Source organism: Carettochelys insculpta, chromosome 2 (genome assembly GCF_033958435.1).
Source record: "Carettochelys insculpta isolate YL-2023 chromosome 2, ASM3395843v1, whole genome shotgun sequence".
Lineage (NCBI taxonomy): Eukaryota > Metazoa > Chordata > Testudines > Carettochelyidae > Carettochelys > Carettochelys insculpta.
Window position 1 is genome coordinate 2,929,673 of NC_134138.1, and position 66,472 is coordinate 2,996,144.

A 66,472-nucleotide genomic window follows, 5' to 3' on the forward strand; every position below is an offset into this window, starting at 1 on the left:
CGACGTTGAACGTCGAAGTAGGGCGCTATTCCTATCTCCTCATGAGGTTAGCGACTTCGACGTCTCGCCGCCTAACGTCGAAGTTAACTTCAAAATAGCGCCCGACGCGTGTAGACGCGACGGGCGCTATTTCGAAGTTGGTGCCGCTACTTCGAAGTAGCGTGCACGTGTAGACGCAGCTTTTGTGTTGCTAGCATGACATCCAGGAGACACACACACACACAGACAGGAGATACAGCTTCAGTAGATGACAACTTTTAAAACAAATCACATGATGTACTTTGCATAAAGCATCTTTGCATTATGCATATTCATAAGCCAATTTTCATAAAGCAGGGTGGGGAGGCAGGATGGGTGCCTGGCAATAGAAAACCCAACATTGTGCATGGTGGAGGCTGAGAGATCAGATTTCTAACAGTCTCCAACACCCCTGGGAAGCAGCTTATGCCTGTGAGCTGGTGTCTCAGGGCCTGGGACTGGGGTAATCTAGCCAGCACTCCCCACACTCCCTGCCCCTGGCTCCTGCTTTCCTCCTCCCCTGGGAGCATGGGGCAGCCCCTCCCTGGCACTGGGTTTGCCGTAGCGGTGCCCGGATGAGCCAGCCTGGCCTCGCCACGCCCTGCGCCTAAGCAGCGCAGCAGACCGGTACAGCCAAGGCGAGGCAAAGAGATCCGGGGAATGCGGTGCAGGGGAGGGGAGTCCTCACTTCACCGGGCACCCAGCTCTCCTGCCCGGCCTGAGCCTGCTGTGCAGCCCCCTTCCCCAGCCTGGCATGGCCCAAGCCCCTCCCCCAGAACAGCTGCTCTGTGGCTCAGCTTGGGCGCCTGTGCTGAGGGAGCCTGCCCTGCTCGGCCCTTGGCACGTCAGATGTCACGGCCGCTAATCTACTTAATTGCCCAGGTTCCTCTGCCACCCTCCGGCCACTTGTGCCACTCCAGCCACTGGGCAGAGGCAGCCTCTGCTCGCAAGCAGCGGGGTGCCCCAGCGGCAGCTCCAGCCTGAGCGGGGTGCTGGGACTGGCGGGGCTGGAGGCTGGGGCATGCACCTGGCATTCTGCAGCTACTCTCACCTGTGCCATGCGGGGGTGGCAAGCACCCCCCACTAATCCCCTCAGGGACCTGGGAATGGGGGCACTGGGGGAAGGGCTGTTTCATGGGGTGCCGCCCCCATGACTCCCGGCACCGTGCAGAGTGACTCCCTCCAAAGTCTTCCTTGCTGGAGGCAGGGGGTGCCCACAGAGACAGCAGGACCCCTTCCCTGTCACCACGGGCCCTGAGCTCTGTCCCCAAAGGGGAACGGCTCAGACTGTGCAGCTGGACACAGGGAGCCCGCTCTGGGGAGGAGCAGCCAGGCCTTGGCCACGGTGATCAACCGGTTCTCTGTGCCACTCCCAGAGACTGGCATGAGGCCTGGGGCTGGCAGTGCCTACCCGTCACTCCCACCTCCAGGCCTGCGGAGCGCTCCGGCCACGTCTCTCCTGACTGCCGGGCCAAATCAGCCACCATCCTGCTGTGGAGGCCAGGGGCAACCTGCCCCCTTGGGGGGTGGGCAGGAGTCGGGGTGTCTGGGCACCTGCTCGAGTGCACAATGGGTAGGGGGCAGGACCCGCAATGAGGCTGGCTGAGCCAGGGGTCAGAAAAGCCCAGCAGTGCTGCAGCACGACACAGCCTGACCCCTTTATTCATGTACCACTTCCTCAGCCCCGAGAAATAACTGTGCCCCTCTCTAAGGGGCTACAGCACAGCTCACATGTCGGGAAGCTGCAGACTAACACAGCTGCCCCCTGCCACCAGTGGCCAGAGTCAGGCAGGTGGCATCAAGCCCTGTGCAAAGCCATGCCAAGGGCTAGTGCCAGGTCAGAGATGGTGGCACCTGCAACCCTGGCAGAGCGGCGCCAGCTCAGCCCAGGTCCCATTTTTGCACCGATCGCCGACAAACGCCCCCCTGGAGCCGGGCCGGGTGCCCCGCGTTGGCACCGTCCGTACCAGCTTTCGGGGCGAAGGACGTGCTTAGTGAGACTCTCCGGAAGGCCTGCGAGTTGCCGGAAGCCGCTTGGCAGACAGAAGCTGGAGCCTCTTATACGGGGTAGTAGAGCTGTAGGACTGTGAGCCTGTGTGACTGTGTAACTCACCATGCCTGTCCCAGAAGCCCCACCAGTCGGGGCAGGGACGGGACAACCCCGCCAGGGAGGGACCTTATCCCACTGCGGCTCAGGCTCTGCAGGCACCGCCTGGCAGGCTGCTCAGCTGGGTGAGCCCTTACGGATGTGTGCAGCTGGCTTATTAGGGCAGCTGTTCCCTTTGAAACTGCGTAAGTCCTGCAGGTATTGGTGGTTCCCAGCTTTCCCCTCGGCAGTGGCTCTCCTGTTTCCCTTCCCTCGCCAGGGAAGCTTTCGCTGGTTTGTGGGAGGATGGGCCGCACGCTTGGCTTTGCTGTGAGCTCTGGGGGCAGGCGACCTGGGGTCACTGGCCCTTTGGGGCTGGGGGTGACCTGGCCATTGCTGTGAGCCGGGCGTAAGGGCCCAGCTAGCGCACAGGCAGGCCCCCTGCCGGGCGGGATGGGGGGAGCGCCCCAGGGCCTGGCCGGGACTCCCTGGTCCGGCTGCTGTAGGGCCTGAGGAGCTCACACGTCAGCTGGTGCAACCGAAGTACAGAGCTTGCAGCCAGTGTGGGGCTGGGGCCAGGTCCCCGCACGCTGTCCCGGGGCCTGGTTCCTGCACGGGAGTCACAGCCGGTCAGCAGACGACCCTCCTCCAAGGATTAAGCTGGTGCTGGAGTCGGACGTCACACCAAGGGTCAAGCCCAAGTCAGTCCCTGGAATTAGGGCGGGAGACAGGGACCCCCTTCCCCGGCAGCCGGTGGCTCAGACAGGGGCTGGGACAGGCTGGACCCAGCACCTTTATGCCCGGGGGGGGTCCAATCCACAGCCTGCTCCAAGTCACCTGCCCGCCTTGCTGGGCCAGGTGCGGTGGGGAGACCCATGGTGCATGGTGGAGGAGAGGGTCTGTCTGTCCACGAGGGGGCGCAGGGGGTGTGCAGACACCAGTGTGTGTTTCCCATGTGTCTGTGCACGTAGGTGCCTGTGTGTGAGTCCTGGGACACTGACAAATAGAGCTGCGGGGGCCTCCTGGGTGCAGCACAGCCTGGCCACGCCGGAGCCCCCCACAAGGCCAGGCAGCTGCAGGGCACAGGGAAGGACTGCGGGGCGCAGCAGCGGGGGGCTTGGGTCGCACTTGCCCCCAGGGTGCCAGTGCCCCAGGGCCCGGCTCCAGCTAACAGCCAGGGTGTGAGGGGCTCCAGCCAGGCACCCCACGATCCCTGCCCTGAGCCGAGCCTGGAGCCAAGCACAGCTGGCTCGTCTCCTGGGGAGCTGGGGCTGGGCTGGGGACAGGGCCTGCTACTGGGCCAGCAGGCGCCTGGGAAGAGGTAGCAGGAGAGGCTGGATGTGAAGCGTCATATGCAGAGAGCTGCACCAAGCCCCAGGCTGAGGGCAGGCTGGTGCCCAGGGGCCTGGGGGCGACGTGGGGCTCTGGCGGCTCTCGCGCTGCCTCTGGAGATGCATGCAAAGGCCTGGGGAGTGATGGGGGCGACTTGGGCCCCCAGACCTGCAGTGGGGCTTGTGCAGAGCTCCACAGGACCCTGGCAGCTCTGAGAGCCCCCGGCCCCCTCCTCCATGCCCCATCGTCCTGGCGGGGGCCGGTGAAAGAATGACTGTAGCTAGCAGCCCCCAACCCAGCGCTGGCGCAGGGCGAGGCGGTGCTCAGGGCCTGGCCAGCGAGGGAAAAGCCCTGGCCCGTGGCACAAGCAGAGCTCAGCCTTGGCCAAGGACCTGTGGTGCGCGCTCGGCCTTCCTGCGGCAGGGAGCCGCTGACACAGGCGGGGCCCGGAGAAGCCGCACAGGGCAAGCTCCAGAGCTCAGGGGTGCAGTGACACGCGCCTTTGATTGAGCCGGCTGGGGGCGGGAGCCAGGGACAATGCCCGGCTGCACCCCTGGCCCTAGTGGGTCTGATGCCTGGAGCTCAGCCTGGGCCATGCCGGACCCCCGCCCCTGTGCCTTGCCCACCGGCAGGGCTGTGGCAGCCGAGACGGCCGGGCAGCTCCGAGCCTGGCATCCCAGCTGGCATATTCGCCACGGGGGCCGCTCAGCTTCCCCACTTCCATGAGCTGTGGGAGCTGGAGGCGCACGGGGTGCACTCAGCCCCTGGCAGGATGGGACCCCCCTCCCCAGGAAGGTGGCATTAGGACCCAGCCCTGCTGCCCCTGCCATCTGGGCAGCCCCTTGGCCTGCCCCTTTGTCTGTGCCTGGGGCCGTCGCCGCGCACAAATGAAGCAGTAAATAAAGAAACCGATCGGCGCGCCTCTGGGGAGTGCCACAGGCGGCTGCGGCGGGGGGGGCACGGGCGTCAGAGGGACTCTGTCACCATTGTGCACTTCATAAAGGCAATTACGGGGCTCTGCCGCCCGCAGCAGCGTGAGCGGGGGGAGGGGCGGTCCGGGTGGGGGAGGGGAGGGGAGTGCCGGGTGGGGGAGGGGTGATCTGGGTGGGGGAGGGGAAAGGAGGGGAGGGCAGATCCGGGCAGGGGTGTCTCTCCCTTACCCTGGAAGTCCAGTGGGGGGCTGCAGGCAACCTTGGGCTCAGCCCCCCAGCCACGGGGCCCTGCCCAGCGCCCAAGTGGCACCAATCTGCCCAGGCAGCCCCCCTAGGCTCAGCCAGCCAGCCCCTGCAGAACACCAGCCTGCGCAGGCCTCTGTGCCCCAGGCATGTCCAGGCACCCGCCCGCTCTCCCACCCCGGACCTGGGCTCCCGGGCCTGTAGCAGGTGCAGCGTGGGGTCAGCGTAACCATGGGCGCCACCCCAGGTGTTTCTGCCAGTTACCGTTTTGGCATCGTCTGCTCTGGGCTCTCAGGGCATCGGGAGACCTGGATTCAGGAGGTCCCCACTTGGATCTCGGGTAAGTCACTCAGGCACTGTGAGCCTCAGTTTGCCATCTGTGCAATGGGGATAATGGCCTAGCCTGCCCCTGGGGATGGGAGGCCAAGGGCCTTAAAGGCAGAGAGGAGCCAGGCTCTACCTTGGGGTGGCATGCAAACACCCCAGACCAGTAAAGATCCCTCCCTCCCATCAGTGGGTCTGGGTCACTGCCCCGTATCACACTGAGACAGCCACAGGGCACTGGCAGTGCTGACACTGCTGGCTGGGGGCAGCTTGGCAGGAGCTGGGCTGGGCTGCTGGCAATGGGCTGGCGTCAGAGGGAGCCCATCTACGGCAGCGTCTGGGCAGGGTGCCGCTCATGAGGCTGCCCAGATGCACCCCTGGGGAGGGCCCAGCCCAGAGCTGGCAGCTGGCGTTAGCCCCCAGGGAGCAGGCCTGGTCCTGCCCAGACTGGAGGGAGACCTCTGCTGAGGCCTGCCGACAAGCCGGCCCTTCCCACCCCTCTGGCACATGCCTGCGGGCTTTGTCTGCGTGGGGATGGCACCCAGGGGCCTGGCACACGTGGCCGATGGAGCCAGGCCTCCAGCTACGATGGCAAACTCCAGGCACAGCGCAGTAAGTTGCATTACGGGAGAAAAACCTGGCACTTTGATGGGCAAGAGCGGGCCCAACTGGCTCTGCGGCTGGGCCTGCAGGGCCTCGGACAGGGACCTGCCCAGCCTGGGGACCCAGCGCCAGGGAAGCAGCAAGCCCGGAGCTACCTCTGCACTGGCAGCGTGAGACGGTGCCCGGGACTTCCCACGTGAGGAGGCTGGACCCAGCTGTGCGTGGGCTGGGAAGGGCTGCATGCATCCAGCAGCCAGGTGCTCAGCGCCATCAGTGGAGGGCAGGGCCGTCGCTCCTTTGCCAAGCCCTCCTGGCCCCTTTCTGCTCACTGGCTTGCACCTGGCTGCGCCGGCCCAGGCTGGGAGCCCGCTGATGGTGCCAGTGGGCTGCGCTGGGGCCTGCCTGGACTGGGAGGCGGTTTTGTCACCACCTTTCCTGTAGTCCCAGGGTGCACTGTGCTAGGGGGTCTGGCTCAGTCCACCCCCGTCAGTCACCTGCCCACAAGCACCAGAACTCTGCCTGGCTCTCACCAGCCTGGGGAGGCAGCGCCAACACCCCTCCCTCGCCCACGTCTCTCAAACCTGCTCCCCTGCGTGCTCACCATGCAGGCACCTGGCCTGCCCCCTCCGGTGCATCGCCCCACAGCACGAAACCAGCCCTGGATACCAGCCCACGTTGGGGCGTTTGCTCCCCTACCCCTTTTGCGCCCCGCCACCGGCTTGGGAGTCAAAGAACCGTTTATTTGCTGCAGAGGCTCCAGCTGGGGAGAGCTCCCCCTGTTCTCAGAGGCTGTGGCAGGCGGCTCCCCTGGCTGGGCTGGTGCTGCTGGGCTTTATCCAGGGCTGGCTGGTGGCTCGGGGCCTGCAGCCGGTAGGTCTGCTAGCCCCTCCAGGACAGGCACACACCCCAGCGCCTGTGACCCAGCTGCTGTCAGGCTGCGCCATCTGACCGGGCACTGTGCTCTTCCAGGCAGCTTCTATGATACGCCCATGGTCGCTCACGCAGATTAGCCAGGGGTGGGCTCAACAGCCAGGTGTCCCGCCGAGTCTCTGGCCCCCGACTGCCCTGGCATGCTAAGTGCCGGGCCCTAGAGAGGAGCTGGCGTGGGGCTGGCACTCCATGCTGACTGCCCCGCCGCACACAGCTCTGCCGGGCTCCGGGCCAAGCTCCTGGCCAGCCTGGGCAGCCCCTGGCCCCAGAGCCCTCCGCCACACACGGCCTTGCCCTGAAGCAGTTAGACCTGCAGCGTTCGCCCAGGTAGGGTAGACAGACAGACAGGGTGAGTGGGGGTAGCTAGCTAGATAGATGGGGGATGGGGATGGCTGGACAGACAGACAGATGGGGTGGATGGGGAGAGAGACAGAGGGGCGCATGGGGGGAGAGGGAGGGCCAGGGCCCAGGCCCCCCTCTCCCAGGAGGCTCTGGCACGCCCAGGGCCGGCCGCCATCCGCAGGGGCTGACCAGGGCAGCCCATGGCTGTGTGAACAGGTGCTCTGCCCGTGCCAGCCCAGCACCCTTCCCTGGCCAGCCCGGGAAGCTCTGAGCACATCCTGCAGCGGCACCCGCTGCACTCGGGCTGGGCACCCCCTGGCACCCTGCTCGCGCCCAGAGCCCCGGCCTCCCCGGCCATCAAATGGGGAAACTGAGGCCCGGGTGGGGACGGGCCCTGCTCAGGGTCACACAACGCCCCCCCTCCGGTTCTAGCAGGCCGGGGCTGGGCCTTGCAGACCCCCTGCCCGCCCCTCCCGCCGCAGCCCAGGTCTCCGAGCCAGCCGTGTGACGGGCGCCCCCTAGCGGGGGAAGGCGGAACTGCAGCCCACAGCCAGGAGAGGGGGCGGTGGATTGCAGAAGTGGTGGGGGGGCGGGCGCCCAGAGCCCGCCCCCCGCCCAACCCCCCCCCCGCAGGCCTCGGCTGTGGGGGAGGCTGGTGCTGGGGGCAGGAGGTTGGGGTGGGGGCGGAGGCTCTGGCGGGAGGTCGGGGGGCTGGAGGTGGGGGAGAAGCTGGAGGCTCTGGAGAGAGTGGGGAGGTGGGGGGCACTTCCTGGGGTACCCCTTGGACAGCAGCTCCTGGGGAGTGTCTCCACGCGCCGCTGCCGGCCAGTCCCCTATGTCCCCACCACCGTGTTTTCCCCCAGCCTGTGCATCCCCCACTGCCACCAGCTGCCCCATGTGCGCCCCCCAGCCTGTGCATCCCCCAGCCCCACTGGCCGCCCCATGTGCCCCCCTCCCAGCCTGTGCATCCCCCAGCCCTGCCGGCCGCCCCATGTGCCCCTCCCAGCCTGTGCATCCCCCAGCCCCACTGGCCGCCCCATGTGCTCCCCCCCAGCCTGTGCATCCCCCAGCCCCACTGGCCGCCCCATGTGCTCCCCCCATGCATCCCCTGGCCTGGGGGTCCCCGTAGTGCCATGCAGCGGGGCTAGAGCCCGTGTCTCTGCAGCCAGGGTGGGGGTCAGGAGCGCCCTCTGGAGCTAGCAGCAAGAGGCTGGCCTGCCCCATTGCACTGGCAGTGGTGGGGAAGGGCCTGGGTGGTAGGAGGGATGGGGGAGAGACCCAGCCCCAAGCCTTGATGGAGCAGAGAACTGGGCCAGGGATACTCCAGGGGCCTGGGGCCCATAGAATTCGCCCCCTGGGCCTGGGCCTCGTTAGGCCAAAGCTTGCCAGCTGCGTGGGGCAGTGCCCTGGGTGCTCTGCTGCCAGCCGGTTTCCTGCTGGCCAGAGCTGAGAGCGGCCCCCTGCCAGGCCCAGGGGAAGGGCAACACACGGGCATATGGCTCTGGCAACAGGTCCCCGACATGGCGTGGCTGGAGCAATCCCCGCACCCAGGCAGTAGGAGCCCCCCGCCTACCTGGGTAGCCTCCCCTAGCCCCAGACCCAAGGGCTGTGCCTGCCAGGTGGCCTGGCTGCATGAGGGACCCTCCCGCCACTGGCAGAGGAGACCAGCAGAGCAGCCAGGGAGGGACACCTGAGGAGTGAGCCAGGCCCGGCTGCCGGACACAGCCCCCTCCGCTGGGTCCCTCTGGCCGGCCCCCACAGACACCAGGCCCCTCGGGGAATGCAGCTGGTTCTCCGAGCCCCAGCGCTGGATGGGGATGGTCTGCTCATGGCGCCGACCCCAGGCTCCCCGCTGGGCAAACGTGCCTGCAGCCTGGCCAGCCCCAGCCACCTCAAGGGCCGGCCCCTCAGCCGGGACCAGCCCTGTGGGGGGAGAGGAACCAGGCCAGTGGGTAGGGGCCTGAACTGGCAGCGCCAGGGCAAACCCGGGCTCAGGGGCAGCCTGGGGCACTGCCCACCAGAGCCCGCTGAGGACAGGGCACTCCCCGAGGCCAGCGAGGACCGGTACTGGCACCGCCCTCTGCCACAAGCCACAGCCTCTGATGCAGCAGGTGGGCCCTGCTGGCCAGGCTGCGGTGCCCAGGCTACCTCCCTCGAGGCCCAGCCCTGGGCCAGCTGGGGAGGGACGGGAGGCAGCCTGGCTGGCTGTGGAGGGGGGCATCCCCAAGTGGGATGGGGAGGGATCGGGGGAGGTTGGGGCCAGACCCCAGAGCTAGGAAACGTACCATGCAGGGGGACCTCCCCCGGCCCGCAGCACAGAGCAGGCGGGACCCGCCAGACCCGCCAGCAGAGAGCAGGGCTCGGCTTTACTGCCCCTCCCGAGCCCCGTTCACACCTCCAGCTCCTTGTCCTCCTCCGGCGGGGGCCAGTGACGGATCACGTGGTGCCCGGACATGTCCAGGTAGTCGAAGTAGTTGAGTTTCAGCTTGTGAGCGATCCGCCGGCCCAGGAACTGCATTGGCTGGTGGGACAGGCAGGGCTCACCAGCGGGAGGCCATGGCGGGGTGGCGGGGGGAGCCGTGGGGCAGGGACATGTGGCCAGGTGAGGTAGGGGACACAAATGGGCACCCTGGAGAGGAGCAGACCCCCACCAAGCATCTGCCCCACAGCATCTCTCCCGTCCCTGCAGGGGCACTCAGCATCCCTGGCCCCTTCACTGCCTGGCCTTGTGTTGCACCTGGGAACCTGGGTCCCCCAAGTTCCTTTCCTGCACACACAGGGACCCCACAGCCAAGGGCGCCCCCCCCCCGGCCTGCCAACCACCCTTGCAAACTCACAGCAAAGGGGCTGAGCTAGCAGGGGCTGCAGGTCTGGACTCGGGGGAGCACTGCCAGAGCTGGTGCAGGGGCCAAGAGCCCAGGCCCGGGCTGGCAGGGGCTGTGGGGTGAGAGTGAGAGGCACTGGCAGAGCTGGGGGACGTAGGGGCGGACTGGCAGGGGCTGTCGGTCGGGGGCACCGGCAGAGCTGGGGGCACTGGGACCGGCATGGCACAGAGTGGAGGGATAGACCTGAGCTGTCTGAGGTTCCCGCTAGGCTCATGGCAGCGGTGGGCATTGCACGTGGGCCTGGCATGGCACAGCAGAGCCCCGGTGCGGCGGGGCCAGGTGGGCAGGGCCAGGCCAGGCTGCTCACCTCGTACTTGTCCGAGAGGCTGGCCAGGGCCAGCACCTCCAGCCCGTAGCCATTGATAATGAGGCTGTAGAAGAGTTTCCCAGAGGCTGCAAGACAGGCCAGAGGCAGCAATGAGGGACTCATGCCCCAGGCCCTCCCCTCCCGGGGCAGGGGCCGTACCATCGCTCTGGGCCGTCAGGCGGACGTAGATCTGATGCAGGGGCCCCTCCAGCCACAGCCGCTGCTTGATGTAGATCTGGTAGCAGCCCCGGTTGTGGTTGATGACCAGGTGCCGCTTGTGCATGGAGCTGAGGAGGAGCCAGAACCCAACCAGGATCCCATAGACGAAGAAGCCAGAGTAATCCTGGGAGATCTGCAGGAGCAGCTGCTGGTCATGGCTCCCAGGCTGGGAGCTGCTGGGCTCGGGGAGCCTGTCCCAGGGATCCAGGCTGGGCTGGTGGCTTTGGTCCCCAGTTAATTATCACCCACCAAAGTGGAGAGAGGAGCAGAATGGGAACAATACCCTGGCCTGGCCCGACCCAGGGACCAGACCAGGCCCAGTGAAGGGCCCAGGTGGGATGTGAGGATATGGGGCCTGCGGGGACCCTCTGGGGCAGGGCATGGGCCCAGCCGTGGGCTCTCCTACCTTCTCGCTCTTGAAGTAGAAGACACCACCCAGGACGCAGAGAAGGAAGATCAGGGCCCCCTTCCACAGCGTGTCCTTGTAATACTCCATAACGTACACTGGGACCAGAGAGAGACTGCTCAGCACGGGCCCAGGGCCCCATACGCAACCTCCTCCTGCCAGCCAGCCAGCCAGGCCCCACAGCACAAGCCTGGCACTGCCCCAGACAGGCCGGCAGCAAGGATCGAAGCTGGGACCCCTGCCCCAAGCTCCTGGCTGTGCAGCGGGAGGCCGTGGCAGGCTCTTCCCTGGGACGCATGCGGACAGTAAACAGGCGGTGTGCGCCATGGGGCCGGCAGGTTCCAGAGCAAGCCAGCTGACCCGCTGCATGTCTTGGAACAGGGCAGGCAGCACGAGTGCCAGTTCCCAAATGGGCCCTGCAGCCTGGAATGCAGCCCTGGGGCTGGGTTCTCGAGCAGGGAGACAGAACCATTGTGGGCGCCGGAGTGGGGAAGGGAGAACCTCAGCAGCAGTTTCCAGAAGAGAGCAGAAAGAAGAGGCCCCCGAGCAGGTTCTGGAGTGCAGGAGCCAGCTGGCGGTGAGCTCTAGAGTGAGCTCGGGAGTCTGGAGGACAGACAATGGCCGTTTCAGAGAGGGGGCAGCAGGGCGTTTGCGAGTTCCAGAGCAAGTCTGGAGCGGGAGAGGTTGGCCGGTCGTGGGGCAGGGAAGGAAGCACTTCGAAGTTTTGCAGTGGGCTCTGGAGCAGGGTGGGCAGGTCCGGGGGCTCTGGAGCGAGGAAGGATGAACCTGTGTAGATTCTGGAGTGTTGTGTGCAGAACATTCGTGAGTTCCAGAGCAGGCCGAGGCCGCGGGGCTCTGAAGTGAAGTAAGAAAAGCAACAGTAGTGGCTGGCGTGGGGCGGACAGGCCGTTGTGATTCCAGAGCAGGTTCTGGAGTGCGGCAGGCAGCCTCGGGGTCCCTCTTCACCACCCACCACCCCTCCAGGGCTGTCAGATGCACCCTCCCGCAGCGTTTCAACCCCCTCCCGGAGGGTCCGGCGCCGTGGCACCATGCACCCTGGAGATCTCCAGAGCCCTGGGCTAGCGCTGCTCACCATTGGGCTGCCGCACCTGGAAGGGGAAATGCATGTTCTTGTGCAGCCGGTGGGCCAGGCTCCTCTCCACATGCAGGAAGCCGAGGTTCCAAAGCGCGAAGGCACCTCGCAGCATGGCTGTTCTGGGCCAGGGGCTGCAGGGGAAGGGTGAGGAACCAGTCAGCCAGCAGGGACACGCACTGCCCTGGAAAGCCTCAGGCCCACGACTGCAGGGAGGAAACTGGCCCGGCCCGGGGGAGGTGCCATGACCAAAGTCTGCCAGTGAGTCGGTGGCGGCGCTGGGAATAGAAACCAAGACCTGGGCCCCAAATCAAGAGCTCATGCTGGAACCCAAAGGGCTACGTAGACTGTCCACAGCCTCAGCTTCCCCAGCCACTGGCATGCAGCCACCTCTGGGGTGGAACGCGGCAGCTGTTTAACAGCCACTGTCACACCATGCAGCAGGAGGGGCAGAATAAGCCATTACTGACTTGAAAATACAGGGGGATTGTGAAGCATGACTGGATGATGCCCTGAACAGATGTTTGCTCTGTAGCCACAGGAGAAATGTTGCAGTGCTACGATTCACTGTGGGAGGTGGGTCTCCACCCCAGCCAGGATAATGGACTAAACAAAGGCCCACACAGCCAATACACATATCGGGAAGGTGGGTCTTTCCTCCTGGGCTGCAATGAATGGCAGCACCACTCGGTAACCCACCTGGTCAGGTAGTAAGCCAAGGCCTATAGAGCAGAATGGAATTGTCCCTCGGCAGAGGAGGGGCCCTGGCAGGGCCCATCTTTGTGATTTCTGTCCTCATGAGCTAAGCCTGTCTGGACTGGGGGCCCGGCCCTCCAAAGGATGCTTGCAAAGACGCTCAAGAGTTAGCAGAGAACATCCCTGGTTGCATCAATGGCTGTAACCGATGTATGACTTTCACAGTTCTTCTCTCACCCTGTTCTGTCTTGTTTTGTTACTAAACCTTTAGATTTTAGAGTCTAAGGGATCTGGCTTTTTGCGGGGTGATTTGGGTAAGATCCAAGTGTAAATTGACCAGGGACTGTGGCTGGACCCTTTGGGGTCTGGGAGAATCTATGTGGAGCTGGTGAAATAGGTTATAAGACCCACTCACCTGAGTTGGGGGTTTGTTGGTCTGAGCTGGTACAGCAGCTGGGAAATCTGTGGTTTGCTTGTGTGGGTTCTGGCTGGCCAATGGGGCTGGCAGAGGTACTTTGTGGCTCATTGGATTTGCCTTAGTGAGAAGGAAATCCCAGCCTGGGCTGTAAGTGGCCCGATTTTAAGCAAAGCTCCCCTGGATTGATTCCTCTAGCTGTGCCCAGAAACCCCATCCTATTACAGCACCTGAGCGGGGCTTTGGCCAGGACATGGGGATACTATAGAAGCCAGCTGGGATCGCCAAGGCCCACAGCCAACTAGGGCCTTGGCCTCCTGGCTGTCAAAGCAGCACATGGAGCAGTGATTTCCCCCAGCACTGCCCACAGCTCAGCGCCCCAGCACGAGGCAGGAGCCCTGTGGTCAGTGCTGAGCCGGGGAGGAGGGTGCCCCCCAAAGAGCTTCCTGCAGCACAGCACCATTCCTAGCCGAGGGCCTGGGGCTCAGCGCTGATTCCAAATCAACCCCGTGCCAGGAAGCCTCCCATCCAGTAACTGACCTGCCCAACAGCTCATCCCATCATGGCCTCAATGTACCCAGGCCCCCCCAGGACTCTGCCCCTCTTTGTGCCATGCCAAGCCTGGGGCCTCCCAGCCAATTGCCAGTGCCCCATACCTGCAGGGGGTGGAGAGTCCCAGCAGGGGCACAGCGGGTGAGCGAAGCCTAAGGCCTTGTCTGACGTGAGGAAGGCTCAATGGGGGGGCCTCGCTGGGGGCCAGGGAGCACCGAGTGCATCACTGTGCCATGGCAACGGGCTCTGGAACAGGCTCAGGGTTCTAGCGGGCCCAGCACCCCATTTGTGCGGGGGCACCGCTTGGAGACGGGCAGGGACAGAGAGGCCCTGGGGGAATCGGGGCCCAGCCCAGCCCCCAGCAGCAGGGAACACATCGGCCGCGCCGGGAGGAAGTCTCTGTCGCCTGAGTGGATATTTAAATCGAGAGTGGAAAATACTTCTGGCACCATTGTACAGCGGCACCGCTTGGTGGGCTAACTGGGCCGAGGGAGGGGTGTAAGGAAAGCCGGGAACGCCCTGAATCTGCCTGTGGTACTTGTACACCTATGCCGTGTTCCTAGGGGAGGGGACAGCTGTTGGCTCTGTCGCTGTATAAGGAATGTTGTTCACAAGGGGAGGTGAGATTTCCCCAGCCCGGCGGGTGATGGGCTGAGACCAAGGAACAGATTCCCACATGCCAAATTTACACATCTCAGGAATTTGGGACTGTCACCTAGAAAGCGACCAAGGGCAGTGCGCCACAACAGCCTACCTGGGACAGGTACCCTGCCCCTCCGCGTATCAGAGAGGCACCGTGCTAGTCCGTAGCCTCAGAAACAGCAAGTCCGGGGGCACCTTGTAGACTGACAGATATTTTGGAGCGTGAGCTTTCGTGGGCAAAGACCCGCTTCGTGCAGATTCTTGCGTCTGACAAAGCGCGTCTTTGCCCACGAAAGCTTATGCTGCAAACTGCCTGACCCTCCAGTGCTTGGCGGGAAGGAGGAAGGACTTTTTCCCTCCGTTTGAAAGTCTGTAAGAGGGGCCCTGGTGGGGTCCACTTTGGGTCTTTCGGTACTTGTGACGTAAGCTAGCGAGATGTGGGGCCCAGCCCCAAAAGGATGCTCGCAAAGCCTGCCGAGAACCAGCATAGCACACCACTGGCTGTAATCGGTGTATGTGATGTGCCACTTTAACAGTTCTTCGCTCACCTTGGTCTTTCCTTCTCTGGTGTTAAACCTTTAGATTTTAGATCGGAAGGGCTGGCAAGAAGGGTAACAGCCATGTATATATAATAACCTGGGACTGTGGCTGGACCCTTTGGGGCCTGGAAGACTCTGGCTGGTGTTGGTGAAATAGGTTGTAAGAACTTCCCACCTGAGTAGGGGCTGTGGGACTGGGCATTTGAAGTGGCTGGAGAAGCTGTGGGTTTGCTGGGTGGTGTCTGGCTGGCTGAGGTGCTGTTGTGGCTGGTTGGATTTGCCTTAGTGAGAAGGAAATGGGCTGTTGGTGGCCAGTTTTAAGGAAAGATCCCATGGGTTGAGTTCCTTAGCTGTGCCCAGAACCCCCATCATATTACAGCCTCCCCTTTGGTGCCCCCCCAGTGGCCCACACCCCAGCTCAGCTCCCATGGAGATGGCTCAGCCAGGCAGGCTGCTGTAGGTCCTGTGATCATGACCGTGCCCGGCCAGGGGTGCTTGGCAGGGACTAGCACCAAGGCATTGGCCAGCCTATACGCTGGCCTGAGGCGCTGGGGAGCAGCTCTGCTCCAGTCAGCCCCTGGAGCTGCCCCTCTGCTGGGAAGCCTGGCCTTAAATGGCCAGGACCCCTCAGCCCCTGGCACCTGCTGGGGCCCATCGCTGCCCTGCCGGCCCATCTGCTGAGCCCCCCCTGCTCCTGGGGTTATTCGGCACCCCGGTGCCTGCCGAATTCACCTCCAGGGAACTGCCTGGTCAGTGCAGCGAGTCCAGCCTGAGAAGCACCACCCGGCGGCTGGGCAGCCGGACAGCAACAGCTGAGCGACTCCCTGCAGGCGTTGTGCCTAGGGACCACAGCACAGCATGGGGCAGAGTGACATGAGGCTGCTGCTGCTGGTGGTGGGGGGTTTAGAAACTAGTAGGGTGACAGCATTGAACCCAGGGGGCAGCAGGGCCACGCGGAGCTGGGGGCAGACAGGGCTGTATGGCTGGGGGCTCCCCAACCCCCGAGCGCTCCCTCCTCCTCAGTCTGTTCCCCACATCTCACACCCACACCCAGCAACCCTTCAGGCTCTTCCCCTCTCCTGCTGGCCCAGCACCCCAGCCCTCCCCCTCCAGCCTTTGCACAGCTTCAGGGGGCGGAGGGGGCGTTGCAGGTGCAGGAACTATGGCTCTGTGCTGCAGTTTAAATGACGTTCTGTACCCATGAGCCCGGGTGCAGGGGGCGTCCAGGGAGGGGCAGCATCTAGTGTGGGGACTCGTCATGTCTCTTCAGGGCAGTTCATGCACCTTCGGCCCCAGCTGGCACCCAGCTCTCACCTGTGGCTCCAAGAAGCTGTAGCCTGCAGCAGTCACACCCCACTAAACCGCTTTGATGGGCAGGCGAAACCAGGTGAGGGTGGCTGGCAGGTGTGGAGCCTGCGGTGAGATAGGGAATTGCCGATCCCAGCATGCAAGGTCGGCCCCGGCAGACTGGGTGGATGAGATCGACAGGAAGAGCCAACGACCAGGAAGGCGGTTCTGCAGCGCTCCGGAGAGCGAAGGGCATGACAAGGCACCAAAGACGGCCTGGCCATCCACTGCAGCCTAGGAAGTCCCAGCCGTGACGACTTTTTGCACCACTGGAACCAGGCTTCTGAGGTTGAGAGTGTGGAACGGCCCCTGCGCAACAGCTTTTCCACTGCAAACACTCTCTTGCACAGGTTCTTTGACCATCCGCATCCCTCATGAGCCCACGAAGCAATCGGTTGGTAAGGGGTTTTGCTGTTGTGCACCATGTTAGACACAGCCGCTGATGGGCATTTGGAAAGACTTCACCCCCCAAGGAGGAACGTAAGAACAGCCAGACTGGATCAGACCAAAGGTCCATCCAGCCCAGTAGCCTGTCTGCCGCCAGTGGCCAGTGCCAGGTGCCCCGGGGGGGGGGGGTGTGGATCGAAGACAACAATCAAGTGATTTGTCTCCTGCCATCCTTCTCCAGCCTCTGATGATCAGAGGCCAGGGACGCCATTCCTACCTCCTGGCTAACAGCCTTTTCTGGACCTACCCTCTGTGAATTTATCTAGCGCTTTCTTAAATTCTGTTCCAGCCCTAACAGAAAGCAGGGGGAGAGAGAAATAAAAGGGGCCAAACTTATGTGCAGCATTTGTAAGGCTGCTGCACCACCCCAGGAGGCAGCCCCGGGGGACTGGGCCCACGAGAGCTGTTCCTGCGGGGGCGTGACGTGGCTGGATTTTTAAGTCAATTATGAAAGCCGTTTCTGTAGCCATTGGACATAGTGGCACCAATCCTTGTTCTGCATAGGCCAAGGGAGGTGTCTGAGGAAAGCTGGTGATGCCCTGAAGCTGTCTATGTTCCTTGCATGTCTGTGCCGTGTTCATATGTGATGTTACAGACATTGGCTGTATGGCTGTGTTAGGAATGGCTTAGTGATGAGATTCACAACAGGAGGTGAGATGCCCACCCCAGCCAGGGCAATGGACTAATCAAAGACTCAGACACTGAATACACAGCTCAGGAACATGGGACTTGTCAGCCACACCAGCCCAGCCTGCCAGGTGACCCAGCCTGAGCAAGGGAATTGAAAGCAGATGCCCATCCCACGCATTATGCAATGGACTGGGACGTACGGGCAAAACCAGCCACCAATAGTCATTTGCAATGGTTCACCTGGGTCAGGTGATGCTGACCCTCAAGGGCCTATGGGAAGAAGAAAGGACGTTTTCCCTCCACTTGGAAAAACTGTACAATAGCCCTGGCAGTGACCATCCTGGGTCCAGGTGCAGAATTCAGTGTTCCAGCATGCAGGATCCAGTGCTCCACTGAGAAAGACTACGTACCCTGGAATTATTCCCCTTACAAGGCCGACTTTCAGGAATCAGCAGAGAACAGCGCTGGCTGCGTCAATAGCTGGAACTGACGGATGCAGTTTATCACTAACAGTTTTTCTCTCACCCTGTTCTTTCTTACAGGATTGACAACCGGCGTGGTGATTCGGGTAACAGCCAAGTATTTACTGACCTGGGACTGTGGCTGGACCCGTTGGTGCCTTGAAGAATCTGCGTGGAGTTGGTGAAATAGGTTTGAGAACCTCTCACCTGAGCAGGGGCTGCTGGACTGGGTATTTCGAGATAGCCGGGAAATCTGGGGGTTTGCTTGGGGGGCTTCTGGCTGGCCAGTTGGGCTGGCAGAGGTAAGTTTGTGGCCGGTTTGATGTACCTCAGTGAGAAGGAAACCCCGGCCTGGGCTGTAAGTGGCCCCGGTTTTAAGCAGAAACAACCTGACTTGGTTTTCTTAGCTGTGCCCAGAAACAGCAAGGACTGTCACTCTCGTGTGGGTCTCCACAGTCACAGCCGACGCTGCACATGAGGACGCAAACGAAACTACGAAGGGCGCGATCCATAGTCGACGTAGACTGAAGGATGCTACTACTACTACTGCCCAGAAACCCCATCATATTACAGAGGACAATGGGAGCCCTGAGAGTCTGGCTGCCCAGGCTGCCCCAAAGGGCTCAGGCCCCCAGTAGGCCTGGAGGAAGGCTGGCCGGGGGGCCCTGCGTAGGTTCTCAGGGTGGCTGGCGTGGCAGCAGCTGCGCGTCAGGGCACATGACAGAGGGCTGGCCGGGTCCATGCTCGTTAGGTGCCAGCTGCAGAATGGGGACAGTGCTTCCTTTTCCCACCTCCCCTGCGAGCTGAGCTCTCATCATGCTGGCTCCTCTGATAGCCCTGTAGGCGCCTCAGTCCCTGCCTGTCTCCCATGGTCCTAGTGGCCTTGGGTCTGCACACCCCAGAGAAATACAGCGGCCGGCCCATGGGCAGCACATGCCCCCTAGTCCGAGAAATTTACATCCCACCCTGGACTCCCCTCCCGTGACACTCACCTGGTCTCCACTCAGCCCTGGAGGACAGCTGCTCTCGGAGCACATCAGAGCCCCAAGTGCTTGCAATGGGGCACAAGCCTCCGTGGAGGGAGCTGCTCCCTGACAGCAAACGCCTGGAGAAGCCTCCCAGGGCAGCTGTTAAAAGAACCCCTCCTCCAACCGCAGCTGCTCTGCCACCTCCACCCCAGTCCCCGGTTACTGCACGGCACCAGCCTTTCCAAGCTGACCGGAAGCTGCATTTCCGTTTTCATCCAGCGGTTCCAGTTGAAAAGCAGACACCTGGCAACGCTCCCCCTCTGCGGGGCCATCTTCTCAATACCCCGACGGGGCAAGGGGGACCTTGGCCAGAAGCTGACTCGCCCAGTCACTGCAAGAGGTTTGTTTGGGAAACAACTTCCCCAGAAAGGGGCGGGGAGGATTCCAGCTTCCAAACCTGCAGAAGGTGGACCTGGCCTGACCATAGCCACACGGAGAACAGGAGACAGCCAGGGTTTGCTGGCCTGACCTACCATGGCCACACGGAGAACAGGAGACAGCCAGGGTTTGCTGGCCTGACCTACCACGGCCACACGGAGAACAGGAGACAGCCAGGGTTTGCTGGCCTGACCTTCCCTGGCCACGCAGAGAACAGAAGGCAGCTGGGGTTTGCTGCTAGAGCAGCAGAAACAGGAACCCAGGCAAGTGCTGGGAAGAGGCAGCCCTGGGCTCAGAGCCAAAAGCTCACGACTACACGAGCAGAAGTGGTTCTTCTTTACAGGACGGACTTGGTTAGGGGAGAGGGGAAGGTGTCTCAGGAGCAGTGGGCCCCAGCTCCCTCCTATGTGCCGCTGAGCCTGGGGCAGAAACCCTCCATTCAAACATAGCGACTGGGCTGTGGCTTCAGCTTCTCCCTGGCCTAGAACCTGATGTTTCCGAACCCTTCTACTCCCTTTGAAGTGGATCTGTCTGAAACACCTCTCAATAAATGTCTGTCTGGTTTCACTTGGCCCCCTGTGCCTGGTGCTAAGGAGAGTGAGGAGCTGGGGTGAGACCTGTGAACAGGGAAGCTGTTTGCATGGCAGCCGTGGATTGGTGTTCACCGCAGGTGACCAGAAGGTAGTGGACGGGGTAGGTACAACACGGCGTGCGTGTGCCTTACTAGCCTGTATATAGCAGGCGCGGGGCTCGCAGAGTGCAGCAGATGGCAGCAGGTGGCACTACCAGGCGTCACTACCTGCCAGGTGTCACTACCCAGCCTAGAAATTCAGCTAAGGAGAGGCCTGGCCCACAGAGATGTTCCATGTGTCCTGGGGTCCTGCACGCTTTCCCTGGGCCTCACGACGCTCCTAGCAGAGAAACAACCTAAGAAGCTGCTCACAAGAGCCAGGTGGTTCCTGGAATCCACTGGCCTTGGTGGGCTGTGACCTCCAGGGCAAGCTGCCCTCCCGCCCCCTGCAGTGTCCAAGACAGGCCCTGTGGGCACACCCATGAATTCCCCACTGGAACAGCCCTTTATTCCGAGGCTCTGGGCACTGTGGCGGACAGTAAAAACATGGCAATGTCCAAGAGGGACATCCTACAAAAAGGGGGTGCTACAAAAAGGGGACAAGGGGAACCTGCACAGACTGCTTGCTCCAGCAGCAGGCAGGTGCCCAGCACTCTGAGGGCATGGAGCCGCACTGCTATGCCCACACTGCCAGGACTGCCGGGGACATACCAGTGCCTGGCCCTCAGTCTGTGCATGGGGCATCTCCAGCTGCAGGGTCTGGGTCTGAGGCCCATCTCTGGAGAGGGGACGGAGGGGCTGGCATCCTTACGACGTATCCTGTGCAGCTGCCGGCTCCTCAGCGGAGGCCAGCAGCTTACGCAAGCACTGGCGGATTCCCTCCTGGCCCCGATACACCTTCTTCATGCCCCGGGGCAGGTAGCGGCAGGAAGACAGGTTGAGGTAGCTCAGGTCAGGGCAGCTGATGATGAGGGCACTGTGGGGAAGGTAGAAATGCGTTGAATTGCATCCCTCAACTGCACAGCACCTGGCACCAGGGCCCATGCAGAGCAGTGCTGGGGGAGGCCGAAGGAGGCAAGGGGAAGGAGAGAAGGTGGGAGGCCGTCTGGGAGCTGAGCAGGGCCCAGCAAGGAAGGACCAGTGCAGCCAGACAGGGCAAGAGCCAGGCAGGGTCCCCGTGCAGAACGGGGACAGCAAAAGGACCCATGGTGCCTGCGTCACAGGAAAGGCTGGTCTGCAGGGTGGCGGCTGGCAGGGGAGCGGAGCTGCATCAGTGAAGCCCCAAGCCAGCCACGCAGTCAGGTGCACACAGCAGCTCTCCCGACGACAGGGAAGACAGGGGCCAGCTCTGCAGCTCAGGATCTCCAGGGTACAACGCGGCGATGAGCTGGGGCTGCTGGGTCTCAAGCCTCCACCCACAGACCCGCCCGGCCCTCCGCCTGCACTCACCTGACCGTGCACACGGTGACCTTGGTCCCAATCAGGCTGAGGGATCGCAGCACTGCCCTGCTGCTGCCCTGCCTGAAGGCAGCCATGGCGTGCTCCAAGTCGCGCTCACTGAAGCTTTGTCTTGCCAGGTCGAGCTCCTGAAGGCTGTGCTGCCACTTCCAGGTGAGCAGGTAGCTGCCCTCCGAGGGCAGGACCAGGTGGTTCGTGCTGCAGTACAGGCCCAGGTAGAGCTGTTCGAGATCTGGTGTGCAGAGAGCAATGGGAAGAGTCAGTCAGGCGGCTCCCAGCATGTGCGTCACACGCTCTGAGCACAGGCCCCCAGGAATCCCTCCCCAGGGCCTCCAAGCAGGGCGTGAGCCAAGGCAGCCCCTCCTAGGGGACACGGGAATGTAGTCCTAGCTGATGCAGAGGGTGTGGCCCAAGAGATGAATCTAGCTCAACCTTGCACTAATAGTGACCAGAATGTCACTCAATGGCTACGTCTACACGAGCCCCAAACCTCGAAATGGCCACGCAAATGGCCATTTCGAAGTTTACTAATGAAGCGCTGAAATGCATATTCAGCGCTTCATTAGTAAACTTCGAAATGGCCATTTGCGTGGCCATTTCGAGGTTTGGGGCTCGTGTAGACATGGCCAATGTAATGCGCTTGTGGGACTGGGAAAACCACAGCAGCCTTGAACTCCACAGAGGGGAGCGCCACAGGTACTGGAAGAGTTTGGTCACGCAGACATGAGAGGGAACAGTCACAGGAGTGAAATGCCCACAAGCTGCATGGAAACTTTTTAAAAACACAGAGAGACACACTGTAGACGCACCCCAAAGAACAAAAAGTAAGAGGACCCCAAAAATGCCAATGCGGCTAAGCTAAGAAGAGAGGACAAGAGGCAGCTAGAGGCAGCCAAGCAGCCTATAAAACCTGGGAGTCAGCTCCTAGTGAAGGAAATAAAACAAAGAGAGGAACTCTGGCAAGGCAAACAGAAAAGTGTATGCAGGCAGGCTGGGGAGAGGGCTGAGGGGCAGGGAAGCTACCGATGCACCTTTAATGAGGCTTCATGGCGCAGCTGGTCCTGGAACGCACAAGGGGAGAGGGACTTCTCGGTTTAGTCCGAAGTGGAGCTGGACAGGACCTGGTCCGAGAGGTGACTCTAGAATGAGCCACTTAGGAACAAAACAAAGCAGCAGCAATGTCTTGTTTGGCTGGAGTACAGACTGACACGGCTGCCTCTCTGCCACTTAGGAATAGTGAGCCTCATGTAACTAAATTTAACATCCATGGCCGGGTAGCATTTAACTGCAGGAAGGGGGAACTACACGAAAATGAGGAAGCTAATGAAACAGCAATGAAAAGGCACAGTGCCTGCAGGCTGCATGGAAGTTTTTAAAAGTGCGATGACAGAGATTCGCATTCAAAGCATACCCAAAATTAAAACACACAGCTGGAGGACCAGCAAGTGCCACTGTCAGGAGCCAGCCTCGTAGAAGAAGTGGTTAGGGGCAAAAAGGTGTCCTTCAAAAACTAGACGTTTAAACCTTACTGAGTATAACAGAACAGAGCTGGAAGAAGCAAGTCAAGGGGCAACGCGTGCTCAGGCTGGCCAGAAAGGAATCCGAAGTGCTCCAAGTCACAAACTCAAAATATTACTCCCGGGCCATTCCCTCTGCCCTCATCCTGCCCCAGGCCCTGCTGGTGCCCCTCAAACACCCCTGCCCTCGCCCCATTGCTTCTATCAGGGCAAGCGGGAGACCAGGCAGGTCTAGTGGGGCAGGGAAGGGGGCCAGGGTAGCCCCACCCCAGAGCCCAGGGAAGGCAGTGGATGCGATACACCTGGACTTTAGCAAAGCTTTTGATATGGTCTCCACCAGTATTCTTGCCAGCAAGTTAAGGAAGTCTGGACTGGAGAAATGGCCAGTGAGATGGACACAAAGCTAGCTAGATCATTGGGTTCAACGGGAACCGATCAACGGCTTGATGTCTGGCTGGCAGCTGATATCAAGGGAAATGTTTTGTTTAACATCCTCATTAATGCCGTGGATGAGGGGATGCAGTGCACCCTCAGCAAGTTCATGGGTAACACTATGCTAGGGAGAGAGGTAGATATGCTGAAGGGTAGGCACAGGATCTAGTGACCTAGGCAAATTGGAGGATTGGACCAAGAGAAATCTGATGCAGTTCAACAGGGAGAAATGCAGAGTCCTGTACTTGGGACAGAAGAATCCCAAGTACTGCTACAGGTTGGGAACCGACTCTCAGTAGCAGTGCAGCAGAAAAGGAGCTCGGGATTACAGTGAACGAGAAGATGGACACAAGTCAACAATGTGCCCTAGTAACCAAGGGGGCTGACGATTTCTGGGGCTGCATTAGTAGGAGGATTGCCAGCAGATCTAGGGAAATGATTATTCCCCTTTAGTCAGCACTGGTGAGGCCACATCTGGAGTCCTGCATCCAGTTCTGGGGCCCTCAGTACAGAACAGATGTGGATAAATAGGAGAGAGTGTAGTGCAGGGCAACAAAAATTATTAGGGGGCTAAGGCACAACTTATGGGGAAAGACTGAGGGAAACAGACTTATTTAGTCTGCAGCAGAGAACGACGAGCGGGGATTTGACAACAGCCTTCAGATACCTATCCACAGAGGAAGGAGCAAGGCTGTTCTCACTGGTGACAGATGGCAGAGCAAGGAACAACGGTCTCAACTTTCACCGGGGCAAATCTAGGTTGGATATTAGGAATATGGACTTCAGGGCATTGACCAGAGAGCCTCCTGCGGTCTCTTCTAACCCGTGTCTTCTGTGATTCTATGTTAGGAACCATTAAAAAAGCGACAGATAACACAACAGTAAATATCATGCTTCTATGTAAATCAGAAGCTTGAATACAGTGTGCCGTTCTGGCTGCCCCGACTCAAAAAAGTTACAGGAGACATAGAAAAGATACAGAGAAAAGCAACAAAACCGATCAAGGACAGGGTGCGTTTCCAGCTGAGGACTCTCTAGTTTGGGAAAGAGACGACAAGGGGAGGCGAGAGAGATCTCTAAAATCACAGCTGGTGTGGGGAAGAACAAGGAAGCGTTCTTTACCCCTTCACATAACACGCAGGAGTCTCACAATGGAATTAACAGGCAGCAGGTTTAAAACCACCAGAAACGCACAGTCATGCTGATGCTCTCATTGCCAGGGGCTGAGACAGCCAAATGTGTAACCTAAAGCAGTAAAGAACTGTTCGGCCCCTGGAGGATAAGTCCGTCAGTAGCCAAGCCAAGATGCTCTGGGTGTCGCTAGCCTCTGACTGCCAAAGCTGGGAGGAGACACCAGCTGATGCATCACGAGATGGTTGAACTGGTGTGTTCGTTCCTTCTGCACACCGGGCTGGAAGGCCCAGCAGGGCTGCTCTGATGTTTCCATAAGATGGGAAGTTGCTTTAGAATAACCATCTTCTCTTGCACTTGCGCAGCACCAGGTGCCCACACTTGCAATAAAATCTGCTGCGCGTGAGCCTGACGACACTGATGCACCCTCACAGTTGCAGAGCGTTACAAGCACTTTTTTTCCCCTCCTGCTTGCTCCCCAGCCTTCCCTCCCTCCCTTCAGCCACTGTCTCCTGTGGGCCTCCACACAACTCCTTTTTGGCAGCTGCTGTCTAGAAGAGCCTTCACTGTCTCTTGAACTCGCCTCCGCTGGATGTACAGCTCTCTGCCCTTCTCTCCCACCCCGCTGTCCTTTCCGGTGAAACGCTCCGAGGACACAGCTTGCAGGAAGGATGCTGGGCAAGGCAGGACCCTGACCCTGCACATCCATGGAGGCTTTCCTTCTGAAAGGTCACCCACACCAAAGCCACGCCCAAAGTGCAGTCGCTTCTGGGGCAGACGGCAACTACTATTCCACAGACTCTAGCCCTGGCCACGGCAGCTGGACAGCAATACTTCCACACCTGAGTCCTGCACAGAGAGGCGGGCCAAGGACCTGAGAAAAGCAGAGTCCTCTGGCAACTATGTAGCGCTATGCTATACAGCAGGTTCAGCGCCTCAACAGGAGAAGAGAAAGATTCTCAGGCTGCGCCAGACGAACCTGTCCCCCACATGAGATCCCCCCTTTGCACCACAAACAGGGACTCCAAGGCTCACCAGGGCACGGCAGCTCCTGCAGCCCCCTGGGTGTCACGCGGCAGCAGCCACGCAGGTCCAGCACACGCAGCCTGGTGGAGACGTGCAAGATTTTCTGCAGAATGCTGTTGGTGACGAAGGAATAGGAGGTGGTGGCCAGGCACAGCTCCTCCAGCTGGGGGAAGCCCAGGGAGGTGGGGGCACACCGGGGGCTCGGCTTCGGGGACCAGATCACATTAAGCAGACGCAGCACCTGGAAAGGAAACATGTGTGGGGGAGAGATGATCCACCAAACCTGAGACAACAGCCTCCCAACCAACCAGACTGACTGACAGTGGTGACTACTGGCAGGAGCAACCCCTGGCCAACACCCTTCTGAGCTGCTTTAAACTGCAGCTGCTGCTGTTCTACAATGCAGCCAATTAATACAGGCGGGTGGCTCCTGGAAACTACAAATCCCAGCATGCAATGCAGCCAAACACATTGCACGCTGGGAACAGAAGGACCCTTGAACTCTAGGTGCTGTTCCACGTATGCGCATCATGAGGATACGAGACCCGGGAAGATTAAAATGACCAGTGCAGCTCCTCCGCTCCCTGCATGCTTTCCACCAGGGTGACGGGCATTCCACCCCAGGTGCTGATCAAAGATGGCTTGGGTAAGCTCCGGCAGCAGGCAAGAAAGGCTTCCCTGAGGACAGCCTGAAGCCCTGTCTCAGAAGAGAGCCGAGGTGACCCGAGAGAGCCAGGCTGCTCAGGGTCTTCTAGAAATGACCAAGGCCCTGGATGTGCACTGGGAAGGCCGGTGCAAGGCCCCAGGATCTGGGCAAGGTGGCCAGGGCAGCGTCACAAGGCGTGGCGTGGCCCAGATCGAACCAGCGAGCCCCAGCAGCTTTAACCTGAGCCTGGCCACACAACATCAGAAGAACTCCCTCCAGAGCCACCCCGTCACATCGGCCACAGCCGCGCAATGCACAGCACCAAAAATCCACCCTACCTGGGGCAGTTTTTAACACCCATGTGAGCTGTGTCTGTCAAGATTCCCTGGAAAACCAGAGGAGGGATGAGCTACGTTATCTCACTTGCACACCTTGCTGCGGTGGGAAGGGCTCCCGGGCAGGCGGCAAGGGAGGCAAGTCTTTAGGAGTGCTCTGTGGGGGGTTCCTGTCACTCTGAGTTGAGAGCTCTCTTCCCAAGCACAGAATCCCAGGGCTGGAAGGGACCTCAGGAGGTCATCCACTCCAGGCCCCTGCTTCCAGCAGCAGGGGTACCCCAGGAGAAAGCAAGGCAATGCACAGCCATGAGGCAAAGTCGGGGCATGAGGGCATAGCCAGCTGAAGAGCTGCTGCCTGGCTGTGAATGCCTGTTCGCGGACAGCCTCTCCTCCGGAGCTCGCCCATCCCTCTCTGGAGAGAGGAAACACCCAGCGGCAGCTGACGCCCAAGTGTGAGGAGACCCCCTCCTGGCTGGAGCACGCGCACTGCATTGAACTGAGCATCATCTGGATCCATGCCTGGCCAGCACAAACTCCCAGTGCAGACTGAAAGGGCCGGGGGTCAGCCTCAGGGAAGCCTGTTGGACCAGAACTGCAACGTGTCCAAGGGCAGAGGCACGGCCCTGCTCAGACCCAGCCAGAGGGAGGAGGAACAAGGCAGCACTGGAACCAGGCAGCGCACAGGGTTACCAGGGGATGGGGAGGGGAGGGACGAGAGCTTGCAGGTACCTGCAGCTCCTGGCAGGCTGCCTGCAGCTGTTCTATGGAGAGCTGGAGGTGCTGGCTGCTCCACTTCATCTCCGTGTTCACCTCGAGGAGACGCAGCCCAGGGCAGCAGCCGCTCTGCAGAGAGGGCACCGGTTCAGAGCGACGTGCTCCCTGCTGACCTGTCCGATCCCACTCCCGCCCGCCTCGCGGACCCTTCCCACGGGACCCACGCGTGGCTGCTGCACTGACACCTGCCAACAGCCCACCTGCCATGGAGTGTTGACTGTGAAGCCTGCGGGAGGCCGGTGATCAGAGCTGCCAACAGAGGAACGATCACCGTGGAGATCTGAAACTGACCCAATGGCACCTCCGACTGCCAGGAGCGGGGAGGGCCGGTCTGCGGGAGAGCCTCCAAATGCACCACCCTTCTTCTCCCAGTTCAGCGCCTGCCTCTGGCTGCTGCTCCGCTCTCAGCAGAAGCGGCTCCATGAGGCTCGTGAGACTCCGTCGGAGCAGGCTCCAGAAATTGTCCCACCCACGCCTGCCCCAAGACTCTGTCAGGAAACACTCGGGCAAGGCCAACCCACCTCTACAACCGGCCTCTGCCAGGCTTACCGAGAGCACGGTGATGACGGCATTCAGTCGGCTGCTGTACGTCAGCCAGAGTCGCCGGAGCCGAGAGCCAGCAGCCTCCAGGAAATTCACCACAGCTGAGGAGTCCACCTGGGAACACAGCACAGGAGGCCACACGGCGAGAGGTTACTACCCAGAGTGGGGCAGGCAGCTGGACGTCATGCCTGGTGCTCAAAGGCAGCTGAGGAGGGGCTGGCTAGTTAGCCACAGAAGACGACCCAGTTCCGTACACAGCTGTTGGCCGGAGCAGATCAGAAAGACCCCTGCTGGGTGAGCAACGCTGGGAGCGGGGAAGGGGCTCGGCACTGCCCCATGCAATGGAGTTTGCAGGTGTGGCGGGGGCTCAGGGCAGATTTGACGGCTATAACCAAGTGTTCACAGGCTCCTAGGGGATCAGAGGGCTGGCAGATGGCTCCTCTGTGGCAGGGCACACAGTGCCATGCTCTCTGGGGGCTGTGCCAGACAGGCCTTATGACAGATTTCCTGCACTCACACTGCAGCAGGCAGCAAGAGCTATGTGGGCGCAGCACTGCCCTACTGGATGGGAGCCTGGTATTTCTGGGAGGGTCTCAGGGATTCCTGGCCTGACCCACTCTCCCCTCGGCTCCGCAGAGCCCTGCACGCCCCTACCTGGGAATTCTGCAGGTTTAAGCTGTCCAGGTGTGGGCAGCGTTCAGCCAGGACACTCAGGGACTCGGTGGTCACGCCACTGCAGTGGGACAGCTTGAGGGATCTGAGAAGGGGGCAGGATTCTGAGAGGGCCTGTAATGAGAGAGAGCAGTTGACCAGCAGGCTCTGCCGTCCCGCAAGCAGAGCCCTGGCAGAGCTGGGATACACACAGGCCTCACTCTAAATTCCCTGCCAGGAAGAGGATTCTGATCTCAGTGCTTCCAGGCTGACGGGGGCTGTGTGAGCAACAGCAGAGACCGCAAGCCCTGCCCAGAGTCCAAGCACTGGATTTCCTGCACGGAAAGGACAGAGCTGTGTGCCCCTGGTTCCTAGCCATAGAAAGCCTCCCGTTCTTAGCGCTATGGCTTACACTGCTGCAAACCCGGGCACTGCAGCAGACAAGCCGGTGACCCAGGAAGATGGGCACGGCCCATGGGGAGCAGCCACCAAAGGATGGCACGTCGCATTAAACTGTACCGCCTTCTCACCTTCAGGACAAAAGGCACGTGGCTCTTCCAGTGGCAAAGAGCAAAGTCCCGGAGAAGGGCAAACCTGCACAAATGAAACGGAGAGTTAATCCAGCAGCCAAGCCAGCTGGCAGGCGTCCATTTGTCCTGGGAGCGAGCGACATACGGGGAGGATGGGAGGAGAGAAGGAGCAGGAATGATGCAGCACGCAGCCCCTCTGGGGAGCTGGAGCAGCAAGGAACGTGTGGGTGACACAGCAGCAGAGGGCCCAGGCCTGCGTCACGCAGAGAGGGTAGGACACCCCCCACCTGTAACACAGCACGCACCTGTTTGGGACCAGCCACTCCATCGTGCTGAGGATTCTCTTCTCGGTCTGCAGAGGCTGCTTTTTGCCAGGTTCTGCCCAGCAGAAGCCGACTGACACTTTCTGCCATAGCATCGGATTGGCGGCTGCTCCATACCACAGCCAGCACACACGGGCCACCCTGAGGATGGAGAGACCAGTCACTGCAACAGCACGCACCAGTCGGAAACACAGTGGGGGCGGGAATAAAGCCACCTCAGCACAGTGGGCCCCCGGGGGCCCACCGCCAGAAGGTGAGAGCCCAGCTACCTGTCGGGAAGAGCTCCGCTGCTGGGTCAGCGCCTCCCCACCCCACTTCTGCCCAAAGCTTTGTCTGGATGTCCGTGCCACGTTGCAGCAATGAGCTCCTCTGGCAGCCCCCTGAAAACACCGCCAGCTGCAGCAGTGGCACTGCCCATTGAGAGCTAGTGATCCACACGCTCTGGGGGTGTCACTGGCCACCCGTTAGCCACCAGGCCCTGCCGAAGGCCTTGCTCTTAGGCTTACAAACGTTACAGAACCAGCACGCTGTCCACGCCACTGAGGTGCCCGCGATTAACCAATCCGCATGGTGGCCATCTCCACTGGGGAGCACAACTCCAGCCCGTCACCCTTCCGAGCTCACTGGTGACGTCCCTCACAGCCCGGATCAAGCTACTGGGTTGAACTCAGCCCTGGAGGTGGTGACGTCAGCTGGGACTGCTCCCAGCTGATAGGTGACACGCTGCTCAAGCAGCATCACACCACAAGGTACCACGACGAAAGGGGCCTCGAAACTACCTTTGCAGCGCTCTTGAGAAAGGGCGTCGGGAGGAAGGCTTCCGTGGCCGCCTGTCTTCTCTTCCTCGCACGCTGCTTCCCAAAGTGAACTCGAAGCCGTGCCAATGACGTGGCACGCAGCGCCAGTGGGCCCTGACCACTCCGGTAAGTGAACCCCCCCCCACCCCGACTTCAGGCTTTGGTCGGCAAAGGGCCCCCTCTGCACTCAACCACCCAGCTCCTGGTAGGTCTGTGAGTAAGCTTGCTTCTACTAAGCCCCTGTTGCAGTGCACCAGGGTAGCATGCAGGGCCAGTGAGGCCCTGGGAGCTGGAGCTGCATTCGATTTGGCCTTTCACAGCACCAATAGGACTGGCAGCTAGCACCCCGCTGCAGAACCTGCTGTGTCAGGGCACAAAGCGTCTCGCTCCACTGGCAGAGGCAGCAGGATCGGTGTGCAGGGCCAGCAGTCCCGGCCCGCTTGCCACGAACGAAGGGACCATACTGGCCCTGGAATCAGAGAGGAGAACTTTGCAATCCCAGAGGTCACCTCTCACATTACCCTCTGTCTAGCTTAGGTACCAATGTGTGTTGGGGTAACTGAGCCTAGACAGTTACCCTGATTGTGAGCCCAACTGTGAAAAGCAAGTGAACGGTCACGTGTCACAATAAAGGCTCATAACCAATACGGATGGGAAACAGTGTGAAAAGGCAGCAACCACAGCACTGGCTGACTGCAGGACAGGGTGGAAACACCAGGTGACTGACTGATGGGCAGAGGAGCAACATTCACCACCAAGGCTGCCACCCACCCCATCTTTGGGATCTAGTGCGACGTAACTGTGCCCTCTGCTGGCTGCACCTTCTCCCTCCAAAATCTCACCTGTCCTTTTCCTTCCTACCCTCCCTTCCTCCTTCTGTCTAAGCAAATGCTGGCTCGGTCGCACAAGACTGCTCATTTTGCAACACTTCTGCGTGCCAGAGAGGCAGCTAAAAGCGCTGCCCTCAACACCCTAAGACCGGTAGAAGATGGGCAGGTCTCAGAGTGGCTGATCAGGCAGTGCACTGGGTCTGTACTTCTCCAGCAGTGATTCTACAAGTAAGACTCAGTGCCAGAGGCGAGAGGTGCCTCTTCTATCTTCGCTGCTCTTTTTCTCTCCCCTCTGGAGGGTATTTGTCTTGTTTTGTCTTTCAGAAAATGGAATCAGACTGTAGCAACAGAAGCCACAATGCCAGCTCCAGCCTGTCTCTATTAACTTTGTCTCTCTTCCCACGACAGGGCACTCATTACCTTCTTCAACACCAGCTAAGCTTGTCAAAGGGGCAGTGGCCGGGGGGGGAGGTGTTTCTAAGAACTCTTCAGCGAAAGGGACCAATGGATCCCTGAAAATAACTGACATTCGACATTTCAAACGCTTCATTTTTTCCCTCTCCTTTATTTTCTGTATCTTTCATAACAGGTTAAAAGGATGTTTACTGGGATGTTTGCCATAGAACTACATAACCTGAGGTCTCTATTGTTCAGCACTGTTTAATGTTGGACAGGTACAGCGTCTTGATAACACTTCTGCCCCTCTGGGCCTCTTTATTCCCTCTAAATGAGTCCAACATATGGCCCGCAGCACCAGAGGCACTGAGCACTCTTGAGTGGATTAGCAATTTATCACACAAATGCGCCCGGGAAGCAGGGCACAACTATTGCCGCTTTGGACGGAAAGGGAGTTGAGGCAGAGAGATGAAAGGGTCAAATTTTTAAATTATTTTGGTGCCTAGGGAGATTTTTCTAAAGCATCCAATACCTAACTCCCACTGATTTCAAGAGCTTTAAAAATCTGGTGTAAGTGACTTGCCCGGAAAGTCTGTGGCAGAGCAGGGAGTTCACCCATTCCAAGCCAGGTAGGAATCATCGTGATCATGGGAATTGAATCAAAGTCTCTAACTAGCACTAATGTTCCCTCTAATTTTTTTATCCATATGCAGAATAAATTTGATGTACACCGAGGCATTTGCAGATGTGTACCATCGGCAGAAACATGTGCTGCCAGCTACAGGTGATGGGGGCAGGGTTGCCTGTAAGTTGAGCGCTTGTGTGGCCATTCAAGAGAGATTCAAATGCCATCCAGGTGATTAGCAGAGGGTCCACACCTAGGTGTTTTGTTTCTGCTGGGGGGGGCACATTTGCACTTATGAATTATTCCACACCTGGAGGGAAAAAATCTGCACCTGGCTGGAAAAGATGAGAGGGAGACTGGCTGTGAGTGCACTGCTAATCAGCAGGGTAGAATCCGAATCTCTCCTGAGTGGGTCGCACAAGCTCACCACTGGAACATCCCTTCTCTCATCACCTCTCCCCGCTTTCAGCACCCTTAGGTTTTACACAGAGCTCCACGGCTGCCCTATGCCCTGGATGCCTACTGTGAGCAAGGATGAACTAACAGCCCAAACAGCGAAGGAATCCCAGTAACCTGTTCCCACGAGCGCTGAGTGGCTGTGTTGTGCTGACTGCACAGTCCCTGCTAACCCCCCACACCCGGCACCTCCACATACCTGCAGAGCCCAGGCACGGCCCCCTCAGATGCCACCAAACACTGGAAGATCTGCACCAGGATTTCTAGTGGAAGGTGCTCTCCCCAGGAGGCCCCATCAGCTGCCTGGCTTTCCTCAGCCTGGCCGCCAAGCACAGGCGCCTTTGCAGTTGGAGCTCCTCCTTTAGCTCTCTTTCTCCCTCGTGCCACACTGGTACTTAGGATGCGCTGCTGCTTCTTTGCTGCCACTTGGTGCTTCCTCTTTGCCGCTTTCCTGGGGAGGCGATCTTGCCTGTCGCCAGTGTTGGAAATGATCAGCAGCATGTCATTGTCCGTCTCATGAACAGAGTAGTCTGGGGCCACCCTCCTGGCAGCCTTAAAAGTCATCTTCTTCTTCTTCTTTTTAGGGTCCTTGCGGGAATCTCCAGGTGTCCGTCTCCCCTTTGTCTTGGCACATGGCTTCTTGGAAGCATTGTGCCTTATGTTAGATGAGTCTGAAGAAGCCTCAGCCTCTCTCAAGTTCTCTGTTGTCCTGGGCTCTTCCATAGTGGTCCGTGTCGGCTGGGTCAATCAGCAGAAATAGTCTGGCAGCACATTTCTGGCAAAGAAGGCAGATGACAAGGACTGTTGGGAGGGTTTGGGTACTTGCTGCATGTACCACTGAGGCACCCCCTCCTCTAAGTCAGACCAACATGGGCCTAGGAGAAAAGCCGAATTTCATTCATTGGTTTCAGCTCCTGCGTGTTTGCGAGCGGACAGGAGGTGGCACTCGAGGAAAGGACAGGCGTCTGTGTAACCCATTAACATTCTATTGGTGAAACTGTTACAGAGCTCCACAGCCCACCCTGTGCCCTGGATGCCTACAGCCACTACACCCAAGGCTCTGCTGTTGCCCACATCCAGGGATCCAGGCTGCTGGCCCCATGCTCAGGGGCTCTGCTGCCACCCTCAACCCCAGCTGCTGGTCCTGTGCATACCCTAGCACACTGGGTAGCAGCCAGGGACTTAGCACAACAGCAGAATTTAATCACTAACTGACACCATGATGCTTACCACTTAACGAGTTACATTTTTACACCCCTCTTTCTCACAATCAGCCAGCTCCCCCCGCTACACTCATTTACATGTATCACCCTAGCTTCACCCTTCTTCCACACGGCTCGCCAGCAAGTCAGCGCCCCAGGAGACATCTGCCCATCTTCAGGGCTCCTCTGCCCGGGGCTGCCCTTGGCCTTGCCACCCCATTTCTGATCTGCCCTGGGCAGGGACCGGCTGGGCGCGCGGCAGCAGCTGGGCCATGCACCTGGGGCAAACCCGCTCTTATGGCCATGTAGCGTGTGCACGGACTGGCGGCTTGGGGGGCACCCTCCACGCCTGGCTCTAGCCAGCGGCTGGCGCTGGGCGCCCAGGGGCGCGGGGTTCAGCCCGGCAGGGAGCCCAGGCCTGCGGCAGGGGCGCAGGGCTCAGCTTGAGTGTGCAACCCAGGAGCCCAGGCCCTGTGGTAACTGCAGGGGAGCACGGCTGGGGGGGGGGGGCGGACAAGAGGGAGGGGGACAGGACGGGGGTGGGGGAGGGGCGGGAGGAGAGAACGGGGGATGGGGCAGAGGAGGGGATACGGGGTGGGGGAGGGGGCGGGAGGTGGTGACGGGGGGGCGAGGGGAGGAGGGAATCTGGGAGGGGGAAGTGGCCGGGGTGGGGGAGGGGATGGGGCGGGAATTCGGGGCCGGGGGGAGAAGCCCCAAGAAACCGGTGGTGGGGGGGGGGGGGTGTCCCGCGCTGAGGCTTGTGGGAAGGAGCAGGTACTGCGGGCGGGCGGGGGGGGGGAGGGGCCCGGCCACGCGCTACCGACCGGCCTCCCGCGGCGCCCGCTCCTCAGAAGGCCCCAGGCCGGATGTGGCGCCACGTCGGAGCCGTCACTTCCGGGGCGGGGCCACCGCACCCGGAACCCGGAAGCGGCCGCAAGCTGGGAGCCGCGTGCGAGCGAGCGGGGCCGGGTCGGGGCCGGGGCCGGGGCCGGGGCTGCCCGAGCCAGCGGCGTGCAGCGCTCAGTCCGGTCCCGCTCCCCGCAGCCCCCCGGGCCCGGCGATCGCGGCCAGCGGGCAGGTAAAACCCGCGGCCGCTCACGGCCCCTCCCGCTCCCCCGTGCGGTCGGCCGGGGCCGGGGCCGGGGCCGGGGTCGGGGTCCGGGGTCCGGTGTCCGGCCGCCTGCTCAGCAGCAGCCATACACCCGCCGGGGCGCGGGGCGGGGGTTTTGCAGCCCTGACACGGCGCCCTGCGGAGCGTTGGCTGCCGGCCGGCCGGCGGGGGCGGCGCGGGACGCCCGGTGGATTGAGGCGGCCGTGGGTGGTCGGGTTGGGTGCTGCGCCCTGAGCTGCCCCGTGTCCCTGAGACCGCCGTACAGCCCGGTGGTCCGCCCGTGTAGCGCGGGAACCCTTCTCAGAGAGCCTGGGCTGCTGCCTACCCCGGCCGGGGCAGGTGAATTGTGCCTGTGGAAACGGGGAGCACGAGGTCCGTCGGGCGAGCACCCGGAGGTGGCTTGGCTCTGTTCCCGGATTCCTCGCCGGTCTCCCTTGCGTGTACCCAGGGGGTGGGGGAAACTTACCGGTGGCCCTAAGCTGTGTGACGGACAGGCACAGCGCATTGCAGACCGCTCCAGGCAGGTGTGAGCACGGGAAAGGACTGGGCAGATGGGTCTGAGAGGGGCCCGTGTAACACAACATGCGGGTGGGTCTCGTGCTGATGGACTCTGTGCTTCCAGGACTTGCCAGGAGGGAGCTCGGGAGATGCTGGAGACATTTAACGGGCTGCCGGGCTGCCTCTCTGCTGGAAGGAAGAATCCACTGAGTCTGCAAAGCTGCAGAGAAGGGCACTGAGGATGGTGAGAGGTATGACCAGATAACTGAGCACTAGGATGACCACTCCCCTTTGTCTCTTGTGTGATGGAGTGGGGGTTACGCATGTGTACGTGTGGGGCTCACCAAGGGTGTGGGGCTCCTGCTGAGGGTAACCTGGGGACCAGGCGACACTTCTGGGCTGCAGACAAAGGAGGAGGTGGAGCCTGAGGGGTTTGAATTGGAACTGGGAGTTGGGAAGCAGTGAGTCTGGGCTGGGGGAGAGAAAGAGAGAGACAAAGGAGGGGCAAGGTCCTGGCTCTGGGGGCCCCTCAGGGCCTCTTCTCCCCAGCATGGGTTGGCCTGGCTGTCTCTGATTGCTGTACTGACTTTTATGTACGATGCTGTGTTCTGCTGGCTAATAAACCTGCTGTTCTCCTGCTGAGTGAGAGTCACTCCTGCCTGCGGATGGGGCGCAGAGCCTGGGGGACCCCAAACCCCATCACACCATAATCTGAGCCCTTGCAGTTAACCAGGGAGGCAAGTGGCAGGTCCATTTGGCACAGAGGAAAGCAAGTCCTGCTTTGTGGAGCAGAGGCTGCAGGGGGCCAGGAAGGTCAGGGCGTGGTTCTGAAAGCCGCTGATTGTTTTACGAGGACGGCTGATGTTAGTAGCTGTCATGTTATACTGGGGACGGGTGGGGCTTGTGGTTTCTGGAATCTTCCCCTTGTCTGCTCAGAAACGTCCATTGCACAACTTCCCTGAGACCCGTTGCACCATTGCAAGGCGCACGCTGCCCGGGGAGAAGGAACGGTGCTTTATTCCTGAAATAGCCGGGTTTGTTGAGGTGCTGCAAGCTCCTCTGTGCCAGCACCTGGAGAGTGCCTGGCACTCATCCCCAGGGCTCAGCATGCTCCATGCCTCAAGGGCTTATGGCCATGTGCAACAGGAGGCGAAGAGCAGGCACGGTGGCAGACCCCGAATGCCTGACGCGAGCTGAGCGAGGCAGCGATTTCCAGGGCAGCACTGGGTTTTGGACTAATCTGCTCTTTCCGCGTGCTGGGAAGAGCCAGTGGTTTCTGCACCCCCGTTTGGCGTTTGAGCTGGGAGCTTTTCAATTGCAGGGTTCCAGCGGGATCTGCCACTCTGGCTTCTGAAATGCCTGTTCTGTTCTGGCTGCCGCTGGGTCGCTGCTGCCTGTCGCGGGTCTCTTGCTCCACTAACGCTTTAGTGGCTTATCTTGTCCCAGGGCCCCCTGCGGGACCAGAGGAAACCGCCTCAGGCCGGCCGTGAGGGTGAGGCGTCTGTAGGACCTTCCAGGCTGCCACGTGGAGCAGTGAGAGGCTTTGACTCTGCTTGTCCTGCAGCCGTGGGTACCCCCCACTCCCAGTGCTGGGCTGTTGTAGCTCCCAGCCCAGGCTGCTCACAAACCGCCCGCAGGCCACAACCCGAGTGTCTGTGTAACTACAGCCCCGAGCCAGCAGCTCAGACCCCAGCAGCCTGCCAGCAACACACCAGCCAACAGCCTTGGTTACAATCTGCAGGGTGATCCAACACGCAGGCTTGGATTCCCCACTCCCAAACCCAGGTGGTTCTGCCCTGTCCAGCGCTCTCAGCAGGTGTGATGGAGTTGGGGGGGTGAGAGACTCAGGCTGGATGTGTGTGACAGGCAGAGCAGCTCCCAGTGGCTAAGGATGACCCTGGGGCTGTAACCTAAGCTGGCAGGTAACACCTCTGCCCTGAACACAGAGCAGGGAGGAGCCGAGCTGGGGTTGAAACAGAGGCGGCAATGAGAAGCTGAGGGGAGAGAGAGTTGGAAGGCAGCCAGCCTGGCGAGGGGCGAAGCTACACCCCAGAGGGGCCCCCCTCGGGCTCCTCTCCCCAGGAGGCGTTGGAATGACTGTCTCTGCCGGCTGCACTGACCCCTCTGTGCTGAGCTGGGCCTCTGTTGCCTCGTAAACTTCCGGTTCTACCTGCTGAGTGAGAGTCACTCCTGCCTGCGGCCAGGGTGCAGAGCTTGGGGACCCCTGAACCCCATCACAGCAGACAACACTCTGCTCCTGTAAGTGAAATTACCCGACCCGCTCACAGCACAGCCGTTGTTTTGATTAAAGACGATGACCAGTTCGCTTACAAAGAGAGATTTGAATGTACACGAGCAGAAGTCGGGCCGCAGAGCAGTGAGGTTCCCCACTGGCCCCAGGAGGAGCACATGGCCTCTGGTGTTTCCAGCCCTGCCGGACCATGGTGGGGGTCTCCCACCACTGGGGTCTGAGTAGAGTCAAGACTCACCCTGACCTTCTAGGGACACCTAAGTAATCCGCCTCCTTCTGCTGCCTGCTCCAGGGGAGGACTCTCCTCCCGCGGGTGCCCCGGCTGCGACTGAGTGGGTGTGGGGTCAGTGTGCTCTTGGGAGGCCAGGGTCTCTGCCCCACTGCTCCTGAGCCTCGGTCAAAGGTCTGAGTAGATGGTGTGAAGGCAGCTCTGCCGGTGCCCTGTAGCCTGCGGCTGACCCCTTCACAAGGGCATAGCACAGCTGTGTCAGTGCCTCTGAGTCCTGGTCTGCAGCTCTCTGCACCGGCCTCAGAGCAGGAATAGAAACTGACTGTTAATTTCCGCTCGCTGGCTGGTGGCCATGCTCAGACTTTGCATGGGAGTGGCCCTCTGCGTGCACAGTCAGCTGGAGCTGGGCGCACTGCTGAGGGGGGTTGTCTCTTGCAGCGATGGCCAGCTGCGGGGATCCCTGCTCCATCAGCTACGGACTCCACCGTGCCCGTCGCCTGGCGTAGCGCGGGCTGTTGGGAGCACTTCGGTTTGGGATCCGCCAGCCTCCTGCCTAGCACAGGTACAAATCCCTCTTCCCCCCACGCCTCAGCTTTCCAGCTGCCAAGGGGCTGGCTGGGCCAGGGAGACGGCCCTCTCCTGCCGCGCCTCCTGAGCTGGAGAGAGGCAGGCTGCACAGACAGCGGCATGTGGGAAGCTGGCCTGGCTTGGTGCAAGCACAGAGGAATGAATCCCCTTTCCAGGCCTGTCTCACTGGGAGAGAGGACCCCTGATTCCTACTCCATCCTGCCACGCTCTGCCTGGGTCTGAGCTCCTTTCTGCCTCACTTTTTCCGTGCGCCTGGGCAGCTGCGCCAGAGAGTCAAGTGCTGCCCAGCTGATCAGCAGAGCGCCCAGCGCCTCCCACAGCCGGCAGCGTTTCTCTTGGTGGGGCTGTAGCCCAGGAGGTTTCTCCAGGCACAGCTGAATGAGCCAAACCAGGGCAAAGGGCTTGAAACAGAGCTGCTTACAGCCCCACACTGGGGTCCTTCACTATAAGGCACCAGCCCTGTCACACGGCGCTGCCACTGGCCAGCAAGAAGTCACTCCAGCAGTTCCCTCAGACTCTCCAGCTTCTCTCATGCCGGAGCCAGTCTCCTCCGTTCACGGGTGAGAGGTTGTGAAACCAATCTCACGAAATCCAGACAGGTTCTTCCAGGCCCAGAGGAGCAGCCGCATCCCCAGGGCAGCGTGTACCGCAGAAGAAATCGCTGAGAGTACGGGTGCGTCTACTCTTGCATTCCTCTCGAAAGGGGCATGCAAATGAGATGCAGATTTGACACCTCATTTGCATATTCTTATTTCAAGAGAGCTTCTTTGGAAAGAAGAAAACCAGTGCAGACGCTGCTCTTTTGAAAGTAAACCCCATCTTCGAAAGAATCCTTCTTTCCACTAAATAAAGCATAAATTGGAGAAATGGTCTGAGGTAAACAGGATGACGTTTAATAAGGACAAATGCAAAGTGCTCCACTTGGCAAGGAACAATCAGTTTCACACGTACAGAATGGTGAGAGACTGTCTAGGAATGACTACAGCAGAAAGGGATCTAGGGGTTAGAGTGGACCACAAGCTAAATATGAGTCAACAGTGTGATGCTGTTGCAAAAAAAGCAAATGTGATTCTAGGATGCATTAACAGGTGTGTTGTGAACACGACACGAGAAGTCATTCTCCCGCTCTACTCTGCGCTGGTTAGGCCTCAGCTGGAGTATTGTGTCCAGTTCTGGGCACTGCACTTCAAAAAACGTGGAGAAACTAGAGAGGGTCCAGAAAAGAGCGACAAGAATGATTAAAGGTCTAGAGAATGTGACCTATGAGAAAAGGCTGAAAGAATTGGGCTTGTTTAGTTTGGAAAAGAGAAGATTGAGGGGGGACATGATAGTGGTTTTCAGGTATCTAAAAAGGGAGTCATAAGAAGGAAGGAGAAAACTTGTTCTTGGCCTCTGAGGATAGAACAAGAGGCAACGGGCTCAAACTGCAGCAAGGGAGGTTTAGGTTGGACATTAGGAACTTTTTCCTAACTGTCAGGGTGGTCAAACAGTGGAATAAATTGCCAAGGGAGATTATGGAATCTCCGTCGCTGGAGATATTTCAGAACAGGTTAGATAGATGTCTATCAGGGATGGTTTAGACAGTACTTGGTCCTGCCATTGGGGCAGGGGGCTGGACTCGATGGCCTCTCAAGGTCCCTTCCAGTCCTAGTGTTCTATGATTCTCCGATTCTTTCGAAGATGGGGTTTACTTTCAAAAGAGCAGCGTCTGCACTGGTTTTCCTCTTTCAAAATAAGAATATGCAAAGGAGGTGTCAAATACGCAAATCTGCATCTCTTTGCATTTTTGATTTCCCTCATTTGCATACATCTTTCGAAAGAGGAAGGCGAGTGTAGACACACCTTAATATTGTTAAAGCGATCGCATGACATGGGCCCATCGCAGAGTCCTTGGGGCAGGCTGTTGCAGGGGCGGAATAAGCTGCTCCCTTAAAAGCCTCTGGACACGTCCTCCATTAGCACAGGTCAGTGATCCTGCCGGGCTCCGTTCCCAGCAGAGATGTCCCTGAAGCGATGAGCTGGAGTGAAGTCTGAGCATGAGGTGGAGGTGTCTCAGGGCCCCCTTTGTCCCCTTGCCCCCGGGGAAGGAAATCCCTTCCTTCTTCCTCCCTGGGTGGAAGCACATCTGAACTGGAGCCGGTCACGTGAGCAGGTTACATGTCCACAGCCAAAGTCCTCGGATGGGGGTTGGAATCCGGTGTGGCTTTTCCCAGCAAGGATCCCTGCCACACCAGCGCCACGTCTCCCGTTGTTTCCCTGAAAACGAAATGTCGCGGGCAAGCACAGAGCCAGTAGCTCCGCAGATAAGCAGCATGAACGGAGTCAGGGAATTGCTGGCTTTCCGGGTTGTGGAATTTCCCTCCCTGGAGCAATGGAAGAGCAGGTTAAACAGACATCTATCGGGGATGGGGCTAGATGGAGATTGGAGGGGTCTGGACTGTGACCTCTTGAGGTCCCTTCCAGTCCTGGTGTTCTGTGATTCTATAATTGACCACCTCCTTTGGCCCCCCTTGGCACAAGGTTTGGTGCAACCCCTGGCCAGTGGTTGCAGTAAGGTTCTCGAGTTCGTTTTAAAATCCAGTCAGGTCCCAGGTGCACATCAGCATATGCCGTGGGGGCTCCTAAAAAAATTATTCTGCACCTGCGTGGAAAAAATTAGCGGGACCGTTGATCTGAGCACTCCCCAGCACCGCGCGCCTGCCCAGGAGCCAGCTGGACTGGGGTGCGGAGCCGGCACTGTTCTGCCGCCCGTGCCAGGGTTAGCTGAACCGGGCCTTGTTTTCTGGTGCCAGGGCTGAGAGGATTGCTGTGCCAATGATGGGCCAGGCCCTGGTCACCCACCTGCTGGTGGCCTTTTTCGGCATGGGCTCCTGGGTCGCCGTGAACGCCTTGTGGGTGGAGCTCCCCGTGGTGGTGAAGTGGCTTCCCGAAGGTGAGTCAGTGCTGTGCGTGGATGGCCGGGTGGGGATAAAGCAGAGGCCGGGGTGTGGCGGGGGCGGGAATTCCCCAGGCTTTGCCCCACCTGTTGGAGCAGCCGCTGCGGTATCCTGCCTTCTGCCGTGCTGTCTGGCTGCCCCAGCCGTGTCTACTGGGGATGTGCCGTAGTTACACAGCTCCCTGCCCTGCCCCAGGGAAATGCCAAGGCTCCTGCACTGGCAGCTAGGGGGAGAGTGAATCCCCCACTGTGCCTGTGGTGGGGACGCGTTCTGTGGGGCGGGAGCCACCTGCGAGCCCCTGCCCGGGGGGTTAACTCTCTGAGTGCTGTGTTAGCTTGCGTGGCTGCGGTGGAAGGGCCAAAGCGGGACCCAGAGCAGGGCCTGCTCTGGGGGGCTCCTGCAACGAGTACCCCAGCTGCTGGCCGAGGGTCAGCCTGCCGCTCCGTCCGAGCAGGGCCCCAGGAAAGCAGCTGGAGGGCTGCTGGGACGGGCAGCTCCCAGTGCTGGCTTTGCAGCTGCGCTGGCCTGGCAGCGGGCTGGGCGTGCTGGGCTGGCTGAGCGCCCAGATGTGCTTCCTCCAGCCCAGCACCCCAGGCATCAAACGCCGCTGCCGCCAGGGCCCGAACAAAGGCAGGAAGGGACCGACTTCCTGAGGGGCTCGCGGCCCAGACAAAGGCTCTTTGCAGGGTCTGTGGCGGAGAGGGTAGGCACCCTCCTGGGTGTCCAGGAGCGCTCGTCCCCGAGGGGCAGCCGGGCAGGGAGACGGTGGCTTACCCTGATCGCAGGCACTCTGGGGCTGGGAGCCAGCAAGTGCTGCCTGGCTCCGTCCCAGCCTTGCTGCAGCGTCCTGACCTGCCCTGCCCCTGCGTTTCAGAGAGGCGGCCGGCCCTTCCCTGCAGAGCCCGCAGGCTGGGAGCCAGCCCCCTGCAGCTGCAGGTGCTCCATCGGCTTCAGCCTGGGCTGTACCCGCAGGGGCCTGCGTCAAGCCAGCCCCGGGCTCTGTTCTTGGGGGCGGGGGCTGTTGGAGCTGCTGGAGGCTGGCTCTGCCCCTGCTGCAGGCACATGGGTTCCCTGCTAAGCACAGCCAGCGCTGGAGTCACGACCAGGCCGTGCCAGGGCAGAGCCGGTCACGTTCTCAGCAGCGGGTGCCGGAGTCGCCCTGGCTTGCCGCACCTCAAGACCAGTCCTCCCTGGAATTCCCCTGCAGCCCCCGACACGCCTGCCTCTGCCCGGCCCCCGCCGCTCACAGCCCCTGCCGCCTGGTCCCTGTCGCTCGCTGCCCCCGACGCACCTGCCCCCAGCTGGCCCCTGTTGCTCACAGCCTGGGCTGGGTGGGGCTCCCTCAGCTCCCTGCCCCTCCTGGCCCTCCATGCAGCCCCATTGTTGCTGGTGGGATTGGGGGCGCCCAGCCCTCAGGCTCCTTTCTCCTCGGGGAGCCGGAGGGGCTGCGCTGTGCTATCCCCAGCAGGCCGCAGCGTCCCCAGGCTGCCTGGGCAGGAGCTGCCTTACCCCTCCGAGCCAGGCCAGTGCACGCGCCCAGGGCCGGCCCTTCGGGGCGCTTGCCGTCTCCGGCGGTGGGACGTGCTGATCTGCAGGGGCAGAGGCGGCTCAGCCGGGTCGGAGCCGGCGCTGCTCTGCGACGGGCGGCCGCTGGGCGAAGGCCAGGCCTGGGTGGCCACCGTCACTAGCTCGGTGTCTCCCCTCCAGGCTGGAATCTCCCTGCCTACCTCTCGGTGCTCGTCGCCCTGGGCAACGTGGGCCCCATCGCCGTCACCCTGGCTCACAAGCTGGCCCCCGGGCGGCTGAAGGAGCGCTGGGTCATCCACGCCATCCAGGCGCTGGGCGTGGTGGCGGCGCTGTTCCTGGCGCTCTTCTGGCACCGGACGGCGCCGGTGATGGGGGAGCCCCACAGCCTGGCCTTCCTGCTGCTGACTTTCCTGCTGGCCTTGGGCTGCTGCACCTCCAACGTCACCTTCCTGCCCTTCATGTACCGCTTCCCCCAGCCCTTCATCCGCACCTTCTTCGTGGGCCAGGGCCTGAGCGCCCTCTTCCCCTGCGTGCTGGCGCTGGCCCAAGGGGTGGGCAGGCTGGAGTGCCGTAACGCCACCCTCGGCAACGGCTCCCGGCCCCACTACCTGGAGGAGAACTTCCCGGCCGACACCTACTTCTGGCTGACAGCCGCCCTGCTGGGCCTCTCGGCGCTCGCCTTCATGGGGCTGACCCTGCAGCTCGGCCGCGCCAGCAGCTCCGCCACCCGCCGGGGGAGCTCTTGCAAGGGCAGCGCGGAGACGGAGGAGTCCTTCCCCCTGCAGGACGGCACGCCCGCCTCAGCCAGTGCCTCCGAGGTCGCCAAGGTCCCCCCAGCTCCCTTCTGGACAGGCCGCAACCTCTACCTGCTGGTGCTGCTGGGCATCTCCAACGCCCTGACCAACGGCGTGCTGCCCTCGGTGCAGAGCTACTCCTGCCTGCCCTATGGCAGCACAGCCTACCACCTCTCCGTGGTGCTCAGCAACATTGCCAACCCCGTGGCCTGCTTCCTCGCCATGGGTGTGCTGTGCAGGTAGGGCCGGTCCCCCCTGCTCCCTTCCCCACCGCCCTTTCCCAGGGATTGCTTCCGTCCCCGGCGCCCCCTTCCTGAGAGCGCCCAGGCTGTTGGGGCAGGGGCAGGGGGCCTTGGCACAGTGGTGGGGAGCCCTGGACTGGGCTGGGAAGGGGAGCCGAGATCCCGTGCAGAGAGTCTGAGTCTGTCCCAAGCGACCAGCCACGCAGGGCCCGGGGCTTGTGCACGTGAATCGTGTTCATGGAGCTGAGAGCACATCCCCGCTCAGCTGGCCCACGCCGAGCTTGCCCAGTTCCCCAGCCGTTCAGCCGCCGGCGGGGGGTGAGCTCAGACTGATGAAGCGGGAGGCTGGCCCAACGGTGAGTCCCTGGGGCCTGAGAGAGCTTCAGTCGCTGCCCCATGCCAGGCACAATGGGAGACCTTGGCCATGTTCCTTAATCTCTGCGTCTGTTCCCCCCTTCGCCAGCCTGTCTCCTCCCGCCCCCTGTGCGGATGGGCTGAGAGCTACCAGCTCAAGCCAGTCTAGAGGCTGGCCAGGGCCATCTGGGGGACTTGGTCCCTGCACGGTGTCATTGGCACAGAGCTGAGGTCTGGCAGCTCTGATCTTGGAGCTGTGTCCTGGAGTGGGTTCCCCAAGAACTTCCTCTCAGGCCCCAGTTTATGCAGTGAAGCCTGAGTCCTGTCTCGCTGTATTGTAGCCAGTTATTCTACTCAAATTTCACCCACTAGCCCTAGCCTACTGCGACAGAACTGCCTGAGCAACCCCCCGCCCGGCATACACCTCGCTAAATTAGCGGTGCCGCAGAGAGACACAAGTACGCACAGCCGAGCTCGGACAGACAAACGCTAGGGAAAGTGGGAGCCGGGGGAAGGAGGGGTCCACAACCCAGCTGCAGCGGAGGGGTTCCTCGCCAGCTGGCACGCTGCCCCTCGAAGCCTTCTCCTCCCACCTGCAGATCTGGGGCTGTCTCTGACGCTGGCGGGGAGCCGTTCGCCCAGGGCTGGCCTGGCACTGTTTATCGCGGTGTAGATGGGGTGGGAGGCTTAGAAATCTGGCCTAGCCTCCGGGGGAGAAGCTAGACGCCCGGGGGGGTGGGCAGTCGGTTCTGAAGCGGTAGCCACTAGAGTCACTATGGCTGTAACGAAATACCCACCTCGCTCTGGGTGCGTTTCTTGCTGGAGCCGAGCAGCCCTATTGCCGCCTGGGGCTAGTGGCAGCCCCACAGCTCTGCCCGGAGCAGGTTTAGCAGGGTGGGGTGCAGCCCGTTCATCTCAGCAGGAGTCAGGCTGTAGCAGCCCCTCCGCTGGGGGTGAGCCGCTCGGGCTGGGGCGGACGTTCTCACCCAGGCGCCCATGTCGAGTACATCTCCAGCTGTACTGCTGCCCTGCGTCCGGCGGCCGCTGGCTACCGCGACGGGAGCGGCCTCGGCCCCCTCCCTCCCTTTCAGCCCAAGTGTGCGCGACCGGGCGGGGGCCCTGCTGATTTATCACTGCTGAGGCTGGGGGGGATAATGGTGGGCGCCCCCTGCTCAGCTCTCCCCGGTCCGTGCTCCTGAGCGCTCCCCTGCCGGCCACAGGGCTCAGCGCTCAGAGCGCCTGTCGATTTCAGCGCTGCAAGAAGTCTCCAGCCAGCACTGCTAGTACCCGGTGCTGTTGCCCCGCCGGGCCCCAGGTTCAGGCTGGTAGGATCAGCTCCCAGCTTGGCTGCAGCCCACAACCGAGCCTCGTTTTCCTCTTGCGCCCAGGTCGGCGGCGGGCTTGGGTATCCTCTCTGCGCTGGGAGGCGTCTTCGCAGCCTATCTGATGGCGCTGGCGGTGCTCAGCCCCTGTCCCCCGCTGGTGGGCAGTGTCACGGGCATCGCCCTGGTGGTGAGTATGGGGGAGCCTGGGCCCTGCTCTCTCTGGGGGGCTCTGCACCCTGCTGCAAAGGGTCCACCCAGGCAAGAGTCTGCTGGGGGAGCCCTGCCCCGGCTTCGCTCCTGTGGCTGTTCCCTGTGGCCTCTTCCCTGGGGCAGTGTCCAGTCGGCTTCTGTCTCCCTGCCCCAGCCCCGCTCCTGGATCTGCCCGTGCCCTGGGCTCCTCCCCTGGGTGTCTGAAACCAGTCTGGGGCCCGGAGGAGTGTCGGGCCGGGCCAGGCCAGGTACCCCAGGGTGGGGCGGTGAGTTCTTGGCAGGGGGCTGCCTGCACCTGCTGGCCAGGCCCCACGCACCAGTGGTGGGGTCTCTCCTGGTTCTCAGCCCGGCTGGCCCTGCTCCGAGGGGAGGGGGCTGCGTCGTCACGCTGAATTCCCGGCCCCGGCGCTGGCGAGGTGGCTGAGGCTGTGTCTGCCTGACAGGTGCTGTCCTGGACGCTCTTTCTGGGGCTCTTCTCCTACCTCAAGGTGGTGATCGGCAGCCTGCTGCACGAGGCCGGCCACGCGGCGCTGGTGTGGTGCGGAGCTGTCATCCAGGCCGGGTCGCTGGTGGGGGCCCTGACCATGTTCCCCCTTGTCAGCATCTATCACCTCTTCCAGAGCGGGCGGGACTGTACGGACAGCTGCGGGGCCTGAGCAGCGCAGGGCACGGCACAGCAGCCCCCAGGGCTCTGCCTGAGACCGACGGGCCGATGCTGTGGAGCATCAGTTCTGGGCCTTCTCCTGCTGCGGCCCCTAGCCAGGAGCTGTGCATCCAGGGGAGCCCCGGTGCCCCAGCTGCCTGCGCGGGGAGGACCTGTCCCTCCCCTGGTGCTCAGAGCAGCGTCTGGGCCTCTCACGCTGCCATAGGCCAGGCCCTGGGAGGCCAGCCAGGTGCAGTCGCACTCCCCAGGCTGGCAGCTGCTTCTCTGGCTCATTTTTAGGATGTGCTGAACTGAGGCTGGGGGAGGGACCCTACTGCTGGTCCCACTGCCAGAGCTGAAGGCCCCTGTAACACAGGGCCGGGTGTCCCAGGCAGCTCCTTCCCCACCTCGGCGCTGGCTGCTAACCAGCTACAGCCCTTGTGCCCCTTCTGCGCCAGCCCCCCGTGCCCTGCTGGCGGGTGGCCTCCCCCAGCTGCCCCTGCGCCCACCAGGGGCTCTCCGCACCTTCAGCCTGAGTGCCAGCGGCCTTGGCTGCTCCGGTCCTGGGCGCCCCTTCCCCTACCTCCTCCCTCCAGCCTGGCCGCCCGTGCCCTCTGCCCAGGGCCCGCCCTTGGCGCTGAGCCTGGCACTGGTGGACATTAACCAGGCTGGGGCTGTCATGTATGCACTGCTCTCTGTGCCCTCTTTGCCCCGGGGGAGCCCTGCCCTTGCGCCCCAGGCACCTCACCCAGGAGCCAGCACTAAGTGGTGGGAGCTGAGGCCAGCCCCCGGGGCACGCTGAGGGGTTTGGGGCTGATCCTGGCAGTGCAGCTTGCTCCCCACGGAGTGTCCCACCTGCAGGACGTTCTCCACCCCCGGCTGAAGAGGGGTTCTCTGTGCCCACTGCCAGGAGCCCCTTCTCCAGCCGAGCAGCTGCTCATGCTTGGCAGGACGGGGCAAACAGCTGCCTGACCCTTGGGTGTGCCTGGCTCCTGCACCGAGAAAGCAGGCAGGGCCTGGCCTGGGGCGGGGGACCGCTCTGCTGAGTGGCCTGTGGCTGGAGACTGGGGCAGACAGCTGCAGCCTGTGGGGTGGGGGTTCCCGAGCCCTGGCCCTGGCCCTGGCCCTGGCCTGTTCTGGGTTCTGCACAGCGGGTGCTGCAGGGCTCAGCGCCGGGTCCCTGCTGGCTGGCGCGCTTGGGCCTGTGATGGAGTCTGGGGAGTGCAAATGCGAAGCTCAGGCTAGATGTGAGAAACAAGCAGAATAGCTCCCAGTGGCTAAGGATGACCCTGGGGCTACAACTGGCAGGTAACACCTCTGCCCTGAACTAAGAGGAGGGAGGAGCCGAGCTGGGTTTTTAAAGGGGTGGGGGGCAGCAGTTAGAGGCTAGGGGAAGAGGGAGCTGGAAGGCAGCCAGCCTGAGGAGGGGGAAAGCTACACCCCAGAGGGGCACCCCTCGGGGTCTTCTCCCCAGGACGGGTTGGAAGGACTGTCTCTGACTGCTGTACTGACGCTTCTGTGAGAAACTGGGCATCTGTTGCCTAATAAACCTCCTGTTGTACCTGCTGAGTGAGAATCACTCCTGCCAGTGGACGGGGTGCAGTGCAGGGGGACCCCTGAACCCCATCACAGGGCCACAGTCTGCCAGGCTTCGCTGGGGGGCGGGCTTTAGCAACCTGGCCCCACGGCGCTAGGGCGATGGTGACTGTAGATGCTGACTCGCCTCCCCCCTGGCCCTGGGGGGCGGAGCAGGAATAAAGCTTCACATCCCAATCACTGGGGCGTGGGGGCTGTGTCCCTGGGGTGGGGTGGGGCTGTGTCCCTGGGCAGTGGGTGTGACTGTACCAGGGCCACCCTGACAGCTCCGTGCAGCAGCTGCTGGGGCGTGTGGGCTGCGTGAGAGCTCCTGGCCCAGGGTGGGCTGCAGCCCCGTGCAAGAAGAGAACCCAGCTCCAGGGGGGTGGGGGAACTATTGGCCCCAGTGCCAGGCCCCTGGGGCTCCCTGGTTCCTGGGCCAGCTGGGGGCCGCAGGTGGGTCTGTCTGCTGAGTGTCAGCACTCGGTGTACAACAGCACTCCCTTTGTGTGAGGCGCCTGAGGCACGGCTGTGCTGCACCACGAGGGCGCTGGGCCGGCTCCCTGCTGCAGCCTGCGGCCAGCCCCAGCCGGCGCGTGAATCGGGGGAGCACGTCAGCCGTGGGGCTGGAGGTAGGGGCACCGGGAGGACAGGCTGATGGGGCCTGGGCTGGAGGATGGCCATGGCCAGCAGCTGGGGAAGACGGCCCCGAGCACGCCGGGGCTGGCCCTTGAGGTGAGGCAGGACAGGGCGACGGGTGTCTGTGCCCGGGAGGAGGCAGCTCCATGCCAAGTCCCCCCCGCGCACATGTGGGAACACAGGTCTGCGAGACCAGGTTGCCGCCCGGCTTGGGCAGGGCTGGGGCAGGACTAGCTCTGCCACAGGCGCTGCTCTGCGGTCGGTGCACAGCGCTTAGCTGGGTTGGGCCTGAGGCCTCCCCAGTAGCAGTTCCTGGAGTGTGGGCTCCTTCCTGCACCTGGGGAGAGGATTGTGCCCCATCCTGCAGGCCCAGAGCAGGCCAGGTGCCCCACAATTTGGGGGCTGCTGGGCTTGGTTCCCACAGCTCGTTCCAGCTGTGCAGTGAAGCTGTGTGGGCACCATTCCCCATGGGCACTGCCCCCGCTGCCCCACACTGCACTGTGGCCTTGCAGTGCACTGGGCCCCACTGGCCCCCGCTGCACTGTGGCCTTGCAGTGCGCCGGGCCCCGCTGCCGCACGCTGCACTGTAGCCTCACAGTGTGCCGGGCCCCGCTGGCCCCCGCTGCACTGTGGCCTTGCAGTGCGCTGGCCCCTGCTGCCACAAGCTGCACTGTGGCCTTGCAGTGCGCTGGGCCCCGCTGGCCCCCGCTGCACTGTGGCCTTGCAGTGCGCTGGGCCCTGCTGCCGCAAGCTGCACTGTGGCCTTGCAGAGCGCTGGGCCCCGTTGCCGCATGCTGCACTGTGGCCTTGCAGTGCGCTGGCCCCTGCTGCCGCAAGCTGCACTGTGGCCTTGCAGAGCGCTGGGCCCCGTTGCCGCACGCTGCACTGTGGCCTTGCAGTGCGCTGGGCCCTGCTGCCGCATGCTTCCGCACGCCGCACTGTGGCCTTGCAGTGCGCTGGGCCCCGCTGCCGCACGCTGCACTGTGGCCTTGCAGTGCGCTGGCCCCTGCTGCCGCAAGCTGCACTGTGGCCTTGCAGTGCGCTGGCCCCCCGCTGCCGCACGCTGCACTGTGGCCTTGCAGTGCGCTGGCCCCCGCTGTCCCACGCTGCACTGTGTCCTTGCAGTGCGCTGGGCCCTGCTGAACAGAGAGCTGGTGCTGACCAGGGCTAGCCTGGAGCGGAGAGGCGGTTTCGGAGCCCAGCCTTCCCCACAGCTGGAGCCGGCCTGGGGAACTCTCTGCCACAAGAGAAGTGGTGCAGGAGCCTTGCAGTGTCCGAGCCAGGGCCTGCTTCAGCTTTGGGCATGGGCTCTCCACACCGAGCCCCAGCTGGCAGATTCCCCCCGTGGCCGGGCCGGAGGCAGCACTTGCTGGTCACTTTTGCGGTGGGGGGGTGGCATCTGGCCCCCATTGCGGGGCAGGAGTCCAACCTGCCTGGTCGTGAGGGGTGTGCTGCTGGCTGGACCCTGGAGCATGCCCTGGGCCCATGTAGCCCTCCCGCCATTGTCTCGTGTAGACAAGGGTATCGCAGGTGCTGCTGAGAGACCCAAACCTGGGCAAATTGCTTAAAGCCGGCCCACTTGCAGCCTGAGACCGGGGTCCTTCTGTGCTGAACCCCCCGAACAGAGCACCAGCCAGGGGTCACGCCCACAAACCCTGCAGGCTCTCCAGCCTCCCTGGTGCCCCGACCCAGCGTCCTTCCTTGCACAGGTGAGAGGGTTGGAAAATGAATCTCGCCACATCCACCCAGGTCTTCCCAGCCCCAAGGGGACCGGCCACATCCTCAGGTTAGAGCTTACCCAGGACAGCACGCTGGGCCGGTCCTTCAGCCTCTGCTGTCGAAAGGGCTTTTATTAAAAGAAAGCCTAGGGCCAGAGGGAAATGGCTAAAGAGGCCAAATGACAGCCATCAGTCACAAATCCCTTGTGGGCTGCAGCAGCTGGACTAGGTAACTCAGAAAAGTCCCTGGCAATGCCTCCTTCGCCGGGATGGTCCCGCAGTCCAGCCAGGCTCGGCTCAGAGCAGAGATGTTCCTGGAGACAGCAGGGTCCCTTTTATAGCCCTGCCTACGTGGAGGGAAACCCCTACCTGGGCTCAGGGGCCCAATGGCAAACCACAGGCTCAGGTCACTGGCCTGTCCTTTCGGGGCGCTCTGCCATTGGCAACAGGCCGGCCCTCATGTCCCCGTTCAAGTCCTGAGCTGTGGCTCGGAGTCCATCCTGCTTGAGCCGGCGGGCGCTCTTCACAGCAGGGCGTCCCACCCGCTGCTTGGTGCGTCCTAACCTCAGCCCCAAGCCCGGAGCTGAACCGGAGCCAGGCCGGCTCCATCCTTCCACCCCTCCCCTCCGAGCCGCTGGCCGGGCTCTCCCCGCTGGCTCCTGAACAAAGGGGACTTGTGGGGCACCAGGCTGGGCTCCCGGGCTCTTCCGCCCTGCAGTCAACTCCTTGCGGCCACGCTGGTGGAGAACACGGCAGCAGCCAGGCGCTGGGCCAAGCCGTGGGCAGAGCGCAGGAGAACCCCACGCCTGGCTACCGGCAGTGATGGGAGGTCACCCAGCCGAGAGGGAGCAGGTCCGGGGCTGCTGGCCTGGTGCAATGGAACCAGGTGCAGGGGCTCTCTGGGGCAGCAGGAGAGGGGGTGGGGGTTGGTGCAGGAGCCCCAGCGATGGGAACAGTCCGCAGTGGGGCGGCGCCAGCCCTCCCTTCGGAGACAGGCTGCCCAGAGCTGGGCTGCGTGCCTGGCACCCTCCGAGCCCTGGGCCCTCACGTCACAGCTGCGCAAGGCCCGACCTGTGCGCTGGCGAGGTGCCAGCCTGGCACCTGAACGCCGCTCCCTGCAGGGAGAGCCTGAGCGGCTCAGCATTGGCAGTGCCAGCTGTGCACCCGCCAGGAGCTTCGGCCAGGCCTCCTGGAGGCAGCGCTGTGGCACAGCCCGACGCTGTGATGGCCGAGCCTGGCCCTGGGTGTCTCGGCACAGCGCCACGGCAGGCTGGGGAGGGGCCCTGGGGCGGATCCATTTCCACAGCCTGGCAGCTGGTCCACTCTGTACCAGGCCCCCCGCTGCCACTGGGCGCTCAGCAGCAAGGGGGTGCCCCCCCCCAGCGGCCAGTGGGGCAGGGCTGGGAGGGCGCACAGGACTTACGGCTGAGCTGCTGCTTGCTGACTCACCCCTGCTCAGTGTGCCTGCGGGGCCGTCTCCTGGGCACCAGGCCAGCCCTGCTCTCACGCACGCGGGGCCCGTGCGCCAGGGCCTGGGAGGGTTGCAGCATAAACAGCAATTTCTGTGCACAGCATGAACCCAGGGAACAGCATTTCCGGGCTGGTGCCGCTGGGGAATGTGGGCGGCGTGGGCTGGAGGGTTTATCCCGCGATGGTGCCAGGGTGTGTTCGACGGGCGTGGTGCATCTCACCCCTGGTTCTGGCATGGCTGCGGGACGCAGCTGCTGTCAGTCACCAGGGCCCAGGGCCCCCCGCTAGGGCATTGCAGTCCTGGGTGCGCAGCTGCTGGGCCGAGGCAGAAGTGGTGCAGTGCCAGGCCCCCCTTCCTGCCCTAGTGTATGGGCACAGCCAGGCCCCACCACTGGGCCATGTGGCCGATGCAGGAGCACGCTGTGCTTCATGGGAGAGGAACCTTCCCCCCGCACCTCACCCCCCAGGATCCCAGCAAGAACTGCAGAGCCAGGCTGGTGGAGCTGCCGGCACTGGCTCGGGGGCGCTGGGCCAGGGGCACAGGGGCTCCCAGCTTCCAAGCCCCGGCCAGGTGAGTGCCCGGCTCTGGCCTGTCCCCCGCTTGGAGGAGAGGGCTTGGCTGGGGGCTGGCTCGCAGCAGCAAAGCCACGCTAGGCCCAGAGAGCGCACAGTGCGACCCTGGCCGCCCGGCCCAGGCTGGCCACGCGCACAGGGCTTCCCAGGGAGGCTGTGGTGCCGGGGACGGGAACCGCTCTGCAGCACTCCCGCCCCCCAGTTCCTGGCCCGGCTTCCGGCGGCAGCTTCGGATACCGCCATGGCCAGAATGTCGACTGGCCCCGGCTCCCGGGTTTGGTGCCTCGTCCGTTCCCAGCAGTCTGTGCGCTGAAGGCGGCGAGGCGCTGGGGACCCCGGCATCGCAACCCGGGTCCGGCTGCGCTAGGTGCTGCACAAACCCTCCACGCGGATCTGGTCCCTGCCCCGCGGAGCATCTCGGCCACGTGCTGGAGGAGAGCCCCCAGCGGGCTGTGGCCAGCGCGCCTGGCGCTCTGCGTTCCCTCCGTCTCCCGCCGCAGGAGCAGCTCCGCGCCGGGCCCTGGCTCGGCTCCACCGCTCGCCCTGCCGCGCCTGGGCGCCGGAGGCTGAGCCGTGCGCCAGCGGGCCCAGGCAGTGCCGCGTGCCGGGGCAGCCCAGCTCCCCTGCCCCCTCCAGGGCAGCGCGCCACTCAGCGTCCCAGGCGCTGCCGCGTCGTGGGCAGAGCCAGCCGGGCAGGCTGAGGCAGCGGGGTGGAGCCCGGAGACCTGCACTTCCAGCGGGGCTGGCTGGGGAGCGCGACCGACCAGCGCTGCGAGGTAGGAGGGGGCTGGGAGCAGCTGGGGAGGGGCCCTGACAGCTGCGGGGCCCGGGCTGCCGACGGGATGGAGGGTTGCAAGAGGGGAGAGCAGCTGGGAGCGTGTGAGAGGTAGCGTCTGCCGGTGCACAGATGTGTGTGTGTGTGTGTGTGTGTGAGAGAGAGAGACAGCGAGATGCTTGGTGGGTGACTGGCAGTGTGTGTGTGTGTGTGTGTGTGGTGCCTATTGCGTGACCTGATCTGTGTTTGTGGTGTTTGTTGCATGACCTGGGGGGGTGGTTTGTGTGTGCGAATCTGGGTGCGGCTAGTGTGTGAGGCGCCTGCTGTGAGACCAGGCTGTGTGTTAATGTGTGGGACTGTGAGTGTGTGGTGCCTGGTGGGTGAACTGGGAGTGTGTGTGTGTGGGGGAGTGCCTTTCGTGAGACCTCTGTGCGTGTGTGAAAGTGCGCCTGTGCGTGTGTGTGCACGTGCGTGCGTGTGTGTGGTGCCTGATGCATGATGAGGGGTGAGTGTGTGCGTGAGTGCACGAGTGTGTGGGGGGCTGGATGCATGCCCTGGGGGTGGGGGTGTGAGTGTGCATAGGGTGCCTGATGCATGACCTGGCGTGAGTGTGTCTGTGTCTCTGTGTGTGCGCATGCGTGTGCAGTGGGTGCTGGATGCATGCCCTGGGGGTGCGTGTCTGCATGTGTCTGTGTCTGCATGTGCACATGCATGTGCGGGGTTGCCAGATGCACACCCTGGGAGTGCATGCGTGTGTGTGTGTCTGTGTGTGTGGGGGGGATGCCAGATGCATGCACTGGGGGTGCGTGTGTGTGTGTGTGTGCGCGCGGGGGGTGCTGGATGCACGCCCTGGGGGTGCGTGTGTGTGTGTGTGTGTGTGTGTGCATGGGGGGTGCCGGATGCGTGCCCTGAGGGTGCATGTGTGTGTGCGGGGGTGCTGGATGCATGCCCTGGGTGCGTGTGTGTCTGTGTGTGTGTGTGTACATGCAGGGGGTGCCGGATGCACGCCCTGGGGGTGCGTGTGTGCGTGCGGGGGTGCCGGATGCACACCCTGGGGGTGCGTGTGGGTGTGCGTGCGTGTGGGTGCGTGTGTCTGTGCGTGGGGGGTGCCGGATGCATGCCCTGGAGGTGTGTGTGTGTGTGTGTCTGTGTGGGGGGTGCTGGATGCACGCCCTGGGGATGCGTGAGTGTGTGTCTGTGCGGAGGGTGCTGGATGCACGCCCTCGGGGTGCATGTGTGTGTGTGTGCGGGGGGTGCCGGATGCACGCCCTGGGTGTGTGTGTGTCTGTGTGTGTCTGTGTGTGTGTGTGTACATGCAGGGGGTGCCGGATGCACACCCTGGGGGTGCGTGTGGGTGTGCATGCGTGCGTGCGTGCGTGCGTGTGTGTGTGTCTGTGCGCGGGGGGGTGCCGGATGCACGCCCTGGAGGTATGTGTGTGTGTGTCTGTGTGGGGGGTGCTGGATGCACGCCCTGGGGGTGCGTGAGTGTGTGTCTGTGCGGGGGGTGCTGGATGCATGCCCTCGGGGTGCATGTGTGTGTGTGTGCGGGGGGTGCCGGATGCACACCTTGGGGGTGCGTGTGGGGGGGGAGTGCCGGATGCACACCCTGGGGTGTGCGACGGGTGACCTGGGCGGTGCTTGCACACATGCTCACACTTGTCGGGGCACCAGCAACGCAGCCCTGGCGCCCAGGGCCCAGCGGGACACCCACCCTGCAGAGGTCCTTCGGGCACTCAGGCCGGTGGTGTCTCCGGCACAGCGCCCAGGGTGAGGGCATCAGGAGGAGCCCAGCAGAGCCCCCCACCCCCCGGACTGGGGGAAGAACCCCCTGTGCACACGGCCACCGGGGCTGGGGCAGCAGGTCCCACCGGAGCTCCCACCCCGGGGCCGGGCAGGGATACCAGCAGCAGCAGCAGCAGCTGCCGGCCTTGGGCGCGGGAGGAGGCACAGATGGGCTCTGTGGTTTGTGTCCCCCCCCCCCACCCACCCCCCCCCCCCCCCCCCCCGGTCTCCCAAGGAGCTTTTCCCAGCAGGCCTGGAGCGCCGTCGCCAGGTGGCTGATGGAGCCAGGCCTGGGAACATCTAACCCAAGGCTGCCACTGCCCCACCGCCTGGGCCCGTATGTGACGGGAAATGCTCCTCCGCCCCCGGGCCAGGCCCCACTCCCCCAGGGGCTGGCTGGATACACCCCCACTCACGTGCAGCTGGCTCAGTGTGCAGGGGCCGTGCGGGGGCAGGGAGCTGGCAGTTCTGGCCTGTGCTTTTCCAGGGGACACTTCCCAGGGGCACCAGCTCCCTCCCCAGCCTGGGGGAAGGACCCTGCAGACACTCAGATCGTAGCCACAAGCTGGGTGTCAGCCGCGAGCTGGGTGCAGACAGAGCCTGGGCAGCCGGTGGGGGGGAATAAAGAGTTAATTGCTCAGCCCGTCCCTGGGCTGCTCCTAGCCCTCAGTAACAGATTAGCAGCCCCTGGCTTCCACCCAGCCTGCTGTGACCCTTTGCAAGCTGCTGGAGCATGCTTCCCTGCTGCTGGCTGTGGTCAGCCCGTTCCTGGAGCTGCTCTCCGCCAGGGCTGCCCAGTGACAGAGCCAGGCCTGCAGTGCTCGGCCCAGGCTGCACATCTCACTGTGCAATCACTGAGCAAGTCGGATGCAGCCACCTCTGGGGTGGAACGTGGCCGCACTCTGGCCACACAGGTGTCCGGGGGAGGCTGGCAGGACTGGGGTTAGGGAGGTTATTTAGCCCAGGCACATGTGAAGGCCTGAGCTGGAATTTCGCCAGGACACCCGCAGGGCTCCCTGGAAGCTGGGCGCTTGGACGGCTGCCCCAGAGAGCCCAGGTGCTGCCCAGCTGGTCAGGAGCGCGGCCCACAGCCGGCAGCGTCTCCCCACATGCCTCAGTGCCCAGAGCAAGTGTATTCTGTCCAGGGAGGGACAAAATTAGTGGGACCCCTGGGCTGGGGTCAGTCACACGCGGACGATTGGGATAGGGGCTGGGCGTCTCCAGCAACCCTGATTCAGCCGCTAAGACGAGAAGCAAACTCAGGGTGCACCCGCGGGCTGGACTTTGCCCCAGGCATTCTGGCCTGAGCCCAGCGATTCCCCAGAGCCCCTGCGCAGGAGTTAAAGCCTCACCCGCGGTCACTTATTACAGCTCCTGTGAGGGGTGGGGAGGGGGCGTGGGGGGTGGTGGAGCAGCTGGTGCCTCGGAAGGCAGAGCCCAGTTGAGTGATCGGTGTGCCCGGGGCTGGCAAGGCAGCTGAGCAATGCAGAGGTCCCTAAGGCAGGCCAGGCCGGCCCCAGCAGCACCTCCCTTTCCTGGGGCACATTACAGCTCCTGGCTGGGCTTTGAGGTAAACCCTAGTATGATGCTGTAATGCAGGGAGGTTTCCCGGGCACTGCAGAGAGAGTCAAAGCTGGGCAAATTGCTTAAAACCAGGCCGCTTACAGCCCAGGCTCCCTCACATGAGGCCACTTACAACCTGGGCTCCCTCACATGAGGCACTGATCCCCTCTCGCAGAGCACCTCTGCTGCCTCTGGCCGGCCAGGGGTCACGCCAGCAAACCCCACAGGCTCTCCAGCCTCCCTGGTGCCCCACATCAGTCCCCCTTCTTGCACAGGTGAGAGCTTATGAGAACCAGTCTCACCACATCCACCCAAGTTCTTCCAGACACAAAGGTACCAGCCCCGTCCCTGGGTCAATATGTACTTAGATCATACCCAGCACAGCCCGCTGGGCCAGGCCTTTAGAACCAAAAGCGTTATTAATAAAAGCAAGACGAGGGCGAGAGTGAGAAATTGTGCAAGTGGTCAACTTACAGCCATCAATCTTACATCTCTTGGTGCAGGCTGCAGCAGATGGAATAGGTTGCTAGCTTCATAGGTTCTGGAAACGCCTCCTTGGTCAGGACGAATCAATAATCCCTTCAGCCTCAGTTCATAGCGGAGACGTTCCTGCAGCCTGGAGACCCACGGTTTCAGAGAGGTGGCCATGTTAGTCTGTATCTTCACAAAACAAAGCAGCAGTCCTGTAGTGCTTCAAAACCTAACGATGGGCGGTCGTGGGGCAGACCTGCTGCCGCGGAGCTGGAGAACCCCGGCCGGGCTGCTTTCTTATGTTGGGGAGTCAAATGGTGATTCCCAGGGTTCTTTTTAGACCCTTGCCTGCGTGGAGGGAAATTCCCGCCTGTGATTAAGTTCACAATGGAGAGCCTCACGATCAGGTTTCCTGGCAATGTCCTTTCTTGGGGTATTCTGCCACTGGCAGACTTCCAAGTGACGTATCTCAGCTAAATTCCTGACGCTAAGAAGCAGTCGCGTAGCACCTTGAAGCCTAACAACATGAGTTATCAGGTGATGAGCACTCGTGGGGCTGACCCACTTCTTCGGAGCCGGAGAGCCCTTGACACATTTATTGATTCGTGCCAGGCTGATTAGCGTAGGCGATCCTGGCCCTCCACCCCGTCTCTTATGAGTGCTCTGGGGCATCTCCACGGTACTGTGGCAAAGCAACCGTGAAGTGACGCTCTCCAATCGTTTCTCACGTGGCCTACCTCAGCCTCGCTTTCCATTGCACTTTCCTGTGGTCGCTAAATTCCCAAGCGCAGACTTTCTAATCATATGGCCTAGAAACTTTGCCTGCCTTGTTCTGACCCTATTGAACAGTGTTCTTCTGCTGTTGGCTTCCATTAAGACAGACTCATTCGTCCTTTTGGTCGTCCATGAGATGCACAACATCCTTCTTAAAAACCACATTTCTGTGGCTTTGACGCACTTCTCAGCTTGTTTACCGATGGTCTGTGATTCTCATCTGTACGTGGGGACTGGCTCTACAGAACATCCCAGCGCTCTGTTCCTAACCTCCAACGACAAAGATCTGTTCTTGAGAACGCTGCTTGTTTTCTGAAATGCTGCTTTCGCTTGCGCGATTCTGCATTTCGCTGCAGTGAAACACCCACCATTGGACTTGATTTAGGATCCTAAATACTTGAATTTAGTCACTTGATGAAGAGCAGTTCCATTTGCTAGTACCTCACATGTTGGCAGTACCTTGGTCTTCGTAATAACCATGACTAAATAGATTCTAATCCTAAATTAGGGTTCTCCAGCTCTGAAGAACTGGGTCTGTCTCAACTTCTTCTTCTCCGGTGCCTCCCTCACTGTTTCCTTCCATCTTTCCCTGTCCGGCCTGGAGCAGCTTCATTTCTGTAGACTCAGCTCCTGAGATGTGGCTTGGAGTCTGATGAGTCCATCTGCTCCTGGATAGGAGGCGGCCACGCCTCCCGGTGCAACTTCCCAGGCCTTATGAGTTTTAACGCAAGTGCGGACCCCACCTGATAACTTCACAGACAAACACGGCACAGGTGAATGAGCAGCATAAACAGGGTCAGTGAATCACCACCTTCATGAGACGCCTCGCCTGGCCCCCCCGGCACAAGGTTTGGTGCAAACATAGGACAGGGGTTACAATAATGGTTCTCACAATCCAATTGTGTCCCAGATATGCAGGCTCCAGGGGAGCCCGCTGAGGTCACTCCACTGGGGACACTGCAAGAAAGGGGATGGCCACTCTGCAGGGCTGGGGGTTATTCTGACGTCAGTAGTCACCCCAAGCTTGCACAAACCAGCATCTGTGGCGCCTCCTTGGTCGCTGAGAGTCCAGGCAATGCCCTTCAAGTGCCCAGCCTCCGCTTCCACCCCCACTTTCCTGCCAAATAAAGTCCCAAAGAACCGGGCACGTTACCCACCGGGTCAATGGATAGTCCAGACCCTGTCCCAGACACATGCCAGCAGCCAAGTCTGAGGGTTGTTGGAGAAGCAGAAGGGGGTGTATTGATGGGAGCTCAGCCCACTTACAGCTCGGAGGGCAAATCCTGAGGGTCAGGTACCTGCTGGAGATCCTGAGCTTCTTTTTGAATTTCGTCTGCGATGATGGTCCCAGATCTATTCCAGGGGAGTCCAGGCAGCCACGGGGCCCTCACCTGGGGGCGTGTCTACATGCTTGAGCCTTGTCTGGAAGGACACCACCAGGTCCTGCTCCAGGCGCCGTGTGCCCCTCTCACTGGTGACTCTCTGGGGGAAAACCCAGGCTGAGAGCGAGATGGGGCCATGCCCAAAGGCACCAGGGAGCCAGCAGCTGAGATGGGCTCAGGCGTGGGAACCTGCCCTCCTCCAACACCGTGCGGCCCCAGGGACAAGCGGCGGCTCATTTACCCTGCACGGAGGCCCAGGGGGATCTCTTTCCAAGCCGTGAAACCAGTCTGGGCGGAGGTGGGGAGAGCCCGGCCCTGCCTGTCCCTCCCCACCAATCCCAGCAGGGACCCCCAATCTCCTGCTTCACCTTGAGCACCTCCAGCCTTGAGCACCTTTCTGCACCCCAAAGCCTAATACCCAGCCCAGAGCCTGCGCCCCCCAGCCCAGAGCTCCCCCACACTTGGAGCCCCCCTTTCACCCAAACGCCTCACCCCCAGAGCCTGCGCCCCCCAGCCTTTGCCACCCACCCCTCTGCCCCAGCCTGGAGCCCCGCACCCCCCCGACCCCACCCCCGAGCAAGAACCTCACACTCCTGCAGCCCCCAGCCTGCAGCCCCATACCCTTGCACCCAACCTCTGCCCCAGCCCTGGGCCCGCGCGCAGAACCCTTTGGCCTCCTCCTGCCACGTGGCTTCGGTTATGTGCCCCAGCATGAAGGCATGTTGCACGTCCCTGCCATGCCACGGGGAGGGTTGCCCCAGCTTTTGGGGGGCAGCTAGGGGGTGCCCCAGCTTTGAGAGGTGGTTGGGCAGTGCCCTGGCTTTTGGGGGGCAGCTAGGGGGCGCCCCAGCTTTGAGAGGTGGTTGGGCATTGCCCTGGCTTAGGGGAGGGCATCTGGGGGGTGCCCCAGCTTTGAGAGATGGTTGGGCATTGCCCTGGCTTTGGGGGGGGCATCTGGGGGGTGCCCCAGCTTTGAGAGATGGTTGGGCATTGCCCTGGCTTTGGGGGGGGCATCTGGGGGGTGCCCCAGCTTTGAGAGATGGTTGGGCATTGCCCTGGCTTTGGGGGGGGCATCTGGGGGGTGCCCCAGCTTTGAGAGATGGTTGGGCATTGCCCTGGCTTTGGGGGGAGGGCAGCTGGGGGGTGCCCCAGCTTTGAGAGGTGGTTGGGCAGTGCCCTGGCTTTGGGGGGGCAGCTGGCGGGTGCCCCAGCTTTGAGAGATGGTTGGGCATTGCCCTGGCTTTGGGGGGGCAGCTGGCAGGTGCCCCAGCTTTGAGAGGTGGTTGGGCATTGTCCTGGCTTTGGGGGGGCAGCTGGCGGGTGCCCCAGCTTTGAGAGGTGGTTGGGCATTGCCCTGGCTTTGGGGGGGCAGCTGGCGGGTGCCCCAGCTTTGAGAGGTGGTTGGGCAGTGCCCTGGCTTAGGGGAGGGCAGCTGGGGGGTGCCCCAGCTTTGAGAGGTGGTTGGGCAGTGTCCTGGCTTTGGGGGGGCAGCTGGCGGGTGCCCCAGCTTTGAGAGGTGGTTGGGCATTGCCCTGGCTTTGCGGGGGGGACAGCTGGCAGGTGCGTTAATAACTCAGCCAGGCAGGCGGGAGGCCCTGAGGCCTGGTCTGCTGGTCACAAAGGGCCAAGGCACTTCCTGCACCTGCCAGCGTGTCCGCGTGTGCGAGCGAGCGAGCCACCCAGTGTGTCCATGTGCACGGCTGTGTGTGTGTGTGTGTGAGACCATCTGTGTGCGCGCGCACGCACGGCTGGCGGTGCCTGTGCTTGCATCATTGGGGCAGAGGGTGTGTGTGTGTGTGTGTGTGTGTGTGTGTGTGTGTGTGAGAGCATCTTGGCGTGTGCCTGCCTGGCGCGTGTGCCTGAGCTTTCCAAGTGGACATTCGCTGCTTCCTGCTGCTCTGGGGAGGAGTGGGCCAACGGCTCATAGACCGGGGAGGGGATGCTGCCGTTACCCCCTGCCCTGAACAGGAGAGCCTGGGGCACGATCCAAAGAGGGAGTGGAGGCAGGTTCCCCTGGCTTTGGGGGAGGGTTGGGGGGTTCCCCTGGCCCTGGGGCATGGTTGGGGCTTTCCCCGCTTTGGGACGGGGGTTGAACAGATGCACAGAGACGATGGTGGGGGTCACCCTGGCTTTGGGAGAAGGTTGGGGGTTACCCCAGCTTTGGGGGTGCTGCACAGATGCAAGGAGGCAGGGGTGGGGGTTCTTCTAGCTTTGGGAGAAGGTTGGGGGTTACCCCAGCTTTGGGGGTGCTGCACAGATGCAAGAAGGTGCTGGGAGGGTTGCCCCAGCTTTCGGGGGGCAGCAGGTGGGTGCCCCAACTTTGAGAGAGGGTTGGGCATTGCCCTGGCTTGGGGCAGGCAGCAGGGGTTGCCCCAGCTTTTCGGGGGGGCAGCTGGGGGTAGCCCTGGCTTTGGGGGTCACCTGAAGGCAGCTGCCCTGGCTTTCCAGGAACTCTTGTCCTGCCCCTGCGCTGGGCCTGCAGCTGCCCCCTGCCCAGGGGCCCCAGAGCCGGCCTAGCCGTTGGCTTAACGCCCCTCTTTGCTCCTCAGGGCCGACGGACCTGGCCCTGGCTGCGCCGCGCCAGTGGAGGCCATGGCGCTGGTGGTGCACGTCCTCGCCTGCCTGCTGGGCACAGGCTCGTGGGTGGCCATCAACGGGCTGTGGGTGGAGCTGCCCCTCATTGTGCCCCGGGTGCCGGAGGGCTGGTACCTGCCCTCCTACCTGACGGTGCTGATCCAGTTGGCCAATGCCGGGCCGCTCTTCGTCACCCTCATGCACCACTTCCGGCCCGGGCGGCTGCACGAGGCGGGGACCATCTATGCCCTCCTCAGCCTCGGGGCGCTGGCCTGCCTCCTGCTGGCCTTCTGCTGGCAGGAGACCACGGTGGTGGGGGGTGCGCCCCACAGCACCGCCCTGCTGGTCCTGCTCTTCTTTCTCTCCCTGGTGGACTGCACCTCCTCCGTCACCTTCCTGCCCTTCATGCTGCGCTTCCGGGCTCGCTACCTGAGTACCTACTTCGCGGGCGAGGGGCTGAGCGGGCTCCTGCCCGGCCTGGTGGCCTTGGCGCAGGGCGTGGGGGTGACCCGGTGCATCAACGGCAGCCTGGCAGGGAACGCCTCGGGCGCCACAGAGGGCCCCGGGCTGCAGGCGGAGTACCAGCCCGCCCGCTTCTCCGTTCGCCTCTTCTTCCTCTTCCTGGCTGGCATGATGGGGCTGTGCCTGGCGGCCTTCGCCCTGCTCAACCACCTCCCGGCCGCCCGCCAGGAGCGGGCCAAGGAGTGGATCCAGGCCCGGGCCAGGGAGGAGGCGGGCACGGGCCTCCGGGCCGTGGTGGAGGAGCAGCCCATGATCGGCCCCACCCAGGGCTGCTGGCTCGGCACCCGCTTCGGCACCGGTGCGTACTCCTGGCCCCAGGTGGCCTGCATCTTCCTGCTGCTGGCCTGGGCCAACGCGCTGACCAACGGCGTGCTCCCGGCCGTGCAGTCCTACTCCTGCCTGCCCTACGGCACCATGGCCTACCACCTCGCCGCCACGCTGGCCGCCATGGCCAACCCGCTGGCCTGCTTCCTCGGCATGTTCCTGCCCAACAGGTGGGGGCACCATGGGAAGGCTGCTCGCCGGGGGGAGGGGTGCCCCATGGGTAGGCTGCTCCCCTGCTGCGGGGTGCCCCATGGGAGGCGGTGCCCCATGGAGAGGCTGCTCCCCTGCTGGGGTGCAGCCCACAGCCTGGGAGGAAGCTGATGCTCATTGATGGCGGTGCCATCCCAGGGAGCTGAGCTGAAAGTCTCTACGGCCAAGAGTGCCAGGGTCATTGAGGGGGCTGGGAGAGGGCTGGACCCCAGGGGACAGGATGTGGGGTGGTAATCCAGGGGGGTGGGGGCCTGGTGGTGGGGGTGGGCACAGGCAGGTATGGTGAGGGGCAGGGCCTGGGGGAACCAGGGCGGTCTGGTTTCACAGGGGGTCAGGGTGTGGGGGGGGCTGGGGGAGCTGGGGTAGTCTGGTTTCGCAGGGTGTAGGGGCTGGAGACGCCAGGGCAGGTGGGTATCGCGAGGGGCAGGGGCTGGGGGAGCCGGGGCAGGTGGGTATCGAAAGGGGCAGGGGCTGGGGGAGCCGGGGCAGGTGGGTATTGCGAGGGGCAGGGGCTGGGGCAGCCAGGGGAGGTGGGTATCACGAAGGGCAGGGGCTGGGGGAGACAGGGCAGGTGGGTATCATGAGGGGCAGGGGCTGGGGGAGACAGGGCAGGAGGGTATCATGAGGGGCAGGGGCTGGGGGAGCTGGGGCAGGTGGGTATCATGAGGGGCAGGGGCTGGGGGAGCTGGGGCAGGTGGGTATCACGAGGAGCAGGGGCTGGGGGATCCGGGGCAGGTGGGTATCGCGAGGGGCAGGGGCTGGGGGAGCCGGGGCAGGTGGGTATCACGAGGGGCAGGGGCTGGGGGAGCCAGGGGAGGTGGGTATCGCGAAGGGCAGGGGCTAAGGGAGCCGGGGCAGGTGGGTATCGCGAGGGGCAGGGGCTGGGGGAGCCGGGACAGGTGGGTATCGCGAGGGGCAGGGGCTGGGGGAGCCGGGGCAGGTGGGTATCACGAGGGGCAGGGGCTGGGGGAGCCAGGGGAGGTGGGTATCGCGAAGGGCAGGGGCTGGGGGAGCCAGGGCAGGTGGGTATCATGAGGGGCAGGGGCTGGGGGAGCCGGGGCAGGTGGGTATCGCGAAGGGCAGGGGCTGGGGGAGCCGGGACAGGTGGGTATCGCGAAGGGCAGGGGCTAAGGGAGCCGGGGCAGGTGGGTATCACGAGGGGCAGGGGCTGGGGGAGCCGGGACAGGTGGGTATCGCGAGGGGCAGGGGCTGGGGGAGCCGGGGCAGGTGGGTATCGCGAAGGGCAGGGGCTAAGGGAGCCGGGGCAGGTGGGTATCGCGAGGGGCAGGGGCTGGGGGAGCCGGGACAGGTGGGTATCACGAGGGGCAGGGGCTGGGGGAGCCGGGGCAGGTGGGTATCGCGAGGGGCAGGGGCTGGGGGAGCCGGGACAGGTGGGTATCACGAGGGGCAGGGGCTGGGGGAGCCAGGGGAGGTGGGTATCGCGAAGGGCAGGGGCTGGGGGAGCCAGGGCAGGTGGGTATCATGAGGGGCAGGGGCTGGGGGAGCCAGGGCAGGCGGGTATCATGAGGGGCAGGGGCTGGGGGAGCCGGGGCAGGTGGGTATCGCGAAGGGCAGGGGCTGGGGGAGCCGGGACAGGTGGGTATCGCGAAGGGCAGGGGCTAAGGGAGCCGGGGCAGGTGGGTATCGCGAGGGGCAGGGGCTGGGGGAGCCGGGACAGGTGGGTATCGCGAGGGGCAGGGGCTGGGGGAGCCGGGGCAGGTGGGTATCGCGAGGGGCAGGGGCTGGGGGAGCCGGGACAGGTGGGTATCACGAGGGGCAGGGGCTGGGGTAGCCAGGGGAGGTGGGTATCACGAAGGGCAGGGGCTGGGGGAGACAGGGCAGGAGGGTATCATGAGGGGCAGGGGCTGGGGGAGCTGGGGCAGGTGGGTATCATGAGGGGCAGGGGCTGGCGGAGCCGGGGCAGGTGGGTATCACGAGGGGCAGGGGCTAAGGGAGCCGGGGCAGGTGGGTATCACGAGGGGCAGGGGCTGGGGGAGCCGGGACAGGTGGGTATCGCGAGGGGCAGGGGCTGGGGGAGCCAGGGGAGATGGGTATCGTGAAGGGCAGGGGCTGGGGGAGCCGGGGCAGGTGGGTATCACGAGGGGCAGGGGCTAAGGGAGCCGGGGCAGGTGGGTATCACGAGGGGCAGGGGCTGGGGGAGCCGGGGCAGGTGGGTATCACGAGGGGCAGGGGCTAAGGGAGCCGGGGCAGGTGGGTATCACGAGGGGCAGGGGCTAAGGGAGCCGGGGCAGGTGGGTATCACGAGGGGCAGGGGCTGGGGGAGCCGGGACAGGTGGGTATCGCGAGGGGCAGGGGCTGGGGGAGCCAGGGCAGGTGGGTATCGCGAGGGGCAGGGGCTGGGGGAGCCGGGGCAGGTGGGTATCGCGAGGGGCAGGGGCTGGGGGAGCCGGGACAGGTGGGTATCACGAGGGGCAGGGGCTGGGGGAGCCAGGGGAGGTGGGTATCGCGAAGGGCAGGGGCTAAGGGAGCCGGGGCAGGTGGGTATCGCGAGGGGCAGGGGCTGGGGGAGCCGGGACAGGTGGGTATCGCGAGGGGCAGGGGCTGGGGGAGCCGGGGCAGGTGGGTATCGCGAGGGGCAGGGGCTGGGGGAGCCGGGACAGGTGGGTATCACGAGGGGCAGGGGCTGGGGGAGCCAGGGGAGGTGGGTATCGCGAAGGGCAGGGGCTGGGGGAGCCAGGGCAGGTGGGTATCATGAGGGGCAGGGGCTGGGGGAGCCAGGGCAGGCGGGTATCATGAGGGGCAGGGGCTGGGGGAGCCGGGGCAGGTGGGTATCGCGAAGGGCAGGGGCTGGGGGAGCCGGGACAGGTGGGTATCGCGAAGGGCAGGGGCTAAGGGAGCCGGGGCAGGTGGGTATCACGAGGGGCAGGGGCTGGGGGAGCCGGGACAGGTGGGTATCGCGAGGGGCAGGGGCTGGGGGAGCCGGGGCAGGTGGGTATCGCGAGGGGCAGGGGCTGGGGGAGCCGGGACAGGTGGGTATCACGAGGGGCAGGGGCTGGGGGAGCCAGGGGAGGTGGGTATCGCGAAGGGCAGGGGCTGGGGGAGCCAGGGCAGGCGGGTATCATGAGTGGCAGGGGCTGGGGGAGCCGGGGCAGGTGGGTATCGCGAAGGGCAGGGGCTGGGGGAGCCAGGGCAGGTGGGTATCATGAGGGGCAGGGGCTGGGGGAGCCGGGGCAGGTGGGTATCGCGAAGGGCAGGGGCTGGGGGAGCCGGGGCAGGTGGGTATTGCGAGGGGCAGGGGCTGGGGGAGCCGGGGCAGGTGGGTATCGCGAAGGGCAGGGGCTAAGGGAGCCGGGGCAGGTGGGTATCACGAGGGGCAGGGGCTGGGGGAGCCAGGGCAGGTGGGTATCATGAGGGGCAGGGGCTGGGGGAGCCGGGCAGGTGGGTATCATGAGGGGCAGGGGCTGGGGGAGCCGGGGCAGGTGGGTATCGCGAAGGGCAGGGGCTGGGGGAGCCAGGGCAGGTGGGTATCATGAGGGGCAGGGGCTGGGGGAGCCGGGCAGGTGGGTATCATGAGGGGCAGGGGCTGGGGGAGCCGGGCAGGTGGGTATTGCGAGGGGCAGGGGCTGGGGGAGCCAGGGCAGGTGGGTATCGAAAGGGGCTGGGGCAGGTGGGTATCGTGAGGGGCAGGGCTGGGTCACTGGGCTCAGTGCCACTTTTCCCTTCACCAGGCTGCTTCTCCCCGCTGTCGCCCCACAGGTGTTTGCTCACTTTGGGCCTCCTGTCGGCCGCAGGCTCCGGGTTTGGCTGCTACATCATGGCCATGGCGGTGCACAGCCCATGCCCGCCCCTGCTGCACAGCCATGCAGGGGTGCCACTCATTGTAAGTCACAGGCCTGCGCCAGCCCCAGGCCCCGGCTGGGTAGGGGCCCGCCGCGGTGGGAGGCTGGGCTGGCTCTGCCTGACATGCCGTGCTCCCCCTGCCCAGGTGCTGAGCTGGGTCCTGTTCGTGGGAGTCCTGTCCTACGTGAAGCTGATGATCGGCCTGATCCTGCGGGACGAGGGGCGCAGCGCTCTGGTGTGGTGCGGGGCCGTGGTGCAGCTGGGCTCCATGCTGGGGGCCCTCACCATGTTCCCTCTGGTCAGCGTGTACAGCCTCTTCCGGTCCGGGGACCCCTGCGACACGCGCTGCCCCAGCTGAGCTGCAACCCCCAGCCGGGGGACGCTCTGGACCCAGCCTCGGCGCTCACTGCTGGGCCCAGACCCTTTTCTTGGGGCTCCCCTGGGCTCAGCACAGCCCTGGGAATGCGAGCCCCACTGCTGCCCCTGGCAGGATGAAATCAGAACGGCACCAGC

The 66,472-nt window shown here is 62.8% G+C and overlaps 4 protein-coding genes across 6 annotated transcripts in view; 2 read left to right on the plus strand and 2 right to left on the minus strand.

The window, feature by feature from the left end:
- Positions 1-9,199: 9,199 nt before the first annotated feature.
- CATSPERQ (catsper channel auxiliary subunit theta) lies at positions 9,200-11,835 on the minus strand. Its single transcript, XM_074987227.1, has 5 exons — positions 11,721-11,835; positions 10,628-10,725; positions 10,162-10,354; positions 10,003-10,088; positions 9,200-9,331 (listed from the first exon to the last, which is right to left on the minus strand). The coding sequence occupies exons 1-5, from the start codon at positions 11,833-11,835 to the stop codon at positions 9,200-9,202; spliced, it is 624 nt and encodes a 207-aa protein (XP_074843328.1).
- Positions 11,836-19,918: 8,083 nt separating this feature from the next.
- On the minus strand, positions 19,919-33,954 carry FBXL6 (F-box and leucine rich repeat protein 6). 3 transcript variants are annotated; one of them, XM_074985555.1, is made up of 10 exons: positions 33,923-33,954; positions 32,096-32,671; positions 28,775-28,933; positions 28,470-28,533; positions 27,943-28,074; positions 27,295-27,402; positions 26,701-26,814; positions 25,000-25,231; positions 20,876-21,116; positions 19,919-20,402 (listed from the first exon to the last, which is right to left on the minus strand). In XM_074985555.1, the coding sequence occupies exons 2-10, from the start codon at positions 32,617-32,619 to the stop codon at positions 20,234-20,236; spliced, it is 1,743 nt and encodes a 580-aa protein (XP_074841656.1). In that variant the 5' UTR covers positions 32,620-32,671; positions 33,923-33,954; the 3' UTR covers positions 19,919-20,233. The 3 variants fall into 3 exon arrangements, with proteins under 3 accessions (XP_074841656.1, XP_074841655.1, XP_074841657.1); XM_074985554.1 differs by lacking the exon at positions 33,923-33,954 and adding an exon at positions 33,198-33,344; XM_074985556.1 differs by lacking the exon at positions 33,923-33,954 and adding an exon at positions 33,218-33,235.
- Positions 33,955-34,013: 59 nt separating this feature from the next.
- SLC52A2 (solute carrier family 52 member 2) lies at positions 34,014-47,354 on the plus strand. The gene is made up of 7 exons (XM_074985557.1): positions 34,014-34,176; positions 34,832-34,958; positions 37,626-37,749; positions 40,568-40,707; positions 42,419-43,271; positions 45,017-45,140; positions 45,607-47,354. The coding sequence occupies exons 4-7, from the start codon at positions 40,590-40,592 to the stop codon at positions 45,817-45,819; spliced, it is 1,308 nt and encodes a 435-aa protein (XP_074841658.1). The 5' UTR covers positions 34,014-34,176; positions 34,832-34,958; positions 37,626-37,749; positions 40,568-40,589; the 3' UTR covers positions 45,820-47,354.
- Positions 47,355-61,120: 13,766 nt separating this feature from the next.
- LOC142008372 (riboflavin transporter 2-like) overlaps positions 61,121-66,472 on the plus strand; it is a 6,295-nt gene continuing 943 nt past the window's right edge. Inside the window, exons 1-3 of the mRNA XM_074985558.1 lie at positions 61,121-62,118; positions 65,876-65,999; positions 66,105-66,472. The exon at positions 66,105-66,472 is cut by the window's right edge and continues 943 nt beyond it. Of these exons, the coding sequence (XP_074841659.1) occupies positions 61,121-62,118; positions 65,876-65,999; positions 66,105-66,317 (1,335 nt within the window). The 3' untranslated portion in view covers positions 66,318-66,472. The remainder of the gene's footprint in view (positions 62,119-65,875; positions 66,000-66,104) is intronic.

Excerpts from the sequence above, each read along its gene's own strand:
- CATSPERQ (XM_074987227.1), bottom strand. The coding sequence starts at position 11,835 with ATGCTGCGAGGTGCCTTCGCGCTTTGGAACCTCGGCTTCCTGCATGTG. Across the intron at positions 10,726-11,720 it reads CCAGGTGCGGCAGCCCAATG|TGTACGTTATGGAGTATTAC; the intron begins GTGAGCAGCGCT and ends CTCTGGTCCCAG. Across the intron at positions 9,332-10,002 it reads GCCTCTCGGACAAGTACGAG|CCAATGCAGTTCCTGGGCCG; the intron begins GTGAGCAGCCTG and ends CTGTCCCACCAG.
- FBXL6 (XM_074985555.1), bottom strand. The coding sequence starts at position 32,619 with ATGGAAGAGCCCAGGACAACAGAGAACTTGAGAGAGGCTGAGGCTTCT. Across the intron at positions 28,534-28,774 it reads GAGTGGCTGGTCCCAAACAG|GTTTGCCCTTCTCCGGGACT; the intron begins GTGCGTGCTGTG and ends TCATTTGTGCAG. Across the intron at positions 26,815-27,294 it reads CCGTCATCACCGTGCTCTCG|AGCGGCTGCTGCCCTGGGCT; the intron begins GTAAGCCTGGCA and ends CCCTCTCTGCAG.
- SLC52A2 (XM_074985557.1), top strand. The coding sequence starts at position 40,590 with ATGATGGGCCAGGCCCTGGTCACCCACCTGCTGGTGGCCTTTTTCGGC. Across the intron at positions 43,272-45,016 it reads GCCATGGGTGTGCTGTGCAG|GTCGGCGGCGGGCTTGGGTA; the intron begins GTAGGGCCGGTC and ends TCTTGCGCCCAG. Across the intron at positions 45,141-45,606 it reads TCACGGGCATCGCCCTGGTG|GTGCTGTCCTGGACGCTCTT; the intron begins GTGAGTATGGGG and ends TCTGCCTGACAG.